General features: G+C 47.1%; 4 protein-coding genes across 9 annotated transcripts; all 4 read right to left on the bottom strand.

Annotated features, from left to right (window-relative positions):
• Positions 1–13096: 13096 nt before the first annotated feature.
• On the bottom strand, positions 13097–14838 carry HOXB1 (homeobox B1). Its single transcript, XM_008500095.1, has 2 exons — positions 14229–14838; positions 13097–13489 (listed from the first exon to the last, which is right to left on the bottom strand). Exons 1-2 carry the CDS (start codon positions 14836–14838, stop codon positions 13164–13166), a joined length of 936 nt encoding a protein of 311 aa, XP_008498317.1. The 3' UTR covers positions 13097–13163.
• Positions 14839–23384: 8546 nt separating this feature from the next.
• On the bottom strand, positions 23385–25930 carry HOXB2 (homeobox B2). Its single transcript, XM_008500084.2, has 2 exons — positions 25431–25930; positions 23385–24164 (listed from the first exon to the last, which is right to left on the bottom strand). The coding sequence occupies exons 1-2, from the start codon at positions 25822–25824 to the stop codon at positions 23521–23523; spliced, it is 1038 nt and encodes a 345-aa protein (XP_008498306.2). The 5' UTR covers positions 25825–25930; the 3' UTR covers positions 23385–23520.
• Positions 25931–29843: 3913 nt separating this feature from the next.
• HOXB3 (homeobox B3) lies at positions 29844–62061 on the bottom strand. Of its 6 annotated transcripts, XM_030465709.1 has the most exons (6): positions 41537–41554; positions 41083–41121; positions 39088–39147; positions 36364–36453; positions 32724–33277; positions 29844–31681 (listed from the first exon to the last, which is right to left on the bottom strand). In XM_030465709.1, exons 5-6 carry the CDS (start codon positions 33157–33159, stop codon positions 30915–30917), a joined length of 1203 nt encoding a protein of 400 aa, XP_030321569.1. In that variant the 5' UTR covers positions 33160–33277; positions 36364–36453; positions 39088–39147; positions 41083–41121; positions 41537–41554; the 3' UTR covers positions 29844–30914. The 6 variants fall into 6 exon arrangements, with proteins under 6 accessions (XP_030321569.1, XP_030321573.1, XP_030321568.1 ...); XM_030465713.1 differs by lacking the exons at positions 36364–36453; positions 41083–41121; positions 41537–41554 and adding an exon at positions 44639–44718 and having other exon boundaries at positions 29844–30791; positions 30899–31681; XM_030465708.1 differs by lacking the exons at positions 36364–36453; positions 41083–41121; positions 41537–41554 and adding an exon at positions 44639–44718.
• HOXB4 (homeobox B4) lies at positions 55759–58657 on the bottom strand. The gene is made up of 3 exons (XM_008500073.2): positions 58495–58657; positions 57962–58388; positions 55759–57181 (listed from the first exon to the last, which is right to left on the bottom strand). The coding sequence occupies exons 1-3, from the start codon at positions 58606–58608 to the stop codon at positions 56865–56867; spliced, it is 858 nt and encodes a 285-aa protein (XP_008498295.2). The 5' UTR covers positions 58609–58657; the 3' UTR covers positions 55759–56864.
• Positions 62062–69071: the final 7010 nt, after the last annotated feature.

Below are 69071 nucleotides of genomic sequence, written 5' to 3'. Positions count from 1 at the left end.
TAACCCTGGTAAATTCTGCTCTGCCCCCACACAACTGAAGCCTGATAGTCTGTGCCCAAACTGTTCAGTGCTCTGTGAAGTGACCCAACAGCTGGTCAGAACCATTACAGATGAGCCTGCATTTTGGGGTGAGACAGATGATTGTGTTTGTCCTCCTACTGACACAGCTTCTTTTTTTTCAATCTAATCAAACAGGCTGGGCTTGCTTTCCTGATTTGCCATTTTTCTCTCTAGGAAGTGCTGCAAACTGACACCATGTATTAGTTACTTAGAGATTTCAAAGCCTCAGCCAGCTTCACAGCAGCCAAGAGCACTTGTTGAGAAAAGGAAAATCAATATGATGGGAGAAGCAGGCACGTGTGATCTTAAAAAGACCATTTTAAAGTCATTGAGCCTAGTTCTTTGTTGCCTTGTCCTTTCTATGTGACCTGCATGTTTTCTCAGTGGTGAGTAAGGGCTGCACAGGTAGGAATGTTGAGAGAGGAAAAGACAGCAGAGGGCTTAGTTCTGAGGTGTCTGGGAGTGGTTTTTCTTGCTAAAAAGGCATCACACCCTCTTCACCCCTTCCCAACCCTTGTCCTTGTACACAGCGCATAACAAACAGTGAACTCCCAGTAGCTTAAAATAGATGTTTCTGAGGCCAGCACCCTATTGTGTGGCTGCAGATTCATGCAGTACCCTGGACAATATCCCACAGAACAAATCTCCAGTTAAAACTGAGCTTTTCCACCACAATCTATGCATTGGCTTTCTTACAGCACAGAACAGAGCACACATCTTGTCTGAAGTGATGTACAGGATTTACAGTGTCATAACACTGGAACTGGACCAGATCATTGTTTCTTCTGGTTTGAGAGTTTCTCCAGGAGGAACAGCACAAGCTGCTGTACTGGAAGATACAAGAAACCTCTGCAAATGCAATTATCAAATCACCTACCCACAAGGAAACTTTCTCCCTGACACCCATTAGTCAGAGGTTAGTTTATACCCCTCAGTGTGAAGGTTTATAAACTTCACCAAACTCTGTGTCTGAACATTTCCTTTCTCTTTCCCTCCCTTTCTGTATTATCAGGTAAGGGTGGTGTTTCCAACAGCAATCAGTTAAATGTCTGTATTTAAAAGCTGACCTGTATGCACATCCATTTGCTTTTGAGACCCTAAGACCTGAAAAAGCAAAGGACACCTATTGGGGTTACACCAGGGCTTAAATCAGCCTCCAGACATCAACAATATCCCATTATTCTCTTGACCCTTTTTTTCCTAGGATAGGTATGGGGGGGAGAAAGTAAAAGAAATCCCCCCCCTATTTAGTATCTCCTGGTCCCTTGAACACAAGAACCACTTGACCCTTTTGCATAAACTCCTGTTAGCCCCTGCCAGCTGGATCCCATGTCCTGCAGCACTCTGTACACCGGGGGGTATCAAGCAAAGCACTGATCATCTGCTGACTGCTGGGCAGCTCCTCACCCACTGGGGAGCAGAGTGTGCTTATCAGGATGCTGCACCTCCAGACACCAACAGCACAGTGACAGCAGGACCTGCCTGTGAAATGAGGCCAAGATAAATGATGTATCGCCCTCATCCCTAACAGTGTGGCCCAGACAGAAACCAGGTGGAGGGGAGGGAGCCAGCACCTTCTGTAAACAATCCCCTGTCTCAGCTGAAACAGCTTTAGGCTGAGATGCTGGATTAAGAAAGTGATTCTTGCCCTGGACAGAAAGTTAAAGGGCAGGGGTGATAATGCACTGATGGCCAAAGGTGGTTGGGGAACTTTGCCATTACTCAGCAGTGCTTCATTTGACCTGGCAGGAGAACATCTGATATCTAAACAGTCCCACTCATTCTGAAGCACTCAGAAACCTCTACACTAAATATTTGATGCCCTTGTTTGATAATGTTTATTTTGCTTTCTCCCCACCTGTGTGAGGCTTATATACTGTGAGTGGAGAAAACATGGGGTAGCACATACCAGAGATAAAACACTAATGTGTGATCTTCTTTTTTAAACAGAGATTTATGAGACATACTGTGAAGCTGACTGGGCACAAAAGTAGAGAATTTACTCCAGGGACTGGTTCTGCATTGGTCTAAATGCCAGCAGCACCGTGCAGCCCTCCAGATCCTCCCTGTTCTGCCCTTGCCAGAATCTTGTGCAAATCATGACACAATCAGATGACTCATGATTTAGTACCAGGATTTTGTTCAGCCTCATCTTAGTATCAGTTTCTTCACTTCTGCAGGAAGGGGGAGAGGAAAAGGTGAATTTAAGTCAGTGTCATTTTCCTGTATCTGTGGAAGATCTGTACCCTCTCACCACCCCACTGCAAGTTAAAAGTTTTGATAGTTGTGGTTTCCAGGTTGTCCACTGAAGTCTCAGCTTTCTCTGTGCCTGAGTCATGCCAGTTTACACCAAGAATCAGGAAACTCAGAAGATCTTTATGGTCAGGGAGTCTTGGCCTCTGGCCTGATGTGTCCTTTCCAGACAAAAAGAACCACAATCTTTTAAGAATTTACATTGTCTAATGGTTACTTCTGAGAGCCAGAAATCCTGGGTTTTCTTGATAATGTTGCCCTTGTGCAGGGAAGCCAAAGCCACATTCACACCTTCTGCCTCAGTTTCCTTGTTTGTCAGAGGGACAGTAAAAGCCCTATTACTCTGGTCACCCTATTACCATTGGCCAGTAGCTTCACATTTTCATATTGCTGTTTATAAACTATTAAATGAAGAGCTGGCTGCCCCTTTTTAACAAAAAGTAAATAACAGAGGTGGTCACAGTTCTGGTTCTATTGCTCTTGATCTGAGATAAACCCTTTCTTATCTCCTGGGTTATTAGAAGGCACACCTTTACTTGTAACAGTTCAGGTGAAACTGGGACACAAGCTGGAAAGGATGAGGGCTATAAGTATGTTTAAAATGTTATCTGTTCTTTCTCAAACATGTCTTTCCAGCTCAGGTATTTACATGCTGATAACCTTTTGGTCCCAATGGTGGTAGAGACTTCGTGCCTTGTATTTCAAAACTGATAAGAAATTGAAAGACGTGGAGCCTCCAAGAAACATTATGGAAAACAATCCTTCCCTTTTCCCTCTAGTTTCTGGTGTTAGTGTGCTACTTGAAACACTGGATTTCTGGAAATTATTTACTGTAGGAAATATTTTGCCCCAAAGAACATAGGAAGGAGATATAACTTTGAGGACTGATGGAGAAGAAGAGACATAACAACTTCTGTTATTCAAGGGTTTGGCCTTTCTTCTGCCTTTGATCTGCCACTCTCTTAGATTCCTTCCTATCATCAGATCAAGGAGATTTTTTATCTTGCTGGGAGCCTTTGCGTGCGTGCTGTTATTTTTATTAAAATCCTTCTACAGTAATATCAGGAGAAGTTTTGCAACTATCTCTGTTTTGTCATGTAGGAACTGAACAGGCAAAAAACCTTCATGTTTTTGATGTTTTAAATAATCTAGTGATAAAATATCTTTGGAATGCTTCCCCCACCCCCTTCTTATGCAGTAATGTGGCCACACTGTAGAAGAAGATCTAGGGGGGAAAAAAAAAATGATCAATATTGGACATATTTAGAGGATATGTCCAAAAGAAGGGGAAGCTCATGCTGCTGCTCTCAGTGAGCTGGTAGATACTGAGAATAAGCTTTCTATTACTCTTTCTTTCTCTGATGTTACATAAAATGAGTTCAGCTGATCTGAGGCCAAGCAGAAGTATGTCTTTGCTGTAAAAAAATAAACAAGCAAACAAGCAAAAACCCTTTGTAAGTGATCCTGCCTGGCACAGACAGTGACCAAGTGAATTTCTGACACTGGATTCCCATTCCTCAAGGTCAGGAAGGGAAGGAGCCTTGGCAGGGAGAAACTTCCCCTGCCATTCCCCACATTCTGAATGAACACAGGGGCTCATTCTCCCCCAGCCCTCTCACTGGCACCTTTCACAAGCTTTTCATTTAGTGAGCCAGAATGAGGAAACTGGGGCCCTATAGGCAGCTCAGGATTTACTGCCAGAAACACCAGCAGTTTCAACTTGATGCTGTTGACCTCTGATCACTCTGTTAAGTTTTTATGTTCAAGTAGCTGGTACAAGCCCAGTGGTATGAGCTGAGTTTTAAATTTATGCAGAAGTCTTGAGAAGGAACAAAATTTAGACTGTTAAGGTGTTGAAATGATGTTGATACTGACCTGAAACACTTGGACAGGCAGAGCCCAAAAAGCTCTCAGATGCTGAGCAGATATTTGGGATGCATTAGTTTAGTGACACGTATCCTCTTCTCCTGCTTCCATGGATGTTTCTCCTCTCTGAGAGATGATGGCCACCAAAGTAAAGTAAAGTAAAGTTCCTGTAATGTGCTTCAGCTGGAATAGAGTCCAGCACAGCAGGGTGCTGAGGCCTTGGCACAGGGACAGTTCAGCAAGCCAGATGATGTTCCAGTCATACCTTCCATAGCCAAGACTGTACAATTGATTTATGTCCAGTGCTGATGATGACAGAAAAGCTCAGGCTAGTTAAAAAGGGGCTCTCCCTGTATTTCATGTGTGACTGGACAAGGCTCAACACAGCAGGGCAAAGACAGTGCAAAAATTCAGGTCCTTAATAAATCCCCTCTGCTGCAGTGGGTATCAGGCTCAGGACCTGGCACTGCCTGCAAGCTGCAGATTCCTGCCCTGGGCTCAGTGCTGAGCTCAGCCCAGCTTCACCCCCTGTTCCCATGGCCTCAGGGGGTCCTCAGGCTGCCCTGCCTGCAGGCACCCCACACTTACTGTATTTCTGGTTGTATTTCTGCCCTTTCAGTCAACTCAGCCCCAAGCTAAAAGGGTTTGGTCCAGCATACCTGAGGATTTCCCTCCCAGGTCAGAAGCCACCAGTGACAGCCTGTGGTCCCTCTGATGTCTTTGGGTGTCAGGTGCACAAAGCAGAATTGTGTCCCCCCTCCACAGCACCCAGGCAACTGAGAGCCTTCACCCTCCTGGGAAGTAACACACACAGCACAAAACCTTACCCCAGCCTTTCCCTGCCTTCTTCCCCTTATGATTTTGAGAGAAAGCAAAAGGTTTGTGTTTGGGTAGCATCATTTGTGGTGGGGATGGGTTGGTTGGTTTGATTGGTTTTGATGGAGCAGCAAGAACAATATTAAATACAAAAAGAATTGGCACTATCAATTTACTCTCCAGCATGGAGAAGAGGCAAGGTATGGGTCAAGGGAAAAAAGATTTACTTTTCCTTGATACACACAGCCTTGGCAGCACAGTTGTGAATGTCCTGAATTTGTAATAAGCCATTAAAAAAAAAAAAGCTTCCCTAGAAGACTGTATAACTTTGTAGGCAACCAGCCCCCATAATCGAGTCTTACAACATAGCTTGCTACTTCATAAATTTGAAATCAATCATAAAAGGGGCATATTAAAATAATTTGTATCAGTAGGGACTGATTTAAAGCCCAGCTCCTCATCCATCAATGAGATGCTTTCATTTGCTAGCATATCCCTCCAAACTGCAGGAAAAGCTTCACCAAAGCCATTAATAATAAAAAGAAGAACATTCCCAGAGCAAAGGGACAAAGGGAGAACAGAGCAGAAGTCTAACAAACTTCTTTTTCTTTGCAAGTTCCTCTCCAAAAATAATTAGGGGAGAGCAATACTGCCTTGATGCTTGATCTTCGGTTAAAAAATAATTTAGGACAATTTTTAATGCACGAAAATAACATTTTCTTTCCATTCATCTCAGGTGGGTTAATACATTAAAGGCTGGGGGAAAAAATCGGAAGGCAGTAACCCCATCGGCATCACGGGGAGGAGTGTAGCAAGGAAATTATTTACCTTTGGGAAACTGCTAAAGAAACGGATATCAGTGATGCAAAGGGCGGGACTTCCACTTTTTGTCCTCTCTTCCCATCGTTTCGGGGAGAGCTGATCGGTACCTGGGAGGCAGGGGGGCCGGGCCGGGCTCCCACCTGTCCTTGGTGCGGGCTCTCTGTGCATCAGCACTGCCCAAAAAAACCCATTTTGTTTGCAGACGCTGGAGGGTTTTAACGCGAAGCCTTTGAAATATGAGAGCCCCACAGATTCCCCGGCTGCTGGAAGGAGCTGTATTTCCTTCACTCTGTCAGTCGGCATTTAAATGTGAAATATTTCGAATCCTTCCGTAGGAAACACAATTAAAGTGTCATTAAGAAAGCATTTTTCTCCTACCCTTCTCTTCAATAAGCCGCTCGGGCTGGGGGTTTCCGCGCTGGGGTTTCCGCGCTGGGCACAGGCGGTAAAGCCGGGGCCGTTTGACACCAACTGGATGGAGCAAAAGGGATTCCAATCGGCAGCTCCGTCTCCAGTCCCGATCCTTTTCATGCTGCAGTGCCGATATTTTCAGGTGTGGCACGTTCAGAGTAACTCACACTGAGACACATTTAGTAGTAGCAACTAAAAATAATTCCCTTCCCTTCCCCGAGATGAGTTAATGATATAACCGAGGTTAAAAAGCATCTTTTCTTTTTTTTTAATTATTATTATTATTTTATTTTTATTATTTATTTATATTTATTATATTATTTTTATTTATTATATTAATATATTGAATTATATTAATTATTATATTATTATATTAATTTATTATATTTTTTTAATTTTAAAGAGAGCAAATGTCCTCACCTAAATTACAGAAATTCTTTGGGAAAGGCTTTTTGGTGGTGGTTTTGAGCTTTTCACTTGTCAAGAACAAGGACCCTCTGAACTCTCACCAGAAGTCAGGGAGACTTTTTTTTTCAGGCACAATTTGGTTTACCCTCTTTTTGGGTGCCAGCTTCTCCATCTGACATCAGTGGAATGTTGTTTTCTTTCTGGTAATGCTGTTTTCTTGCTCTCTTCCCAGGTGTAGATCCTTGTCTTGCTGTCTCAAGGAAGACATGGACACACACACAAAAAAAAAAGGCAGAGGGGACTCCAATGAAAAGAAAAATATTCGGGCAGAAAACTGATGAATGAAGGAAGAAATGAAATAAAGACAAACTGAGGTAAGATTTCCAGGAGATAATATTGCCACTGAACTAACTCCAGGGTGAGAATTGTGTGAGATTCATGTTTTTTCCTGTGATCAAAATGTTTGGGTTTTGCCACCTCACCAGCTTGTTAGATCAACAGGGTCTGGGATAGCCTCCAGAATTTTAGAGCCATTAACAGATCCCTTAAATCTCATCGGATTAGTTTTATGGCCACTAAAAGGGAGTTCTCCTTTTTGTTTGATTATAAGAGATACCTCACACAGGGCTGTTGGCAGTCCTGTGTGAACGGGCTGCAGACTCCCAATACAGACCTCACAACCTCCCTGTCCTGAGATGCTCTGACAAGGTGTGACAAGGGTGCAAATATTCCTCTAGGTCCTCAAACAGTCTCTGGGGACAAACCCTGCCCTGCCTGGGACCCTTCAGCTCTCAGGTAGGAGCTGCTACCCCAGAGTTTGACCCCAAACCCTCTAGAAACTCACGTGGGCTTTTTGCCAAGTGCCCATAGAGCAAGTGCCACCCCAAAAAAAAGTCTCCCTGCCTCATAGCAGAGACCCAGCACCCTGGAGAGGGACAGATTTGGTTCCCTGGCACACCTCAGGTCTTTGGGACCATTCCATGCCAATCCTTGTTCCCTCAATCACCTCGTGGGGTTTGTCACAGAGCTGCCCTCAGTATCAACCCAGTTGCTGTTTCCTTCAGAGCCACTTTGGGTTTGCATCATGGTTCTGTCATCTTTATTTTTAATGTGCACAGGTTTTGCAAGAAGCCCCTTTGCAATATTTCTGGTTTGCATCAAATTTTGGTGTGCTTTTCTGACAAAAGGCTTTGGGAAAAGTTCCTGTTACTGCTGCTGGGGCAGAGTTGAGTTTGCTGTTACCTAAAAGTGATCTTCTTCATGGCTTCAGGCAGGAACAAATCAGCCTCATTTTTGGTTTTAATCCCTTGCCATCAGATATACTTTTGCATGTTAAAATATAGATTTCTATAATGTACAATACATAATATATAAGTGTATGCAATTTATCCTTTATATAAATACTTTATATATATATATATGTATATGTATGTCCCCTTTCCTCCCCTGCTGCAGTTTTTATGCTTGTACTGGGTTTGTAGGGTTGTACCTTGTCACACAGACCCCCCCCAGGCAGAGTAAACGTCCATGAACTCTCCACCCTCCCGGAAGGGCTGACCTGTGCTCTCTACACTGAAAAGCAGCTCCTGCCTTTCTTGCTGTGTCCTCCCTGGCCCAGTGCTTTTTTCTTTTTTAACCCCAAATAATTTTTCAAAGCAGCCTCCTGTCTGGGAGTGCTGAGTGCTGGCCTTGGGAAGGGCTGGATGGGATGCAGAGACCCAGGCTTGACCCCATCTCTGGTCCTCGGGCCAAGCTGGGCCCATCTTTGGGTGAATTCATTTCAAGCTGAACTTTGTGTGAACCTGGGCCCGAGGGGAAGGGAACCCGACAGAGCAAGGCTGACAGAGGCAAGTTCTGAGCAAACCCATCAGCCTGAGTAAATATTGAACAAGTCCATGTGAAGGCTGGGGTTGAAATGGAGCTGTCAGACCAGTGTAAACTGAAAGGATAGGTGAGGCCTCTGAAGAGCAAGGAAACATTTTGTCCACTCACTTCTGCAATTGTTCCTTCCACCCAAGCCCTTTGCCCCAGACCTCATTTCACCTGACTGAGAGGCTAAAGCAATCCTGAAGCTGAGCAGTGCTGAAATATCTGACTCAAACCCAGGTGCCCTGTGCAGCATCAATCCTGACAGATAAATATGCAGTGTTTTTGATACAAATACACCTGAAGTACATTGTCTGTAAATAGAAATAATCCAAGTAAACACAGAAATACCCAACTCCCAGGATCTATCCTCACCATGCTGGGGCAGGCCCTCCAGATGGAGAAGGGACATTGGGTGTCCAAAGTCTCCTGCCAAGTGGGGACCTGAAGGCAACTGCCCCCACCCAGAACTTCCCATGGCTGCAGGTCTTGGCCTGGTTCTCCACATGGATTTTAGTGACACCTAAGAATGTGTTCATGTCCAAATGTTGAGAAAACAAGGCATAAAAGCCCCTCCTGGTGTACCTCATTTAGGGTGATTTGGGGGTTTTGGCAATGTTAATGTGTAAGCAGGTGCACAGGCACAGGCTGCCTTGGTGGTGCTCCCAAAAGATGGATCAAACTCTGGTTCAGTCTGGTTCTGACTTGCTCACTGTGTGGTAAAAACGTCTCGTCCTATGCTGAGAGCTGGGGAAAGGGGGAAGGGGGAAAGGGGAGAGGGGTGTCTCCTCATTGATTTTTCTGAGTGAAATGGGTTTGGAGAAACCCAAAAGGTTTCCTTCCTTCTTCTCCTCCACTTCAAGGCTTTTAGTGGCCAGCCCAACCTGATCACAGTATGGCCACAGTGGGGGAGGTTTTGTCCCCAGACAGAGCCCCCCAGGAATGTTTCACACCTCCAGTGCTCTGAGAACAGAGTTAATAGCATCCAGCAAAGAGGAGCTGGAAGTAAGGAAGTCTTCAGGGTATTTTTTTTTTTTTAATAGAATGTCCTCTTCCAAGATCAAAAGGGCTTCACATTGTGAGAACAAATGCTTTAGGGAGTAGAGAAACATTTCACACCAAGGGGTAAGGAACAGATGGCCCTGGAGTGGCTACCACACCAGGCCAGAGCACCGGGTGTGCTTCTCGGGTGTCTGCTCTGGGAGCAGAGCCAGAGGAGAGGGGCTCTGGGCATCCCTTCCCTGTCCCCTCCTCCCACAGAGGGATAACAGCTCTGCCACAGCGACCACCATTAATAATTGACAGGGTTACGTTTCTTTAACCAGGAATTTTCCCCTTCCTTTGGGATATTAAAAGAATAAATCTCCATTAAGACCTGGCTTTGTGTGAGCGTGTACAGGGGGACCTGGCTAATTTTCTTAGTCATGAAAAATGCAATACCAGGAACCTGTGGACAGACACACATGGAGGTATGGGAATATACCAGATTATAAATAGCCCCATCACCGTGTAGTGTTTATATAAAACAAAGGAGTGTGTGTAGACCTCATGTTTGTGACAAAGCCTGACCATGGTGACAGGGATAAGCCTCAACAGGGACTTTTGCCCCCAGGTCTGCAGAGACTCCTGTGTGCCTCTTTCTGTGGAAAGGAGCAGACTTTTGTGTCCTGTGTGGATGGGTCGGTACCTGTGTGGGTCCTGAGGCCGTGAGGTTGCCCATTCTCATCTGTTTCTCTGGGTGGGGGACAGAAATGGGTGTCCCTCCTCCCAGGAGCATCTGTTATCAGCTGAAGGACCCCCAGCCGCGTGTGTCCTGGTGTGGCCTTTCCAGCCAGCTCCTGTTTCACAGCAGTGAGTTTGGGGCTCTTGAGACAAAAGGGAGCGTGAGAAACTTGGAGGGAGAGTGGAAGGGAAAAAGAGATTATCTGTGTGCGGTGATCGTTGTTAGAGAAACACGGCTTGGCAGCGAGGGGGGCAAAGGGAGTGGGGTGAGGGGGAGCCCGGAGGGGGTTACATATGTAAGGACACATCGGCACCGTCTCTGCGGACTCTTCCGGAGACTCCCTTTGAGTTTCAAATGGGAGCTGGGAGCCTTTGTTGTGCCCGACACACTGACACAGCAGTGTCCCCCTTTTTGTCCCGTCCTTTCCTCTCTCCTCCGGTTCTGACGGGGCCGGCCCGGTGCTGCCGCCTCACCTGGGACCGAGCGGGGCAGGGCCCAGAGCCAAAACTGGGGACGAAAATCACCGCAGAGGAAATCCAGAAGTTTTCTGAAGCACAACGCCCTGTTTCGATGAGACAGCTTAGATCGCAAAGACTCAACAAAACCTTCAGCCAATAAATTAAACCAAACTGACTCACACCCAACAGGTTACAAAGCCAGCCCAGAGTCCTGTGTTTGGTTTTTTTTTCTCCTGATGCTTCGCAAATTGATAGTGAAACAAATCCTCTTCACCTTTTCCCCCTCTTTTGTTTTTTTCTTTTTTTTTTTTTCCCTTTGTTTTTTTTCCCGCTTATCTCTGAGCTAATTGAGCACTCGAAAATCTTTTCTTTCGAGCCGAAGAGGTGTATTAGATGGGGAAGATGGTATCACCGAGGAAGAGCGATGCTCTGTCGCCCAGGCACCCCCAGACGAGCCGGGCCGTGCTGCGGGGCAGGGTGCCCGGGCTCGGGGGCAGCAGGTACTCAGCTCATTCCTTTCCCCACTCACTCCCCACCCACCCAAAAGGTTTGCAAATTTGGCGAAGCCAGAACAATAGTTTCTTCTGGCAGCCTCTCTGTTTACTTGTTTAAAAATCCCAGAGGCGTTTCGAGGTAAAAAGGTCAGAGCTGTACTGGGTTTGGCCGCCTCCTCCGTCCGCACCCGGCAGCGCTCCGGTACCCGCGCTGGACCGCGGGCTCCATCCCCAGCGAACCGGTCACTTATACTGGTCACTTACTGGAGTCACTTATACTGTGGAAAACAGCCTTGTAGGGTGGGCCTTGGGAAGATTAAGGGAAGAAACAAAAGTCACGCTTTGTTTTGGGTCTGAGTTGGAACAACCTTACAGGAACTGTTTCGTGTAAATAAAAAACTCGCTTTTCCCCCCTCCTGGGCCTCCAGTTCGTTCCAGTTCACGTCGCTGCTTTAGGAATGCATATCTGATTCCATGCCGGGGTGCTTGCGTGGAGAACGACGATGATGATGATGATAATGATGATGATTTTCTGTTCTCATCAGACCTCGTTGCACTGGGGGAATGACTGCATGTGGGGAGCGCCGCGTTTCTGTCCGGCCCCGTCTCTCCGATTTTGAACGCCCACGAAGCGGCGAGGGGCCCGATCCTGCCGGTGCCAGGGGGGTGCCCGGGTGTACCCACAGGAAGAGGGATGGGGCGATTTGTTGGGAGGAGACCTTTTCCTTCCTCCTCCCGCCGAGCTCCCCCCGCCCCGTGCCGCGCGTTTCCCTGGGCGGGAGAGTTTTCTATTTCGCTTAAAGTCGAGAGGAGTTGCTCGTGGAAAAAGTAAACTTTATTAGACTGAGGTAGTTTCATTTTGAGATACAGAGTATGGGGAAGGGAGTGGAGGGGAAATGAGAGATTCCGATTAAGAAACCGCTAGTTTTCCTCGATTACTGTTGTGTTGGTTTTTTTTTTCCCCTCTAAAACTTAAACAAATGTTGCCGTAGTTTTCAGTTCGTCCTACCCTAAAGTTTCTCGTGGGGAAGGGAAACATTTTAGCCCAGGTTAAATAACCTTTTTATCGGACTCCGATAAGCCTGAGAGGGTGGTACAAGGAACCGTGCGACTTCGCTCCAAGACTTGGGGCTAGCGAGACGTACAATAAATAGCAGCATCAGTGCCTGAGGGGGACAACCCCCACGGGCCTCCCGCAGCCTTGTTCCTGTCCACCACCACACCTCCTGCGACAGTGACCAAAGCACCCCGAGGCCAGCCTTAGCCTCGTCTCGTTTTCTCTGGTAGCACAACCCTCCCTCCCCCCGGATCCGTGGCAGTCACAGTCGCAAAGCGTGTAGAAAACCCTGTAAAGCAGTAATAGTGCAAACTGGGAGCGCAAGAATTGCTTTCTTTTTTTTTTTCCCTTGATGTTTAGGTCTCTGCAGAGGCCTCTCGCATTTTGGGAGCCTCAGATCTCATTCCAAGATATACATACAGTAAATGAAAGGGAAACGAACAAACAAAAAATACCCCGAACTTCTTACAATGTCGCGGGGAGGAAAAAGACATCGAACGTAGGATTCTTGCGGGCAAAAGTCGTTGTGCACATTTTTAAAACGGAGAAAAACTAAATTCGTTTTAAAGTTTCTGTAGTTGAAAGTGCAGTTCCTATAGGGGAGGGAGAAGGAAGATGGGGGAAACGTCCCTGAGCCAAACGCCTATTGCTAAGGATATACGGGCACACGGCTGCTCCTTTGGAGTCCAGTGTTTTACGGAGGGTCTATAAATTAAGAGAGAGAAATGCAAACGGGAGAATTGCTCTCACGCCTGTGAAGACGGACGTGGCCCGAGGGATCGCTCGGGGGGAAACGTGGCCTTGCTGCCACGCGTGGGCGCAGAGCGAGCTGGGAGTGGGAGGTGTGTGTGTGTGTGTGTATCTGTTGGGATGTGCAGGGAGCAGCTGCCCCTCAAGGGCTGAGCTCTGTGCCCCTGCGGGGACACGGTTCAGGATGACACGGAGCTGGGGGAGGCCTCAGGTGAGGTGCAGTTGGACTGATCCGAGGCTTCACTCGCTTCCTTTGCGGACCTGGAGGCAACAGCAGGGGCGAGACCCTCCTTTTCTCTCTTCTTCTGTTTCATCCGCCTGTTCTGGAACCAGATCTTGACCTGGGTTTCGTTGAGCTCTAGAGTAGCGGCGATCTCCACCCTCCGGGCCCGGGTGAGGTACTTGTTAAAATGAAACTCCTTCTCCAGCTCCGTCAGCTGCTTGGTGGTGAAGTTGGTGCGGATGGTGTTGGTCTGGCCCAGCAGCCCGTACTCCGACACTTTAGCTGTTAATGAGCAAACACGAACAGGGCAGGAGCAGCGAGAGCAATTTCCACCTTGGGATGTGGGGGGCTTTCCCCCTTTCCCTTCCTGAGCTTCCCGCTTCCTCCCAGATCCCTCGCTATCCACCCCTGGCTTCCCGACCCAGGGATGCAACCTGGACACCATCCCGGGCTCTGCAGAGCTTTCCTTTTTTTTCATCCATTCCCCTCAGTTTCCTGCGAACTGCCATGAAAGTTGAATACGCATGGGAAGGAGTGGAAAGGGAGGGCGAGGGTGATGATGATGGAGGGAGGAGGGAAGATTGTGATTTAAGGAAGAGCGTGGAGAAGGAAGTTGGACAATAGGGGAGATGGAAACCACGTCTGTGGGAGAAGCAGGAAGCCCTGAGAGTTTCCTATTCCAAGCTGGGCTAAAATTGCATTGGGCCTGCGGGAAACTGAGCTCAGGGACCTTCCATCAAATGTGTCTGGAAGCTATCTAGCTGGTTTCTGCGCTAAGCTGGTGTTTAAAAAAAAACAAAAACAAAAACAAAAACAAAAAACACAACAACAAAACAAAACAAACAAAAAAAACCCTCCAAGGTAGAACAGGTGCCTATTCCCCTGTAAGATCAGCCCGGTCCCCTTGGGTAAAAACCCCGAGGAAGGCAACAACCTCTCCTTCCAGGGCTGGGGAGCTGCCTCCTGCATCCCTCCCCCCCCGGATGCGAACCCGGATGGGATCTGCGCTCCCCAAACTCACCTGTCTTGGGCGGGTTCCTCTTCACTTTCATCCAGTCGAAGGTCTGCGTGGCTCCGGTGTTGGGACACGGCTCGGGGGGACAGGCAGGGTCTTTGTCCTCGTTTAGAGAAGGCGAGAGGTTGCTGTAAACGCCAGGCAAGTAGTTGGGCTGCTCCTGCCCGTAAAGGTGTTGCTGCTGGTACCCAGCGGCCGCCACCGCCCCGCAGTAGCTTTCTGCTAAGGAGCTGAGGTTGGATCCCGCGTTGGCGGAATATCCACCCGCTTGGAAGTACACACCGTCCGCGTCCTGCTGACCGAGGTAGAGCTGGTGGTGCCCGTAGCTGGGGCTGCAGGTTTGGGCTGGGTACCCGGCGGCCGGGGCAGCGCCGGCGAAGGGGATGGGGCGGCCGGAGGAGGGAGGGTGGTAGCCGGGGCTCTGCTGGGGGAGCTGGGCGGCCGTGGCCGCGCTCCCTCCCACGCCAAAGCGCCCGTCTCCGGTCAAAGTGTCACTGGAGGGGCTACCTGAGCACGAGGGGAAGGAAGGGGAGCTTTGCTCTAAATGATGGTAAGCGCCCGTCCCACGGTTACAAATTGCATACTCTAAGAAGGAGTTCATCCTAGTATTGTCCATCTGCCACTGATGGAGGAGGGTCAGCCTGTTTTGGGGGGGATTCCGCCTGCCCTACAACCTTTAGATAGTATGTCAAAGCTGTAAAACTTCCTTCCATGCATCGCTGGCCCTCGAACCCCGCAGCCTTCGGCGGGGCCGGGGTGGGGGCAGGGGGAGGCGGACACGTGGTCCTCCCCCAGCCCAATGAGCAAGGGGCTCCTGAAGTTTGTCACATCTCTGAGCTCATCCATCAAGGCCCTGACATTTGCATGACAAAGGGGTTTCAATCAAACCCTGCCCATCAATCTGATAACAACACGAATACGTCAAAATCTTTCCTCAAAGACTTTAAAAGAGAAGAGGGAGGTGGGGTGCGGAGAGGTGGAGGGGAAGAGGGGCTGGGAGAGGAATTAGAATCATCCACGACTGTTTTAAGTGCTAAAAAGGTCCCCAAGTTATGCGAGTAGCCGATTTCAGCAGAACTTCCCCTTGCCCCAACTTAAAAGGAAGGTTTTTTCCCCAACCCTGTCCCCGTGTGAGAAAAAGAAAGACAGAGGGTAAAGAGGTAGGGGAGTGTCACTACTTGTCCCTCAAGCACAAAAGGACGATCTTTGCTTCATTTCGAAACTTTTCCCTACAAAGTGGCTCCAACATGTTTCGCATTTTCTAGGCTGAGGATTCTAATAAAAGCTCAGAAGAAAAATCTGCTCCATGTGCTTTAATTTTGCCACACCGGCTTTGTGTCTAGGGCCAGGGTGGGTAAAAGCACTGTAATTAAATCAATATTCTAATGAGGCGATGAAATAAAGTTAGGAAGACAGAATGTCTTTTGTTGGAGAAATACCATGCCCAGCTTAGCAGTTGGAGGAATGGGACTAGAAATTATCCCTGTCTTTATCTACTTGTCTTCCTACCCATCCAATCACCTATGCACCATTTACTGATGAAACCAGGAGATATCTCGAGGGATTTTTTAACAGATTCTGGAACATAAAGCTCACCTTTTCCATGACAAACCTGGTTTGGTCTTTCCCCTCGAATCTGTTGTCAGGCTGGAGCACAGTCCAGCTGATGAGTAGGTGGAAAGCCACTGGCTCCAGGCCGGCCACTTCACTGCTCAGAGAATGGAAACATAGGTAGGCAACATTTATTTACTTGTTAGCAGAAGGGAGACAAGGGCACCCAACAATATGACGCCCACAGTCATTTGTTACTTGTCAGGATATTTACTGGTTATTCAGCCTCTAAGAAGAACCAGGAGGGCTTTCCCCCTCCCTCCACCTCAGGCCAAAAGTTCACTTTGAAAGGCATAAACACGTCCTTTAGTTGGGAGGTTTTGGCTGATGCAACACGTTGGGGTAACATTTGTTAAGAAACTGCAACGACCGTGGCATCAACCATGGTATCAACCTTCCTCCCTTCCTTAAAAAAACAAAAACCAAACCCCACAACGTGTTTTCTAGCCAATTATATCTCTGGTCTTTCAATAAAAAGACTAAGGACAAAACTATTTCCAGAGCTAAGGACCTATTTATTAACTTATTCTGCCGACTTTGCTGATGCTGAGATATCCAATAATAAAATCCTACAAATGTTCTCTAAAAACTCCCTACCTCGTTTTTTTTGCATAAGACCGAAAGTCTGACTATAAAGATTCAAAGTAACTCTCATGTCATTCCCCTGGCAAGAGAAATCGGTTTCTAATTTGATTCCAGGAGTGCTTTTTATATTATGCTGCAATCCCGTTTAAATTGAATGTATTATATTTAAACGATGCTTCCAATAGATGATTTATGGGTGTAAAATGAAAAAAGAAAAGGATAGATGTTTATTTCAACCTTGAATCAATTGTTTCGCATTGTCTGATAATTTTCCACCATGATCTCACTCCGCTGTTACATTAAGGGGGTGCTTTTATGTCATTAAAATGCAGCTGTCTTCTGGAGTTTCCGAATTAGCTGCAAGAGAGCTCACTGCTGCACAGTTAGGGAGGGAAAAGCTTTTTGTGCATCTCCTCTCTGCGAAAGCTGAACCAAAGTTTAGACCTCAGGCAGCTCCAGGGGGAAAGCACAGTGTCTTTGGTTGGTAGAAAAATTGGATGGGATGGGATCGACATTTTAGTCATGAAATGCAGCGGACATCCTTACCCAGGCGGGGGGAGTAATGGGGTCTTCAGGCTCCCTCCAGCCCCGGGGTCTCAAAGAAAGAGGAGATCCTGGTGAGATGGCTCTGTGAAAGTCAGGATCGAGCCGAGGAGGGGATGTGCAGAGCTGAAGTCACTTTGGCAAAGGATTATTTTTGTATTTTCCTGTCCCTCTGTGGAGGTAACTGTCAGATGGAGAAAGATGGGGTGCTGGAGCCCATTTCCTCACAGAACGGGGCCCTCCCTTCCCCCGGGCACTGCGCGGCCTCTCGCCACCTGCTCCATCCGCAGCCTGCTCAGCCCCTTCACTTCTTACCTGCAGTCAGCCCAAGACAGAGCAGATTTTGTGGTTTGCTGAGGTCCCCCCCTCCGCCCAGGACCAGCACCCCCGGGATCCCTTGTGCGCCCCTTCCCGGAACTGCCTCAGGTTTAAACTGAGGGCCCCGGGCAGGGTGGGCAAGGGGAGCTGCGCTTCAGCCCTGTGCTGTCCCCCTCCTCCTGTCTGCTTCTCCAAAGTGTCCTGTTCTTCCCCAAAATGCTCGGTTTATGGCGACTGCGCCGTATTTTCGAAAGCCGCCTTAGCAACGGGAATCGCTTACGAGTCCTTCCCCAAAACCCCAACTTAGCCCCTCGCCCTGGATCCGATATTAAATTACCGCTGTTATTAATTATTTTAATTCCCTTTTTGGAGGTGTGAGACATGGTTTCGGTGCAGACCCTCAGAACTTGCAAGAGAAAAAAAATAGATAAGATAACATCGTGTTTCCACGGAGCTCTTGGTGCCGGGAGACCTCTCATACCCCCCAAGGGCATCCTGTGCCCTTGGCCCCTCTATCCACCCCGAGGCAGAGGGGCTTGGGGTGAGAAAAGCCGGGGGGGATACCCACCCATACCCCCTCCTCACTAAATTCGAAAGATGGGGCTTTTGCACCTTTTGTTCCAACACGATGGAGACATCTCATTAAACTAAACCTTTTCTCGAGAGCAGTTCTTCCCTCTTAGCGACCTAAAGCTCCACCAAAGTTGGGGCTGCAGCAGCCTTGGGGTAAAGAGGGAGGGGAGATTTCGACTTTCCCTAAAAGACAGTTTGTTTGCTTTCAAACAGCTCTCCTGAGGAGGACGATAGGGCCCTTGTGAAGACAGTTTGTGGCAACACCCCGGGTTAAGAAACCTTTCCCCCGACGAGTTTTCTGTGCAGGCGACATAGGAGGAATGAGGCATTTCCAAAGGCTCCAGAGTGCTCGGAGTCTTCGGATGCTTTGTTTTGGAGTTAAATATAACTCTCTGCGGAGAAAGTTTGGTGTCATGCGTCAGAAATGTCACTTCTGGCTCCTGGCAGGGTGATTTATAAGACGTGCTGATGACACCAGGGATGTGTGTTTGGCTGTGGGCTGCCTTATCACCAGAAAGGACTTTTCTCTCGAAACTGTCAGAGAAATGTATAGACCCGGCATGTGTCTTGGTTAGATCATAGCTTGGTAAGCTATATTTGGGGCTAAAAACTGAGAGAGGGGAAAAAACAAGCCAAAACAGGAACGCTTCTAGAGTTTGGGAGGCCAAAGCTATGCAAAAGGAATCTTTTTAATGAATTACAAGCACCGGGCTATCTCCGAGCTGCAGAATAAATACAAGACAATTAAGATAAGATCCAATCGTTCTTATCTGCCGCCCTCGGGAGCAGGGCGGGCGCATCCGCGGTGACCGGTCCCGGGTTGGGACCGGGACCGACTCCAGCACTGAACGGGGCAGCTCATGAGTGGTCAGCAACGCTGGGAGGGGCTGGGAGCCTGCTTAGCCTGGGAGATGGACATGTTTAATGCTCTTGGTCTCCCGAACACTTTGAGTAGCAGATTTGGGTGAGAAATGCTTCTTCCGAGGTTTTTCCCTTTTCGGGGTGGTATAAACCCTTCAAATCCCGCCTGGCCCTGCGCCAAAAGATCAAATGGCTCTGATGGCTCTGGGGAACCTGTCCTGTTTCCTTCTGAATCTCATCGGCTGTTTCTATCTGGTCCTCGGGGCAGAGATGTGGCTGCAAACCGGGTCGCCCCACTAATGAGGTTCACTTAACCTTTCTCCTCGATGGGAGTGGAGAGGAATGGTCTGAATCTGCTGTTCGTGGGTGCAGGTCTTTCTCATAGCTCACAGACCCTCTAGGCTCCTCAGCTCGACCGAGCTCCCCTCCAGGAGGCCCTTGCCTTCCTCCAGGACAATTCGGCGACCCTGAGGGACCCTTGCCTGCACCCGACTAGGTCTGGGCTCAGGGTCGGCCTCGGGCAGCTGCAGGAGGGGTGCCAGAGCTGAACCCCAAGTCTTCTGGGTTTCATTCAGACCCAGCACCTGGCAGGCCTGATGTGGGCTAGCTCCACCTGAACCCCCCCTTTAATAAGTGAATTAATCAACATGGCTTTATCAACAACTTCATCGATGTTGGTAATATTGGTAGGTCACCATTATTATATCATCCAGCTTTAGTTTAAACAGTAACCCGCTGGGGCTGGAAACTCGATTTGTCTGGTTGAGATCACGCCGATTCTTAAGTTAATTTACCCGGACCCATCACTCGTGTTTTCCCCTTCGATGTCTGTAAAGAGGAAAAAGGCAATGGGCAAACATGGGACAGATACGGGAGGTGCCAGGATGGGAGCAGAAGGAAATTCCCTCTGCCAGCTCCTTCCTTTGGTGATGGTGGAACATCAGGAGCATCCCTCAAGCTCTGGCAGTGAGGACAGGGATGTGGTTAATTGCTGGAATGGGATGCTACAACTCAGCCAGAAAAACGGCCACTGGAAGAACAGTCCCGGAGAGCCGGAGCCTGGCACAGGCAGCTCTGAGGAAGGTGATTCCCCAGAAGTTAACTCCTCCATCTCATTCTTCGGAGCCATGACTCCTGCCTTGCTGTCTCGCTCGCGTTGCCTTGAGCCTTCCCATGGCTCTGACGGGTTGGTTCAACATCTTCAGGGCCTCGAGTAGCTCTTTAGCAAACACATCCCCAGACTAGATCAGCACAAGATAAATATTACTTTAGCATCCCTACAACACGTGCGAGCCTCTCTCATTTGCATGTTTCTAGGTTAATAATGGTGAGGCAATTGCAGTGTTTTGACAACGATCAAGAGCTGAATACGCTTAATATGCTTAATATATGCCCTCCAGTTGCACAGAACAGAAGGGCAGGGTTGCAAATATGCCTTCCCCATTTGTTTGACATTTTGAAGAAGGTAAAGAATGGCTGAACTAATGGCGAAATCTTACAGTCATTCAATAATTTAGATTTTATTGAATATTCCCCTTCTTTCCTCCGACATTTCAGTCTTGCTAATTAGGACAAATAAGAAGGGGCCTGCTGTTAGCAAGGATAATAACTGGCGAGGTTCCATTTATTAAGTCACTTTCCGTGGGTGTAGAATTGATCTGTGGCTGTGACTGGCATGCTTTCCAGACCTGCAGCAACTTTGAGATCATTATGATCTGCTGAAGAGCCCTTGTTAGAGCTTTGTATTGATAAGGTGTCAGGTTTTACGTGGAAACCCCTTCCCCTCCCCCGTCCCACCCCGGCGATGCCTCCTCCGTGTGCCGAGAGGGGAACCCACCCCCTCCCAGCCCCGTGCGAGGGGGGCACCCTGCAGAAGACGTTGTCCCTTCTTGTCCCCTCCCCTCTGCCTCTCCCTTCCCCTCCTCCCTTCCCCACGGAAGGGGCGTCTGTGTTTGTGGAAATCCGCTGCGAGGTCGATTTGCGGAGAGATAGATCTCCCAGCACCTTTGTTGGGGGTTTGGTTTTGTTTTGTTTGGGTCGTGTTGGGTTTTTTGTTTGTTTCTGTGTTTTTTTAAGTTGCAGAAGCATCTCCTTTCTCTGGAGAGGCAAAGGGGATGCTCAGATCCGTGATCCGATCCAGACGGGTGCGGAGCGGCCCCGGCAGCTCGGGGCTTTTGGCGTGGGCCAGCCCCGACCATCTGATTCCCTGATCGCGCCGTCCCCCAACAAGCCTGGATTCAGGATTGCGGGAAGGGGCGGAGGGAGAGGCGAGAGGGGAAATCTGTAAAGCACTGGAACAAATGGCGCTTTGATAGACAACGTCTGGCAGTGCCAACGCTGCCGCTGAGTATGTTCCAGAAGCTGGAGATATTAAATAAACTTAAAGATAATGAATAGCCTTCTGTGGTACTTGGGCTGTGCCTGAGCTTTCTTCCCCCCTCATGGCTCTGGGACTTTGAGAGCGGAGAGGACTCGGTGAGAGAGGGCAGAACGATGGGTTTGGGGGGGGTGGGATGAGTCCCAGGCTGGGGTGCCAAGGCAGCTCGTCTGCAGGCTGCTCTAGGCGCTGCTTTTTATTTATGGGAAGGTGCTCAGTAATCTTCACTTGCATATTTTCATTGCAATCTACTTCGATTTTCAATATAAACCAACTTCTTCCCGGAGTGAGGTGCTGGCACATTTGGAAACGTCTGCTCGTTTGGCAGGGAAAGAGGCTGGCAGTATTAGTAAGGATAAAAAGGTAGCCGTAAAGTCAACCCCCCTTTGTTACAGCGGGAAGAGATAATCCGGATCTTCCAGCAGCAATTTCGAAAACATCTGTCGAGGGCTTCCTTGATTTCATTTTATTTCTTTTTACTGCCCGAAGTCGAAAGCAAGCCTGGCTCTGATGCTCTTAATCCGAAATAAAATACCGGGCAGCCAGGAGGAAGTCTCCCGGACTCCAGCGTTTTTTCCCGGGGTCTCCAGGGTGGGGGTGAAACCACCCAGGCAAGCTCCAGCCACCGACCAAACCAGACAACAGCCCCCAGTGGCTCCCTGCGCCATTTTAAGGCCGCCTCTGCGGGTGTCCCCGTGTGTCCCCCCTTCCCAGCTGCTCGCCCCTTCCCCACACCACCCCTCGTGCTCCCCGGACTCCTCTTTCCGCGTTACTTTCGCACAAACCCCGCTTGAACGCCTCCCAAATTTCTGCCGTGTCTGAGGAAACAGCAATGACTTAGCAAAGACGTAATATGATTTATTTTGGGTGTCACCGCGATTGATTCCGGCGCTGACCCCTTTTCATTCATAAGCCTCCCCACCCCCTCCGCCTTCCCCTCCCTCCTTGATATATGAGTTTTGTATTTAAAATTACATGTTGCGAGAAAGCTTTCGGAAAGGGACCCGCCAGCCGGGACAGAGCAGCACGAAGGAGCTCACGGATTTAGAGAGCCGGGGGGTTCTGGTTTGTACAGCTGAGAAAGAGGAAAGAAAAGAAAAAATAATCCTTTTTCTGCCTTGATCTTTTATTCCTTTTTCCTCCTCTCCAGCATTTATTTGTTGACTAAAATGCCGGCAAGCACAACCTTCCCAAGGGGATTTTTTGCTTTTATTCCAAATCTTCCCTTTCTGCCTTTTTTTTTTTTTTTTTTGTACTCCGGGAGGTTTCAGCCCCCGGTAGCTGCGGCAGGGTTGCTGCGACGGCTGCTGCTGTAAGAGATGAGAGTAAAAAAGAGTGGGCTAAAGGCAGGGAGCAGCCCTCGCCTCGCCAGGCCGGGCTGAGGGGCGGCGTCGCCGCGGGGACCCCCAGCACGGGCCGCGGAATGTGCGGGGGCTGCGCGGAGCCACCGCGGCCCCCAGCGCCTCTTCGAGAGCGGCCTTTGTGTGGCTTTTCCGTCCCTTTATTGGGCGATTTCCGTCCAGGAGGGATTTTCAGTTACAAAAATATAACCGCTGGTGTTAAAATTAGGAAAAAAAAAATGGCCCGCTCATATTTAGTAAAAAATAAAATAAATGGGGAAAAATAAAAGCTCAAGGAAAATGCAAACGGAACCGAATACAGCAGCTATTTCAGACTGCAGAAACCCCTTGAACCTTAGTTGGGAGCAATTTCTTTTGTCTGCAGTGCACACGAGGAGATTATTAGCACATAATTACTGCAAAGCAGGAAAGAGGAAGGCAAATGATTTAGGAAAAAAAAGCAAGTCCATTTTTCAAATGAAATATAGAGCAACACACGTTTCTTGGTTTTATAAAGACATTTATTTACTCTATGAAAATAATATACAATAAATAATTTGCCATTTACTATTAAAGGATTTGAATAAATAGTCTACATCTAAAACTTAAAAAGAGGAACGAAAATTCCTCTGTTTGTTGTTTTGTTTTGTTTTGTTTTTTTTAATTATTACTTTATTAAGAAATCTAAAAGTCTCATTCTGGTTCCTGAGAAAGTCGCTTCAAGGATTTACAAATGTTTTCTTTTTGGGGCTGACATCTCTAATGAGCATGAGAATTACCGTGTGTGTTCTTTAAAATAAATAAGGAAAAAAAAAAAACCAAAACCTCTAATTAAATACCTGCATTTAGCAAAACTCTGGCTCTTCTTTCATGTGAGCCTTTTAGAATAAATATTGGGAGGGTGATTCTGGTCCCACCGGGTGAGGAGCTTAAAAAAGAAAGTATTTGGGGGCCGGGATGAGGTGATTGAATGAGAAATGGCTCGGGTTTATTTTTGGGGCGTCCTCCCTCCCTCTTGCAGGAGCCGGGGGGGAGCTGGCGGTGGCTCGGAATGGGGCAGAACCGGAGAGGAGGGCGGGAGTGGGGGCCGCTATTGGAAATTTAAATGTTGTAAATCTATAGAACAAAGTGCGCTTGTAAAAAAGTCCAGGTCTTCCTCGGAAAAGTGTACGGGGCTCTCCAGGGAGCCCTGAAGAATTGGGGAAAGCCCCTCCGAGAGCTGCAGGCAGGACTCTGCCGAGAAGATGCTCAGCTCTGGTAACAAAGGCGAGTCCTGGCCCTCGGGGCAGGCAGGGTCCGAGGGGCCGGCGGTGGTGCCGTGTTCCCCCGCTGCCACCCGCTCCGCCTCGGCCGCCTCGAACCGGGGGCTCTCGGGCTCCTCGTTCCCCGGTTTGTTGCTTTGGTAGGGCCCGCCGGGCTCCGGAACCGGCCCGAAAGCCGGGTTCTCCTCAGGCTCCTCTGCGGGATCGCTGCCCTCATCCAGGTTTGGGTAGGCGAGGTCCCCGTCAGGGTTTTCTTTGTACTGGGTTTGCCTCTTGTGCTTCATGCGGCGGTTCTGGAACCAGACCTTGACTTGGCGCTCGGTGAGGTCGAGCAGAGCCGCGATTTCCACCCGCCGGGGCCTGCAGAGGTATTTGTTGAAGTGAAATTCTTTCTCCAGCTCCAGCAGCTGCGTGTTGGTGTACGCGGTCCGAAGCCTCCTGGAGCCGCTGGTGTCTGTCAGCCCCTGGATGTCTTAAACACACACAAAAAAAACAAAAAACCGCACGTTGCAAAGAGAGGGAGTGGGGGCAAGTGGAGGGTCTGGATCCATCCCCTCCCTGTTGCGGGCAGAGCTGTTCCCCTCACCAACGAGCGTGGGTCCGGGGAACGGAGGGGGAGCCGCTACAGGAGAAAATAAATGTTTAATTAAACTCTTCCCGTCGGGGAAGAAGCTTGGAAATCACTCTTAGGTCCTATTGCCCCAAGGAGAAGAAAGGATTTTGCTCCCTGGCCTTTCTCTTTAAAGCCCTTCTTTCTCTGCCACCTTCGAGAACAAGGGGTATTTCGACCCATTCCTTCCTTTTTTTTTTTTTTTTTTTTTTTTTTTTTTTCCTCCAGGAGTTCTGGGACGGGCGCTGCGGGGCTTTGATTTCATTATTCCTGGTTTATCTGGCCAATGAGCTCCGGTGTCCGCCCTGCTCCTGCCCGGGCGTTTACCTGAACGGTGCCAATAAAATAAACAGTGAATTGTGCCTTAAACATTTTGTCCCGGGGGAAGAAGAGTCCCTGGCCCGGGCATCTCAGCAGCAATGGGCGCTTCGGAGGGAGACTATCACTTGATTGGGCAGGTTGGGGGACGGACGGACTTGGGGGTGAATTTATTTTATGTTCAGTGGGGAGCTGGCTCTCTCCCTTTCCATCCTGCTCATAGCAGCCCCCGCGCTACCCTCACGCCCGTCTTTCCCTTCACCGCTCTTCTTTCGTTTTTTTGTTTTGTTTTGTTTTGTTTTTCTTCTGTTGTTGTGGGTTTGTTTTGTGTGGGTTTGGTTTGGTTTGTTTTTTTTTTTCTCCTGGAGGCTGTAAAAGAAAAGCAAAACAAAACAAAAGAAAGAAAACAAAACAAAAAATTCAGGGCTGGAAGGGCAAGTAAGGCAAATGGAGATGTGGCTCAGCTGCCAGGTCCCCCCCGCTGGAGCCAAAGCATATCCCGGCTTTCCCGAATCCCTTTCCTTATTCGTTTTCGCTGAAGTTACAGCAATTTGTTCTTCTATTTGCGGGGGGAGGAGGAGGGAGAATTCCCTCCCCCCCCTCTCCGTCTGTGTACATCGTTGCGGTGTATTTTATTGCGTGACAGAGTTTCGGGGAAAGTGCGGGGCAGAATACGTTGGATGGGGGCAGACGGCGACAGAGGGGTAGGACTGCTCTAGGGCAGGGGGGAGGGGATGGGGGAAAGACTGTTTATTGTTCGGCTCCTCTCAGATTCCAGCAAACACCCCCTGCACCCCTCATTATACGAACCTGCAGGAGATCCTGCGGCAGGGACCGGCACCGAGGAAGATGATGGGGGGGAAGAGGAGGAAGAAGAGGATGGAGCCTGGGTAGCTTTCTTGGACGATTTCTTCTCCTTCATCCAGGGGAATTCCGCTGCCAAGGGGCTGGGCTGTGCCGGAGGCTGGGGCTGGAGCTGGAGCAGGCCATGAGATGCTCTTTTTTGGCTCCTCGGTCTTGCCTGGCTGCTGGAACAAGGATTCAGGCTGAGGACTGTTTGCTCAAAAGGAGGAGGAATTAATGTCGAGTCCTTGATTGATGAAGTTTGAAATGTCTCCAGGACAGCGGGAAGAGACGTCAGGCACTCTGCGAGCGAAGGCTGGCTATTTATAAACCCGATCTCCCTCTCAAATTCAAAATTCATGGCTTTTCCAGGGCCCAGGGTTGAAAAAGCGGGAGGGGGGAGAGGGAGGAGGCGGGAGAGAGGGGAAGAAATCTGAGGGCCTCGGTTTTTATGGCAGTGATGATGATGGTTCTCGGGCTTTTTATAATTGTTATATTGCTGATAATACAGGCGGATGGGGACCTTGCTCTATTAAACTCGAGACTGGGGCGAAATTGCAGCCAATTCCTGGTCACGTGGCCAGCCCTGGCCAATGGCAGGCGGGGCCTGGTGGCAAACAGAAAGCATTATTTTCTTTAATTGATTAAAAAAAAAAAAAAAAAAAGATAGAAGATCCCTAGAAAAATCCTTCCCTACACACACACCCCATCCAGCCCGCAGCTCTCCCCTCCGACGGCCGTGGGGCTGCCGGGGGCAACGGGATGCGGGATGCGGGATGGGAGCCGCTGCCTGAGCTGCCCGCGCTGTTTGCACTGCCTGCAGTGCCTGGTGCTGCTTCCCTACCAGTGCTGAGCGGTTCCAGACACCCAGTGAGTTTGTACCCCGGGGCAGGAAGGGCACCAGGGGTGGGAAAAGGGACTTTGCACCCCTCGGAGGTGCCAGGGAGATGCAGGCGAGCCGGATCTCTGGGCTGGCAACCCGGAGTGCCCGGGGGCATTTGCAGTGTGTGTATTAATACATATATAGGTTCCAGAGCTTGGAAAATTCAAGCTAGCAAGAGGGTTTGGTCCGGAAGTTTGTGTGAGTCTGGATACGAGCACTTAGGAAATCAAGTGAGCTTTTATGTCAAGTGCAGTCAGAGCAGCCCGATTTATCCGGTTAAATCACTTTTAAAGAAAAAAAGCCTAATCCCTCTGCTTCTAAAGCCAGATTTAGTGGACCCTTTACACTTTCCTTAATGCCCAGACATATTTTAAGGTCACGGATATCTTTGAAATCACATTTCTTTCTTCCCTTTTTTTTTTAAAACAGCTCCACTTCCAGAGTTTACAAAATAAATAAATTAAATAAAAAGTCAATTCCCAGGAAGACTTTTTTTTCCGTCTTCTTCCTTTTAAAGTGCCCCCCATCCACACAAACCGAAAAGAAGAGAGAAACGATCAATCTTTTTCTCGAAAGACTTTTGACAGCTCAGCCTAACTCACTCAGGGAAGAAATCTGGTTTTGCAAAAGAATTACTGAAACCAGGGAAGATTTAAAAGTTTGACCCAATGAATTGAATGCGGGAGATCTAGAAAGTAAAAAATACTGTGTACCCAAAAAAAAAAAAATTAAGCTGCCTGCTGGAGCCTGGAGATGTGGCTGGTTTGCAGTTTGTTTATTCAAGCTCCAGTTCTCCCATTTTGTAGCAGAGAGGGACTGGTTGCATTCACGCAGGGAGAAGCCTAGAAACTTTTGTCAGTTCAAGCATCTGTGTGGGTGGCAAGGGTTTCTGAGGAACACATAATAAATCTAAAGCTGAAGCAGAAGAGTATTTAGCAAACGGGTGAAGAAAATAATAATAAAAACCATTTGCAAACCGCAGCTGGGTTGAAGGGGGAATTTCATTAAATATTTCACATATTTGAATGTACTTATCAAAATCAGCATAAATCTACTCAGTCACGACAGCTCAGGACTGACATAAAAATTAATCTTTGAGTTTCCCATCATTTCTTGCTTTTTCGGACTAAAATGGAATTTCTTGGGAGCCTTGGTCTTTGTCTCGAGGTTGCCGGTTCCTCCCTGCCCTCGGAGGGACTCTGAGGGAGCTGGGATGCAGTGAAAGAGTTTGGGATGCGAAAGGAAACTCCTTCCAGCCCCGTTCCCAACAGTTCTGGCTTCTCTTGCTAACACGAAAGCTGAAAAAAAAAAAAAAAAAAAAAAAAAAAAAAAAAAGAGAGAGAGAGAACTAAAAAGACCTCTTGGAGACAGGGGGATTTTTCCCACGCACCAGGAGGAGGCCCAAGGAAAAAAAAAGGAATCTCCTTACTCAAGGGGAAAGACATCATCTTATAAAAATAAATTCACATGGCCAGTGAACGATAGAGAAATGCAATAATTGGAAACAACCTCTGTCTTCGTTCTTTAACACAGCGGAGCAATAATTTGTGGATGTGAGGAGTTGCAGGAGAGGGGAGAAGCTGAGAGGTCTTACACAGCCTCAGAGTTGCCTTTTTTTTCTCCCCCCCCCCCCCGATTTTAACTCGTTCCTAGAAATCCCTGACACAAATCCCAGCAACATGGCGTGCAGGATGTCAGACGAAAAAATATATTCAGTGAGACAGGGGAGGGAAAAAAAAAATCCAAGGAGAAGCCCAAGCCAAGCCCTTGTTCTTTGAGCCGATCCCAGTCAGAGCCTGAACGCTTTTATGCTTTTAAATGACGGTACCCGAGTGGTAAAGTGCTGTCTGCATGGCCGGGCAGAACCCAGCCCTGCTCCTGGGGAGAAAAACAAGCCTTGTCTCCCTTGTACACCATTATTTATTATTGCGGGAAGGTGATAATTATTAACCTGGAACTTCATTTATTAAGGGAAGATCAGAGATGGAGTGAAACGCCAGATCATTTCTCATGGAAAGCTTTCTCCACTCGACCCTTTTATGCGTCTGGGTTTATGGCACCTCCGGATGGCCCTGGCTGGGCACACCTCTGAGCTGTAAAACACACACTCTCTCTTTCTACAGCTCACCCTTTTTGTTCGGTACCTTCTACAGCCTTTTCACCCCTTTTTTTGCCCTCAGCAATGAAAGCCCCCCTCTCCTTTCCTCCAGAGGGGATCTTCCCCTCTTCATCAGCCACAGAAATTGAACATTTTCGAGCCTGACAATCAGATCACCCCGTTTCCAGAACCATAAAACTTTTATTGGCCCTCGCTGCTTTAATATAATTTTTCTTAGGGCTTCAGAGCATAAAAAGCAAATTATTCACGGCATTACCCCATCTGCTTTTGCTGCTGGCAGAGGGTTCTTCTCCCTTTTGCTTGCACTGGTAACATAACCTCCTGCAGTGGCTTTTTCTCTTTTTTTTTTTACCATTTTAGAAGGGTGTGTTAGTCTGCGGAGGGTGTAGATGTGTGTGGGTTTGTGTGCGTGTGTGTGCATGTATTTTAATCATAATTAATTATAAGTGATTTAATTTCTATCCACCTTTAAGGTCCTCGCATGGAAACTCTGGGCCCTTTTTTTTTTTTTATTAATCCTTTTCCTTTGTTTTCATTCGCGGTCCAATAGCAGCTCGGCCCCTGTTCCACGTGATTCCCCTTTGTGGCCGCGGGCGCGGGCCGGGCCGCGCAGGACCGCGGAGAGGCCGCGGAGTGGACGGCGGGGCCTGCCCAGCCCTTCCGGGCCCGAACCCAAACCCCCGGGATTTCACCCCAAAAAGGGGACGCAGGCAGGAATCCCGCTGCCAGGACTCTGTCCCTTTCCTCCCTTCTCTATTTTTACACACCCATTATTTACTTATTGCCTTTAAATCCGACTGATAGGACAAGATAAAATTGATAACAGAAAGTTTATTCAAGAATTGTTCGACAGACAACCCTTTCAGCAAGGAAATAAAATAACTACTGTGAGAACAAAGAAAGATCTCCAAAGAGGAGGGGTGAGGTGGGAGGGAGGGATTCTCTATAGTTCTTCTAATTCTGGACTATACAATTACAGTCTGGTTCTGCTCTCATGCCTCCAGTAGAACTAATTACATTATTCATAAGTACGAAGGTAACGTAAAACTACGGTCTCTCTAAATTACAATAACTAAAATAAGCTTGTTGTACAATGACAAGGAAACACAATGTCCTTTGTAACAAGTAAATACTAAAAAAGTACAATTTGAATCTTTTTTTTTACCTCATATAAATACATAATATTGGGGATAAATAATACAAAAAAAGGAAAAATATTTTAAACTGGCTATAACCAATAAATATATATGAATGTTCACCAGAACACACACCTATTGAAGGACATCTCGACTGCGTTGGACGAAAGCCCTTCAAAGTTGTTTTTATACCCATTATATGTAAACTCTAAGTGCAACAAAGATGTCCAGACAAGAAAGCATTAGCAAATACTAGAGATCCATTCACTTCTGCTTCGATTGGAGGACATTCCATTTGTTCAAATATACCCTGTTTTCACGTAAGGTCAAGAGAAGAGGAGGAAAGAAGCGTAGGACTTCTAAGTCTTAAGATTGCTTTTCTGTTAATGAACCCAAAAAAAAAAAAAAAACAAAACAAAAAAAACAAAACACAAAAAAAACCCCAGAACAACAACAACAAAAAACCTGGCATCATCAAATGGAGATTTCATGTCATCAGAGGTGGAGGTGGGAAAATATTCAGACCTGTCAACTCTTTCTTCCTCTCTTTGGACAGCTGGTATTGTTACTGGGGGGAATTTAGGCATTTCAAAAACTTTTTCCCAAACCTTTTGCTATTCTTAGATCTCTCTTATTCTGATTTCTTTTATTATTAATCTTATTATTTATGAGGAGAGGCAGGGACCATAGGGGAAGAGCATGAATCCCACACATTGGCAGGTTGTATATTTGCAGCTTAGGTGGGGACTGGTTGGAAGTTACTCAGCACAAAGGACGCCCTTCCTCTGAAGGCCAAAAAGGAATGTGTGAGGTTCCTCTCGAGAAGGAGCTGGAGAGGGGGGTGGTTTTCTTGCCAATCTCTTTTGATTGCATATGTGCATGTTCACTCAGATGCAGAGACACCAACTGTAAAGGCTTGGCTGGCTGACTTTTCCTCTTTCCAGTGTCCAAGAATTATCAGCGATGCTCTGTACTTGGTTTGGAAATGAAGGATGTTGCTGCTTAAAATCTGCTCGGTTCTCACAAAACCACCCCAAACCCATTTCAGAAGCATTTGTGTTGAAACACAGGAGGTATATCTCTTCAGAGAGACATCTGCTTTTGGCAGTAAATGTTGAAATGCTTGGAAAGTGTGCTTAGTAAAACCCAGAAATAATAACAGCAAGCACAACGCTCTGGAAGAAATTGCCCTGTCAAAGAAAGAAAGAAAGAAAAGAGCTCAACACAAATGTTCCTGAAGCCAATCCTGCCCTCTTCCCCTCTCCCCTGCCCCATGGTGAGGCCCCATCTGCTTCACCTGAGCTTGCTGCCTATCACAGGTGGGTCAGCTTGGGCGCCTCTTGGATTCTGCCCTGAGAAGAAGCGTGGTGGGTGGAAAGGTCTGTGTAGGTGGGGTGGGTCTCGCACGGTCCGTGGTGCTGGCTCGGGGGCATCTGAGGAGGCCCGTTGAAGTCCATGTTGGCAGCCTGGTGATGGGGCAGGTGATTGAGACCATAAAGGGACGGGCCAGAGGTGGGCATAGAATCCACATAGTTACCTCCAACATAGATGGGGCTTCCCTGCATGTTGGGAGTCCCGTAGGCCACTCCGTTCCCTTGTAGGACGTGGGGGTCGTACTCGGGGGCCGTGTTGGCGTATTTTTGTTGAGAGGGGCAGCCTTTGATGGGGTTTTGGTAGTTAGTTGACATGGCATAGGCATTTTGGTGGGGTTTATTGAAGGAAGGTGGCGAGGGGGCATCATAGTTACTGCTCATGGTGTGCAAGGCGTTCATAAATCCAGCGGAGGATTGCATGGGCTGGGGAGGGCTGCCGGTGGGGGAAGGCCCCCCAGAGGAAGACCCCATGCCTTTTGACTTCTGATCTTTCTTATACTTCATCCTCCTGTTCTGGAACCAGATCTTGATCTGCCTTTCGCTGAGGTTCAGCAGGTTGGCCATCTCCACGCGGCGGGGCCTGCACAGGTAGCGGTTGAAGTGGAATTCCTTCTCCAGCTCCACCAGCTGAGCACTGGTGTAGGCTGTGCGAGCTCTTTTGGAGGCCGAGGAGCCTGGGGGGCTTTTCTCACCACTGCAGGTTTCTGCTTGCCGTGAAATGAAATAAAAGATAATTACTTACATGCAGAAATTGAATGCATCGTTTCTTAATAAATCCTGGAACAGACACGAGAGCTCAGCCCCCCCCCCTTCATTCACCCCTTTGCATTAGCCTGCACTCCATAATCATGTCATTTATTAAGAGTTCTGTTCTCCAAAGCTGCCCCTGGTTTATGAAAATTTGATCATGTCATGTAGAAAAGGATTCCAAAGCCATTTATTTAGCAGTCGATTATTTCCAACAGATAATTTTGAGAAAATAACATTTGGCAGGGGGGCAGTCACTGCAAAGCCAATTAACACAGACACGGCCCAGCACTGGGCGGTATTTGGCATTGGGTTGGCCAAGGTATGAAAACACACACACCCCACACCCAGTCTGTGTGTGTCCTGTGTTTGTGCAACACAAATGTTTGCATGCACATTGTGAAATGAAATTCCTTTTGTGCCTCCTTTTCCATGAGATGAACGTGAACATAGCAGAGAAATCCAAGTGCGTGCCTGAAAGTTTACATGGATAGATTTGTCAGAACAGTGAGATTTCCAGACTTTTTTTTCCTCAATCCCATTAGAGATGTGTGTGTGCATGCAAGGATATCCATGTGTTTATGCATCTGGTCTCTCAACACAGACGTGCACCATGTTTACTGCTGTGTCTGGAGGCAGGGAGGTGGGAAGAGAACAAGCACGCTGCTAGGCTGAGCAGTGGGTGGATGTTCTCATGTATCTGTACCTACACAGTCAGACACGGGCTGTGTACAACCACCTGGTTGTATTTCCCTGTGGTGCTCTGGATGTGTTTAAAAGAAACCAAGTGTACACAGTCAGTGCTGCAGGATGGGCCAATGCTCACTCAGCTGGGCCGGGGCATGCGCCTGGCAGCCTTGGGATCATGCCCAGCACCAGGATCCTCACTCACTGGATCCTCAGTGCATTCTGTTCCCCAGTGCCCTCCCTCCAAACCAGGCCACTCCAGTGGCTTCATGCCCTGTCTGGTGAGGGAAGCAGAGGGTTACAAAAGCAGTGTACCTGTGCTAGGGGAGCTGGTTTTCTGTTTGGAGTTTTGCCTCGATTCTTTCATCCAGGGGAAAATCTGCTTGGTGAGACTGGCGTTTGCACTGAGGTTGGCTTTGCTGGGGACAGTTTTACCACTCCCTGACTGGTTATTGCTGTTGCTACTGGTGCTGTTGGTAGCAGGGTTGGGGGGTGGCGAGATGGGGGGAGGTGGATGGTGCTCCTGGGGCAAACTTGGACGCATGCAGCTCCCGTTCAGGTCTTTACTTTTTGCGTGCGGGGTTGTGTTGCCAAGAGACTGGAGGGAGCAGGCAGACCTCTGGAAGTCGTTCTCCACGTGAGAGGATGGTTGGAAGGGCTGCTGGGGACCCTCGTAGCCGAACCCATTGGCACTGCCATAGGAGTAACCCCCAAAGAGCGTGGAGCTGTCGTAGTACGTTGTCTTCTGCATCTCTGGGATGCCCCAAAAGGATTTTTCCAGCTACCAGGGTCTTGACACCCCTATGGCAGAACATTGGCACCCCAAGGCCACGTGACAGCCCGTTTCCAGCTGTCTATTGGAGGCTGACCTGAAAGGTTAGGAGAAAACACACAATAATAGTACCCGGCCTATGAATCCATCTTGGGGTCTGAAAGGCTCATGACATGAATAGGATCCCGCAGAACAGGAGGAACAGATGCTTTGAGCAGATTTTGTCCTGTGTGCAGCCTAAGGAGACTCAACAAATGTTACAGCACAAAAGTGTTGAACTGATTTGGGGGAGCAGTTTTCCTGGCTGGTTGATGGGTTGGTTTGATGGCTGTTTCCACCTTGTTTGTTTTGGTTTGTTTTTGTTTTTTTCCCTTAGAAGAGAGCACCCAGGATGTGTAACCACAGACATGCTCTACAAGTACACGTGGTTTCATCTGTATGCATCTCTTTACTTCTGTATTTCTCTCTGTACACACCACACACCCCTGCATCCACACGTGCTCCCATATAAATGTGTGTGCACATCCCTGCAGATGTGTCACATCCACGACTGGGTAACACACACATGAAGATAAATCTCAGACTCCAGAGTGGCTAATTGTGCTAGCTACCAGCATGAAAGGAATTAAAGGCTTGCTTTCTTACCCCTGACCTATTCAATTCAGACATTCACAGGCATAAAACCCAGCTAGATGTTCTATCAGCAGAAATTAAAAGTCTGCAAGAGTTCATTACAGGGCCTCTGCCCAGTATATTTGGTTTGAACCTGAAAGCAGCAAATAGCCAACATGTTTTATCCAGGTAACGGTGTCGTGGCACAGTTGGCTTGGTTTGCTGCTTACTCAGGGGCTCACAATGACTTTGGAATTCAGTGCAAATATTTTAAGCAGATTTAGGCAGGGACATGAATTCAAGAATGTGCCTCCTTTGGCCTGTTGTCAGTCTCCCCCTCTCGCTCTGGTAGCACAGGTTTGTGTTTAGGAAACATCCCCCTTGCTGCCTGCACTGCTTTGTACTCCTCTGTCTTGAATCTGGAACTACCATTGGCGAGATGGGATTCCAAAACCAGTTTAATTGCTGTTGTTTTTTCTACCTTGGAAAACAAATGCATCACCAGGCCATTTGCTCTTAACTTTCTACCCCTTTGATTTTTCATCATTCTTCCCTCCCTCAATCCAAGCTCAAAAAGCCTTAAACCCAGACTCAAATTACAAAATTAAATCTTCCTCTTTGATTTCCTTATCTGACCTTTTTTTTTCCCCCTCTTTCTTTCTCTTTTTCTCAAAGCATAAACTTTCTCTCCCATCAAGACAGAGTAGAAATGCCCTTAGAAATATGAAAACTATCTTGACCTGAAAATAATCTGATGTTTGAGGATCAAATAGCAAATATATTTTATAAAGGCATTGACTTCTCTGCAGCTTAGACTTTGCAAAGAGACACTGAAATTGGTGGCCATTGTATATTTAATTGTACCTATTTATATTTAATTTTATCTAGGCTCTTTCATGCTCCAAAATAAAATAAAATACACTATGTGGAGATAAATCTAATTGTGATATTTCTAAGTACAGGGGTTTAACAGAAGCCACAGCTCAACATTAAATAACATCTTTTTTTCCTCTCCCTGACTGTGTTCTTCTGTCATGTCACATGAAACCTCTGTATACTTCTAACCCAGCCTCAGACAACGTGCCCATGAAGGGACAGCCTGCCTTTATTTTGTTTCTTTTTTTCTTACACTGATTAAATCCTTTCTGCATTCCCAAATCTGTATTGTATCTTCCAGGGAGATGTATTATTGTCTGCAGAGAGGATGATATCCTTGCTGGGAGTTATGCTCATCTGGTTTCCTGGCTGTGATAAATATGTCTTATTAAAAAGTAGACTCCACTACCCGAGCTAAGAAGCTGGGAATTAATTAACAAACAGCAGCGCCTTTATTATGAATAGGTTTGCTGAAAATATCTATGAGGCCAGAGGTGGAAATTTCTCCAAGGCCTTCCTGGCTGGCATGGGTCTCTTAAAAAAAATAAAATAAAAAAAAAAACCACCAAAAAAAGCCACAAAAAAACAACAAAACAAACCCAAATCAGAACGGAGCCGAGAGGCTCTGCTAAAGGAGCTAAAAATAACAGCAATTTTTTTTTTTTTAAATGTCCATAAAATAAATTTACAGTCGCCTCCACCCAAAAGCTCCCTTGCTTGTGGCTTCCACGGCAGATTTGCTTTGTACCTCATCTCTCAGCGCTTCACAAATGCTGCTCATTTATCTTCGCCGTGGACGGCTATAATCCTAATTATTTACTCCAAGGAATTGTTGTGGGTTTTTTTGTTTTTTTTTTTTTTAAATCTTCGGCAGAATAATAAATATTCGATTATCTCCTGTTCCAATTAAAAGCGGGCAGGGTCCGTGCTGGCTGTTTCATCACGCTCCAAGTTTCACTTTGCGAGCAGTAACGTTTAACCACCAACTCTTTGCCTGTAACTTTTGAGTGCGAGGATTTAGGGACATTTAAAAAAAAAAAAAAATCGGGGGAAGGTGGGAGAGGAAAAGGGGTGCGGGGAAGAGGATGCTCGGGAAAAAAAAACAAAACAAAACAAACAGGCGGTTGGAGGAAAAAGAGAAAAGAACTGGAAGGCAGAGGTCTTCTCCTGTAAATCCATCCCCTCCATGTTGGAAATCCTAAATTCACAACCTGCCTGTGTTTATGAAGAAGAGCAGCGCCTTTCCCCTCCCCCTCCTAAGGTACATTTCCCAGCGCCAGCAAAACCAGGCAGAGCCCCGCTTTTAATTTAAATTATTATTATTATTAAATATTCTAAACATGCCCTTAACAATAGGTCGGCTGCTCAGAAAGAGCTCAAACCCCAGCGCCTGCCTTGCGGTGGAAATGCCTGGAAAATAGAGACACATTCCTAAAATTTCCCTCTTTCCTCCCTCCCCCCCCCCTCCCCACAACCGAGCTTCACCCCAACCAGAACTCCCCAGTTGTAAAGCAGAGGGGAGGGTGGGGGGTGGAAAAAGGGCCCTGGATGAGGGCTGCAAAAGAGTCTCTGCGTGGAAGGAAGCTTAAAGCTTGTGAACTCTTCTTGAACCGAGATTGGAGTCATATGGTCATAAATCATTGGGACATATACTCCGCCATTCACAAAGTGATAGCCTATTTGAGTCCGGCTTACCTTAGTCTCTGACGAGCAAAGCACAGGCAGACATAATATATTTTCACATCCAGCATCCACGCAATCAATAAGCACGGAATGACCCCCTTCCTTTAAAAACGGTAAAGGAATATACGAGCGAGAGGAAAAAAATCCAGCATATGCATGTGGAGATGTATTAAAAAAAAAAAAAAAAAAAAAGCCAAAACAGAGGGGGAGGGGGCTCAGACAGTGGAGCTTTCGGTTACGGCAGCTCAAATTGTCTCTCTCTGTCTCCGTTTGGGAGAAGAAGAGAGCGGGGGGGGGTGGAAATCAAGATGCTTTCCAGCTTCCAAGATGTGCAGAAAAGCTGAGGGCTTTGAATGGCCAAACCCTGAGGTTCTAGTTGCCCTATAGACTGGTACGCGCTGCTCACTGATAACAATGGCCTCTGCTTTAGCACAGCAAAGGGGAAGAAGGGAAAGGAGAAGGGAAGGGAAAAAAAAAAAAAAAAAAAAAAGGAAAGAAAGAAAAGCCGAACACAACCCCCCCCCTTCTTTTTAACTATGCAATGCTTGGCTGGAATTAAAATAATAACAAAAAGAATCCAAGCTACGGGGGGAAGTGGGCGAGGGGGGGAATAAAGCGGAGGGGATATTTAAAAATAAAGATTTGGTTTGGATTGCCGGGCAAAGCCAACGAGCCTCCCAAACAGCGTCACTAGTGAAAAATTATGCTAATTGCAGACGTGGTGGACAGAGGCCTAGGCAGAAAGATAGCAAAGCTTGCCTTTGATTCACGTGTTTAACAATTAGGTGTCAATTTATGCTAATAAACCGTTTCAACATAGTCATAGTCTCCCCCCTCCCCTTCCGCGGCGGCAATTGCAGCTCTTTCAATAGCTGATCCTCTGCCTCCCCCGACCCTTCGGCTGCCTTTGGCTCCTCGCAGACACCCCCTGATATGGAACCCACTTTTATGGGGAGGAGAGGGGGGGTTGGGATCGGGAGCCGCCGGTCCCGGGGTTTGCGAGAAGATAAGGGCGGAGGGAGGCCGGGGAAGGGGGAGGAATCTCTTGTGTTCCTACAACTCCTCAACCCCGAGTAACTTCGGCGTTAAGTTTGTGCGTCCTGGGGTCTGGGGGCTCCTCTCGGCCCTCGGCCTCCAACGGGGAAGAGTTGTGGGGTTGGGGGAGAAGGTGGGGGCGTTCAGGGCGCAAATCACCCCCGGGGGAGGCCAAGGAAGCGAGATGTTGAACAATAAAGATGATTATTATTGCTATTATTAATAACGCCGTTATTGCTATGCAAGGCGCTGCTGCTGTCGCCACGGGAGATTTACGCCTTTCCCCGCTCCCACACGGCTGCCGAGAGCAGAAACTCGCCAAGATGCGTTTTGGCGAAAGTCCGTGACGAGGAGGGGCTGGCGAGTGGGAGGAAGGCATAGCAAGGAATTTAGGTGTCTGCACTTTCCTTTTTTTTCCGTTTTTTTTTTTTTTTTAAGTGCTACTTTTGCTTCACATCGCAATTATCTTCCCTCCTTTAATTCTGGCGCTCACTCCTTTGAGTTAAGTGCTGACGGGAGCGAATTTACTTTTAGCAAAGCAAGAAAAAGAGGGATCACAAAGGCTCTTTGGACTTCGCTGGGAAGGTATGACCCGTCGAGGAGAGGAGGGGGGGGGTGTTGCATCGCCCTTTTATTTTTTGTTGCGTGTGCACCTCTAAGCTGATAACTCTGGAAAGAAAACAAAAAAATAAGAGTGTCCAAGTAAACATTTAAGTGTTTAGAGAAGTTACTCTGGGTTGGACAGCCAAGGTTTTCGAGTTGATGGATAAAGTCTTATCCTAAGGACTACGGTGTTTCCAGCTATTGTTCTGGCTACAGCCTTCAGGTCCCAGACGTGGGGGTTTCGACCAGGGACAACATTATTGCCTTTTTTTTTTTTTTTTTCCTCCCTTCCCTCGTCTGACTTTTTTTGAACTCCTCCAACATGTACCTTCTACTAGAAGACAGTTCCTCTTTTGGAGCCCCGGCGCTGAAATTCCAGGGAAGGAAAGAGGAAAAAAAGAGTTGTGGACTGTTCTTGTAAAGACTTCTCTGTAGGTGAAGGACCCGATAGGTTTCTAACTATGGATCTCCAGTGACTCATTTGGAGGACCTGGGCACTCAGGAGTTCCTCAGATTCTGCAAGTAACTTCTCAGAAGTGCAAAATTTTGTTTTAACCATAACTCACAGCCGAAAAAAACCCTGAACCAACCCGTGTTAAGGAGGTCTTTGCCGTTTATATGTTGAGCTCCTGTAAGTAGTTGTGTTGGGGGGTTTTTGGGTTTGTTTTTTTGGGTTTGTTGTTTTTTTTTTTTTTAAGGCTCCCTGTATATTGCCATCTTTGCTTGGGTTTCAGCTTATTTTTCTTTAAAATGTAACTCCCTCGCACTCCTCAAGAAATCAGCAGCAAATGTTGCAATCTGACTGGGTTTCCCTTCAAAGGGAGTACAGGAAATATCTTCCATTTAAAACACTCCCTCGAAGTTACGGCCATAAATCACGGAGTTTAAAGACAAGCCAGTAGCAGAATGAAAATACTCAGCTGAAATCCAAGGCAGCCGGGCTTATTCTGGGGTTGGTGGAAGGGAAGGAGAAAAAAAAAAAAAAGAAAAAAACAACAAAAAAGTGACGTTGGGTGAGCTCCAAGCTTGATGCGGGGGGAGATAGGAGACACGGAGAGAGAGGGAGGGGGGCCAGGTAGGAGATTCAGCAAAACTCACCAGTTCTCGGATGGCTGGTCCAGCAAATACGAGGCAGCGGTGGACTTTGAGAAAGGAGAACTGGGGGAGAACAAAAAATAAGAAAGAAATGATGTGGGAAGTATGAAACTTCGGTCAGAAAAACGTGGACAAGAGAACTCATCACAGGGAGAAAGCTTTGGGTGGAAATAGGGAGAAAACAGTCAATAAAAGCCCCAGCGTTTGAGATGATCTCCCAGCCAAGGAACCACAACCCTTCCAGTGATGGTACCGGGCTGCAGCCCTGGAGAACCCAAAATTCTCACCAGGGGCTGGGGACACCAGGGCGATTTCTGCAAATCCGAGGCGATCTCCTGTATCCCCAGCCTTTCCTTTCACATCCCCGGCCGGGGACACACCACGCGTTTGGCGTGACCCACGGGCGGTTTGTCCACGGCTGGTGGTGAACTCTGAGTGTAATTTAAATATACACATCCACGGGGAAGGGGGAAGGTTAAATCCTGGTGGTAATTTCAGCATTAAATGAGTTTTAGGGATTAAATACATGCGGTTAGTTGGCGGGGTTCAACATGGGGTAAGAGCAGGGCAAACCGGAGGCCGTTGCCCAAAAGAGGGAAAACTCGCAAGGAATCAGAATATTGGTGGGGTTTCTTTTTCGTGTTTCTCCATTGTGGTGGCACAAAGCGGGGGAGGACGGAGATGCTTTATGGGATACTCGGATACCGTTCACGCGGCAGTGGTTTGGTATCAGAATTAACGATATCGAGCCGTGAACATTTTTAAAGCCACGCCGAGATTTATCACCGCAAGTTTGGCACCAAGGACGGGGGGCAAAGGGAGAAAGAGAGGGAGAAAGAAAAAGTAATCTCATTTAAAAATATTTTCGTTTGGGGAAACATTCAGTCGCTTTAATAATCCTGTTTCCGTTCTGTATGTTGATGTTATTAATCTCAAATAAAAATGTTCCCCTCACACCCCTACTCTGCTTGTGACAACATCCCCGAGTCCATAAATCACCCGCGGATGCTTCGTGACCTTCTCTAGACGGCGGCCTATAGCTGTATATTTTATTAGTATTATTATTACGTGCGTGCACACTTTAATACACAGCTTTGGCAATATTCCGCTTACATCACAGCCTTCCCCGCTTAACTGGGGCTTTTCAGTTCCCTCTGCAGAGCACACACAGAGATTTATAAAGATGAATAAGTAAATAAATAAATAAAAAGAAAGAAAGAAGGAAAAAGAAACCACCCTTTCTGCTCTGTGAGCTCAGCAAACGCGGGCTGAGCCTCGGGAAGTTCCTCCCCCACAGAAGCCGGGGAGGAAGAGGAGAAGTGGGCAGCCTGAGAAGATGTGGAGAAAAGAGGGAAAATCGCGTTTATTTGGAGTGGATGCAGGAGGGACGGAGGGAAAAGCGAAACAAACAAACAAGAGAAAAGAAGGAGGCATAAATAGCGGTTCCAGCAAGGAGGGCGGGGGGGAGCTGTTTGTTTATCTTTGTTTTCAATGTATTCCCTCGCAGTACAGGGCAGAAGAGAAATGGGGCAAGTTGTTGTTTTCTTTTTTTCCCCTTTCTGTGTTCTTTGTTTTGATTTGGGAATTTTAATTTTTTTTTTTCCCTGTCTATTTGCTTTCCATCAATTTTTCTCTTCCGGGCAGTGCGGGTCCAGCCCGGCCCCTGCTCGCCCCGCACCCGCTGCTGGGCTGATGGCCCCAGGGCAGGGCGAGGAGCACCCAGCGCCTTCTCCCGAGGGGCTGCTCACCCTCCCAGGGACGATTTTTTTTTGTCTAAAAAGGAGTTTGGGTTTTCCCACTCCACAAACCAGCACCCTCAGGGACGAGATTGCTCCTAGGAGGAGGGGAGAGTTATGGAGGGTCCAGGACCTTCTGAAACCCCAAACAGAAGCCAACCCGGATAAGAAATAAAAATGAAACGGAGTGGGCAGTGGCTTTGCCTTGACAGATTAGACCTTTTTCTCCCCCTGACCTTTGCTTAGGATAGCAATAACTCACCAGGTTAATGATCAATCAGCGGAAGTGCTTTGGAATTGTCTCCAAGAAAAAAAAAAAAAAAAAAGAAAGAAAGACTGAAAAAAAAACCCCAAAAAACCACAACCAAAACAACAACAGGGCCGACACACAACTTCCTGGCTTCTGCCAGGGATGGGTCCCCCGACCCCCGCAGCACCCCTCTCCGTGGGTCCTCCCGTCTCCCCCCACCCATAGAGGGGGTGAGGTGGGAATGGGTGGGGGTAGGGAAGGGGGGGGGCATAAGGGGGTGCGTCGGGGGAGAGGAGGAGGCAGTTTTCCTGCTACAAATGGCTATTTTGGGAGCAGTTCACTGGAGACTGGGCTGGGAATCACCATCCCCGGTTTTCTTCTCAACCCCCCCCCCGCCCTCGTCGCCTTTCCAAATGCCAAAATAATAGTTTGAATTATACGCTCACGTGACTGGGACACGTCAAACCTTTTGCCCATTTTGTACAGAATTCGTAAATGACCCTCTCCCCCCTCCAGTGTCGCCAAAGCCCCCATCGGCAAATTCCCCAAACTTCCCGGGCAGCTGGGCAGGGCTGTCCCTCTGTCCCTCGCTCCCTCCTGCTGCAGCTGGGACTGCCCTGGCCTTTGGGGCGTTCTGGGCTGCTTTTTTTTTTCTTTCTTTCTTTCTTTTTTTTTTTTTTCTTTTCCTTTTCCTTTGTATTTTTAACCTGGATGCAAAAATCCCTAAGGAGAACAGCGGCCACAACAGCCACGGCTCACCAAGACTCAGCGCCCAGCCAAATGGCAAAGATGAAGAAAAAAGAGGGGAAGATAACGGGTTTGAGGGGACAGAAAAAACGGAGGGGATTCTCTGCCTCCTCGGCAGAGGGACAGAGCCCGAAGGCCCTGGGGATGGGCTTCTCCCCCCCTCGAGCTGATCCCGGGGGTCTGCCTCTGGCCCCGGTACCGAGCTCCTACTCTCACATTCAGGTTATTTCTTCCCATTTTAACCCTCCTCGAAAGGAAGGGAAAAGAAAAACCAAACAAAAACCAAACAAAAGAGAGAGAGAAAAATAGGAAGAAAATTAGGTTTCCAAACTTTTGTCCCTCCGCCCTTCCTTCGCCTCCCGGGAGGACCGGGCACCCACGCTACCGCCGTGGCCGTTTCTGTGCGAAAAGGAAGGAATTCGGTTATTTTTTGCAGTGATACTCGCCTGAATCCGGAACCCGGCTGATGCCGGAGGACGAGCTGGGCATGGGGGAGAGGGGACCTGGGAGAAGAAATTAGTTCCGTTTTACCTGCTTCCATCTGATAATTCATAAAGACTTAATTTCTGACGAGGAAGTCTCAGGAGAGGGAGAAAGAAGTGGTGTCAAGGAATTCTAGTTCTCTGCTTTGGGATATTTACACTGAATATTCCTCGCCCGTAGGGAACCGTGCAGATCCCACGGACTCCTGCACCCTACTTGCACTGGGCATCCTTGCAGGCACCCCAAAACACCCCCACACACACTGCCCTGTGCTAAAACCCTCTATTACTGTAAGGGTATTCGCTCAGTCACCCTCATCACCATATCAAAGGGCTCTCATCCATCCCGGGCTCTTAGTTAATTTTTAATCAGCCGGGAAAGCTTTGGGAACGGCAATGTTTAACGCAGCAGAAGACACGGAGATGGAAGAGGGGGTTCAAGTCTTGTTTCTGTTTCTAACATGGATGCGCTGGGCCAGCCGGGACTCACCACGCGTGGTTTGGACAGAAATGCTCCATTCCCACGCCCACCAAAGCCCTGGGCCGTGGGGAGAACCTACCTAGGGGAAGAACCTGAAGAAACCCAACTGTTGGCTGCTCATCCCCTCCCACAGAAGCCTCATCTCGGGATTTATCCACTGCTGCGGTGTCACAGAGAGGAGCCGAGCTCTCCAATCTCCTCCCTTCACACCCAGGATCGCCTTCCTCACGCTGGAAAAATCAGTCGTTTGTAAGGGGGGGTGGGAGGAAATAGAACCAGAATGGTGGAAAAAAAACCTCCTCCCCAAAATCTCCTGTCCCAAAAGAGCAGAAGTGGAAGTGGGAGCACCAGCACCATATAGATCTATAAGGTTAAATTTCAGAAAGTGTCCATTAATATCAATTTACTTCAATGAAAACTTTGGTTCTTCATGAAGTTGATGATTTATGATAAAATCAATTAAATTATGGCCACTTAGGGCCTGCGGTTTCTTCTCAGATTTCATTCACCAACAGATCAAGCGCCTGGTAAAAAAAATTCAAGTTTAGCTGGAGGCGAGTAAAGATGATTCTGAAGCTGAGGAAATTTAATGCAAAGCAATTTTCAGAGGAAAAAAAAAAAAAGAAAACACCAACAAACCAGACTCTTCTGCATCCGAGCTCCTGCTCCCTGCCAATATCCTAGCTAGCCTCAGGAAATATTAGACACTGAGTCAAAACTTTTCCACAATGTATAAGGGCATTTTTAGAACTGGCAGCTTGTCTCAAGGACTGAGTTATTATTTCGCTCTAATGGGAAAGGAGCCAAAAGAGAATTTATCTATGTATATATATATATTTTGGAAAAACTTTACAGGTTTAATTCGATTTAGCTCTCTTTTTTTTTTTTTTTTTTTTTTTTTCGTCACTATACAGATGATTTTCTTGGCTCACTCTTAAAATACACACCCGGCGTTCACGAGGCTGGGTGGAGAGGTTTGGGTGCTGGGTTTTGTTTTGTTTTTTGAGCTCGAAATGAATAGCACAAATCCCTAGAAAACAACGCACCCGATATTCCCACGCGAAATCTCGGCCTCCTGACCGTTTACCTTTCAACCTCAGAAACTACATTAGAGCGAAATGATCCATTTTCGAGGACACCCTACACACTCCCCAACCCAAACAAACTCTAAATCTTGTTAAAAACCTATTTTCAGGCTGGGACTCCCCCAGTAGCCTCCCCTTTTCTGCCAAATGTTGAGAATCTCAGTCTTACCCATTTCGCTGAAATGCACTGGCCGGCTAAAAGGAAAAGCAGCAAAGCAGCTCGATTAACCAGATGTTTGCTAGTCACATCTGGATGCTAACGCTGGACCTGAGGAGGGAAAACCCACTATGGAGAGCTTGGGAAATCTTTTTTTTTTTTTTTTTTAGAAGCCCTTGTAATTAGGGTCTGCTTCAAGTAAACAAAAAACTTCGTAGGGCCATAAATCACCATCACATACATTCTTCAGTTTAACACCCCGCTTTTCCAATGGGCTTTTGTAGTTTCTTTTTCAAACAAGAGAGAGGTGCTAAACCTTGAACAAATGTGTCCCAGACAAACTTCGCGGGGGGAACACTCACTCGGAAAGCAGCACTTTACGGGCAGTCTCGGTTATGGACCCTGCGAGATAACTTTTGCCCATCTCCAGCATCCCCGATCCTGCTCCCGAGGCAGCACAATGAGTTTGTTACCAGGAGAAAGGCAGCCGGAGCTCACGGTGAAGCAGCCTGTCAGACCTTTTCGGAGCAGTTAATGATATCTCCCAGCCTCGGAGCTGAGAAGGTAGGAAAGGCAGAGCTGCAGCATTCTTTTATTTATTTTTGTAACTTCTTACCTGTGAGACTGTCCGACCCAGGACTTCAAGAAGGAGCAAAGCCGGATCGGGGTGGTGCGAATTCTCAACTGGAGCAGGCAAATTAAGAAGAAACGACTTTATTGCACCCCGGTGAATCTTGCTGACAGCTTTCTCGGACGGCTTGGGGGTTTTTTTTTCCCGCTCAAAGGTGCTTTGATTTTTTTTTTTTTTTTTAATCTCTCGATTCGAAAGGAACTGACTTCACATGGAGAAAAATGGAAACTTGTCCAAAAGAGCTTAAAGTACTGCAAGGATGAGGCCCCCTTTGCGGAGAGGTGCTGAGCAGAGGGGGATGAGATGGGGGTGTCAAGATGGGCGGGGGGGGTGTGCACGTTCCCCCTTTTTAAAAAAAAAAAAAAAAGTCTCCCAAAAAACCTCCCCCACTCCCGAGTCCTTGGTATCTATCTGGAAAGCTGTTTCTCTTTATAAAGACTTAAAATGTTGCAAGACGGTTATAATACTGAGTGACAAGGGGTGCTGGAGAGAAGGGAACCAAATGGATTCTGGTTTTTAGAGCCAGTAGGAATTGGCCAGCCTTCAATGTCAGGATTCAAAATTGATTCCATATGTCTCGTCCCGGGGAAAGAGGAAAAAACGAAGGAAAGAAAGAAAGAAGGAAAGAGAGAGAAAGCAAAGGGGGAATAAAAGTTCTGCAAAGCCCACCGGGTTTCTTTCTTTCTTTTTTTTCTTTCACCCCCCGCCTCCCCTTCCCAGTAGTCCCGGGTAAATACCCTGTCATTAAATCTTGCCCTTCTTCAGGGAATATTTTGAATTCTCGAGTCTGAAGCACAGAGAGGGAGAAGTATCAGTAGCAACAAACCAGATCCTGGAGGTTATTTTTAGACTCGGCTTTGCTGGAGCTGACCTCAGTGTAGGGAGAGGAGGAAATATAGATTTGGATGCTGGCGAAAGGGCGAAGCGTCGGCTCCCAAAACACGGGAGAGAAAGGGGGACAAACCCTCCCTACAAAAAAAAAAAAGGCAGAAGGAAGCGGGACCCGGAGGCAGGTGATGGGCTCCGGGACTCAGTGCCCTCGGGGCGATCTGAGAGGGGTTCGGAGCCGGCCCATCTCCCCTTGTTCCCCCCCACACCGGCTCCGCAGCCCCAGAGGTTGCGGATTGCCATTCCCTACTGATTTCAGGGGGACTTGCTCGGAGAGAATGTGACCCCAAGTTTTCCAGGCTTCTCTCCTGACTTCAAGACACCGCTGCCAATAAAGCGCTGATATATTTCGCATTGAGTCGGACATCAAAAGGAGACGGAATAACAACGAACGAGCGGGGATTTCCCCTTAACCCCCCCCCTTGTATCTAAGTTAAAAAAAAAAAAAAAAAAAAAGGAGTAAAATCTCCACCATCGCCTCTGATTTATAGCCTTCTTTTTCAACTGGGATGGTTACTCGCAGGGAAGTGTTGAAATGCGGTTATTGACTTTTATTTCTTTCGTCTCCCCCCTCTTCTCTCTCCTCCCAACCCAAAAAAAAAAAAAAAAAAAGAAATACTTCAAAGCAAACCGGCACCGTTTCCAATGATCAAGTTCTTCCCTTTTGTCTCGTCTCTGTGATTCGTGTTGATCTCCCTTTTTAAATAGCAAAAAGAAGCAGCAGAATTGGCAGCGGCTCCGAGCTCTGCCCTGCGGGTCCCGGGGCCTGCAGCGGGGCAGATTTGGGGGGATCCTGGATTTACTCTACCCGAGGATGATGCTGGGGGCCGGGCCGAGCAAACGCTGCCTGAATCTCCTTTCCAGGGAACAAACTGGAATAAAAGAGGGGGAGGAAAAACCTGCTGCCAAGTCCGCTCCATGCCTAAGCCACAGGTTTCCCCGTTATTCTCTTTCCTAACTCCGCTCCTCTCGCTGCATTCCGCCCCGTGCAGCTCTCGCCCTTCGCGATGCTTTGATCTTTAACTCTCTCCTACCGCCTGCAATAAATTATGAATTAAGGTGCTGTTGACTCATATTTACAACGTTAATAGCTTCCTCTCTGGGAAGAGGATCGGGTTTGTCTGGCCGAGAGGGGAAGGGAGGGAGATTTCTTGGGGGATGAGATGTGTTAAACACGGATTCGCAGCGCTGATAGACCACGAGCTTCGAACGAGATGACAGGCAAAGAGAAAGGCTTATTGCACAGCAATTAATGAAATAGCACTTACTCCAGCTCCTTGAAATAGCTTATTACCTCCTCCCGTCTCCTGAGCGTTATTTCTGCCCTTTGTAACTATAACGTGCAACTTAAACAACCAAACAAAAAACCCACCCAAACAACTCGATCAACTCGATTTCAATGAGTTAATAAAGAAACATAGCTTAAACGTAGTGGTGAGCAACTATTCACTCCTTATTTTTAGCGGGTCTGTGAAAGCAGCAACTGAACTGGGAGAGGCGGTGGTGAGCGGCGGGGGATGCGCGGAGGATGCGCGGTGCAGGGGCTTCTGTTCAGCTCTTTCCCTCGGGTCACTGCTAACCGCAGAGGGGAGAAACTTTTGGGGGAAAGATGGAGATGACGCGGATGGGGGGAGCAGAGCCTTTAGGATTTGAGGCAGAAAGCAGGACCAAGAGGGTGCTCCGAGAATTTGGGTCCCCTCTTAGCCCTGATCCTACCCGGAGGGAAGTTTTGCATCACCCAAGCGCCTCTCCGCCCCAGCGCCTCCCACAGCCCTCGGACAGGGATGGAGCAGGACAGGGAGAGCTCTGCCTTCCACCGCCCAGCCCCTCTTCTGGCCTGAGGCTGGGGATCTCCTTGATCCGGGATCCCCTCCAAGTTTGGAGGCTCTTTCCCAGAGTTTTGAGGTCTGTCTCTGTTATGGGATGCCCTTCTGGATCTGATTCTCCTAAAGGAGGTGGGGAGCTGCTATGCAGGATCTATTCTCGCTCCGAATCTTTCAGTCGGGGTCTGGAGCTCTCAACCAGGGTCCTATTTCGGGTCCGAAGTCCCATTCTGGGTCCGGACGCCCCTCCTGGGCCGGGCAGGCAAACCCCCGAGGTCGGGGCAGTGTCCCCAAGCACGAGGGCTCGGCCAGAGCCAGCCCGGCAGCCCTCGGTCACCCCATCTCCTGACATCTGATTATAAAAGGACGACACTCGCACAAAGGCGTCTGGACGGGGGGATAAATAAAGCCCCGGTATTGATTTAAATGGGGTTGCCGACCAGGGCGGGGGCTGCCGGGTCGCTCCCCCTGCACCGAGCCCTCAGCCGCCCCCTGCCAAGGACCAATTTCTCATGCTCAAAATCCCAAGCCGTCAGCAAAAAATAAAATAAAAATATTAAAATGCAGTAAAATAAAACAAAATACCTCGGAATAAAAATAAAGAGAGCTGGATGGAAAAAAAAAAAAAAAAAAAAAAAAAAAAGGGGGTAAGGTTGCATCCTTTGAAAACCGACGACTTAAATTAATACGGGGCTTGACAGAGAATGATGCTGTATTTCTGGCTCAGTCACCGTCCCTGGATCTCCCTTAATATTTAATGAAAGTCGCTGAGTTGCACTAATTTTGCTACATAAAGGTTTACACTAGCAGACAGAGTTAAATATCCCCGCTCGGGCGGTGTGAGACTTGGCTGGTGAGCAGAGGGGAGGAAAGGGAAGGGGGGAAAAAAGCAGTGAATTCTCATCCGAGAATCCGGTGCGAACATTTAATCTTTGCTCCTGTTGTCAGTTTTATTGACTCCTCGCATGTTGGAGCTTGTAAAATATTTAAAACCGCGATCTCCCGCTTCCTCTCTCCCTTTCAACACTCCCTGTTAGGACCAATTTGGTCCAGTTCGGAGACGGGAGGGCAGTGACTGTGTCCTGATCTCTCATTCTCCGCGGAGGATGCGCTTCCCTCGCTGACATTAAGGCAGGTACCGGTGCCCTCTCTTTAGGACACGCATCTCCTTCGGCTTTAGCTGAAGCTTCAGCTTCTTTCCCCCACCCCTGCGGCTTGGGAGAGATTTCCCTGTTGTAGCTCAGTTTGTGGTTTGTTTTTTTTTTCTAATTTTTCTTTACAAAGAAATCACTAAAAACTTAACAGCTGCCGGCCAGGTTATGCTCCTATTTCAGCTTATTTTCAGTGCTAGTTCTTCTCAAAGACCTGCTTTTCCCGAGGTAAATAACAGGCCCCGGCTACTAAATAGAAAGACATTCCTTAGAGCACCTTCTCCAACTTCCACCACCAGAACATTATCCCCTCTCCCTCTCTCCATCCATCACCATCGCAGCCTCAGCCAGCTCAGAAAGCCCCGCAAAGTTATCCCCTTGCTCGAAAAGCACCAGAAATCACCCGCCACCAGTTTATTCCCCTTTCTGTTGTTGTCAGTGGTTACAGGGACAAGCCACCTCTGCTGGGGTCCCTCGGCAGCGCCCCAGTTCCCGCAGATCCCATTGTTCTCGTTTTGATGGGCAAACTCCTAATCCTGCCTGGGATGAGGTTCGTGCCTCTCTCAGAAGCAGCTACCTTGCAGCCCTCCTGCTCCGATCTCTGTTTTTTTATTTTTCGCAAAAAAATTATGTTTTGCTTGCATTTCAAGTCGTATTTTTGTGTCTGGTTTCAAATAGAACCTCTCCAGAAATCACCTTGCTCTGCCAAAGCAACCTGTGCCTGTTCTCCAGCGAAGAGTCGTGCCGGGGGATGGGGAAAGGGAAGAAGTGGGGAGAAAATGAATTATCGTTGGTAAAAGGATGCTGAAACGCAGGACTCCGACCTGTAATTTTAATATTAAGGTCGTGCTCTTTTACTAGGTTTATATGCCAATGAGGCGTTCCCGGTTTACCAAATTTATACAAATCTCTCCTTAATTGGTAATCACAGATGCTGTAATTTAAGACCCCCAGCTACAGAGCTTTCATATTAGCTGCTGATCTATTACTGTAAATCGTCTGAAATAATCAACTCCAGGGAGTGGGGTAGAGAGAGATCCTCGCTCTAAAATATCATCGCTTGCACATCATTTTCACTCGAGAAATGATTTATCTTGGACACCACTATAAACAACACAACTCTCTCACAAACACACACACAATGGCAGCCGCACTGCTGCTGACATGTTTATTGTAATAAATCAAGAAAGGGGGAAGAAGAAGAAAAAAAAAAAAAGGTTGCGAGGAGAGAGGGAGAGGGAGAGAGAGGAATATTCCTAAAAATATCAATGAAATGCCTCGATGGGTATAAACACACATACCACCATGTGAAGAGAAATGGGAGGAAATGAAGACGGCTATTTGTCACATTTTACGACAATAACATTAATAACAAACAATAAATTTACATGGACATATAGACACGCTAGGAATTGGGAAGCCCCTGCTACTTACAATAATCCAGCCCTCGGCGTGGCTTCGTGGTTCCTGAGAATTGTTTTATTGCAGACTCCTCTCCCTCTCTCCTCCTCTCCCCCTCTTTCTCTCTCTCCCTCTCGCTCTTTCTCCCTCTTTTTTTTTTTTTTTTTTTTTTTTTTCCTTCCCTCCTCAGCTCTAGGCTTGTTTTTTAAAGGACAGTTGAATTTCACGTCAGACACAAGGAGACCATGTCTGCGATTTTCCTGACGAATACATATCTATTCTGCAACCTCTGCATTAATTATTTAATGAATCACGTGATGGGGAAGGGGGAAGGGGGTCTCTCAGTTTCATACTCAAAGGACCACTGTGACCTTCCACCGGAACAGTATTTTTTTAAAGAAGTTTCGAACTGAACGAAGCTTTTCTGGATGGACAGACACACACCCCCCCTTCTGCCTCCCAGGCTTGGCCACACGGCCGTGCCAGCGCGGGATGGGGATGAGCAGAGGGCATCCACCTCCAAACCAATTCTCCGTTAAAGGGCACAATTTTGGGTTTGTTTTCTCTATGCTTCCTGAAGCTGAGAGCGTGTAAACCTTTCTCTAAACTTTTCCTGGTAGTTGGCTTTGCTGGACCTTGCTTCAGCTAAACCACATGGTGCTTTTTTTTTCTTTTTTTTTTCTTTTTTTTTTTTCCGTCTCAACATTGAGATTTTTATTACAGTCATGTACTGAATAGCACAACTATTTAAGAGCCTAAGCCAGCTGACAATATTTATACTTCGGCTTTTTTTAAAGAGCTCAGCCCCTCTCTTTGCCTCACTTCCAGGCCTTTCCTCTCTGCTGCTGTTATTGCTTGGCCTTGATTGTATTTTAAAATTAAGAAAAAAAAAAAGTAAATTTTGACTCTGCAGAAAGGGCTGCCAAGTACAGGGATCCTAAAAAAAAAAAATAAAAAAAATACGACTCAGCAACAAAGGGAGCTGCTGGGAAAGGCCGCGGAGCCGCCGCGGAGCAGACGGCCTGGCGTGCGCTACCCTGGCACGGCTCTGCCTGCAGCTCCCCGTGCCCAGGGGGGGCAACTCTCACCCCAAAAAAGGCAGCAAATAGAGCCCGAAACCCTCAGGAACCTGTCTCAGAGCCCCCGGGGCTCCTAGAGCAGGGATCGGGGGGGCCTTGGGAAGAGTTTTTCCCAACCCCACCCTCCCAGGCACCCCAGCATCCCCTGCACCCCCAGAGGGAACAGAAATGTCCCCCCCATCTCTGCGGGTAGAGCATGGAAGGAGCTCGGAAACGTAAACATCAATTTTAAAAGCCTAAAAGCGGATTTTTTTTCTCACTTTAATCCGAGGCTAGGAGATCTGGGAGGGCTCAGACACTGGGCCCCCCTCGGCCAGGCAGGAACCAGCAGAAAAGCACTTCGTTTGCAAAAGCTCCCGATTATTTCTGAATCGATTTCATCGAGTGAAAATGGTTGTCGGAAGAAAGACGTTTGGTCAAGGTGTGGGAGGTAGCGGGGAAAAATCCGATTAAAAAGGGCTCCAGTCGTTGAGGGGGGCGGGGAGAGCTCAGAAGGAGAAAACTTCGGGGGGGCTTTTACAGGAACCTGAGGTCAATTCAGAACCTGCAACTTTGGCTTCACACAACCACTTTTTTTTTGTTTGGGTTTTTTTTTTTTTTTTTTTGGTCATAAAATGAAATGTCCCTCTGAATGGAGCAGGGTAAATAATAATAAAATTATATATATATATACCAGGCAGCAAACGGAGCAGGTTCCTCCCTCTCCACCTCACTAGCATTTTAGGGTTTGTTTCATGCAAAATAAGCAACCCTTTCGGGTTGATTTTGTTGGTTTTTTGTTTTTTTTTAAAGCCCCCAGTTCAAAGGGTCGGAAACGCGGCCATAAACAGCGGCTTGGCTCTCCGAGGTGCCGTGATCAAAGCCGGTTGCTTTCTAAAGATAAAATGAACGTTTGTATAGTGAGTAAGCGAGATTGATTTACGGATTTAAACACGCCGTTCTTATTGCGGATCATAAATCTGTCACCGGGGCTGAGAAACTCCCAACCCGCTCGCCCAAGCCCAGCCGCCTTTAAAGAGACCCAAGCGCTATAACGGGGTTGCACGACCCCCCCCCAGGCCCTCTCTAGCAGGCAGAAGCCCCCCCCTTGCCTCACATCTATGCATATACAGATAAACCTACATAAATATTTATTTTTCCTTCCTCTCTCCCCTGACTCCTCGCACTGGCGTTGGGTTACTCGATTTTTCTCTAACAATAACCCTTTTTTTTTTTTTTTGTGTCTAATTTTGGGACCAAGAGGAAATAAAGAGACCGCGGTGCCTGGGGGGGGGGAATGGGATGGGGGGGTCCCGGGGAGACGCCACCCGAGCGTCCTTCCCACTGCTCCGAGCAGCTCCGCGCAGCTCCGCGAAGCTCCGGGCCGGCAGCAGGCAGCTGGGCACAGAGAGGCTTTTGAGAGCGCCGTGGGCAGGGGCGAAGTGGGAGGAGGGGAGGAGGGGAGGGCGGGAGGGTAGGGGGAGTGTTGGATGGAGAGGGAGTCTCGGAAACAAAGGAATTTCTGAAAATAAGAGGCAAGATGAGACGCAGAACGAGGGAAGTGGAGGTGGGTCGGAGGCTTTGCCACTTGGGGTGTTTTTCCCCCAGATTATTTTAGGGCAGCACATAGCAATTGTTCTGCTCCGCCAAGCAACACCGAGGGGGTTTTGAACTGAAATGACAGGGGGAAGCCCGGGCCTGGGTTTGGAAACTGAGCGAATAAACCCTGAGAAAGCACAAATAAACCCACTCCTGTGCCCTTTTTCCTCCCGTTTTTTCCCTGCCTTCTCCTCCCTCCGCTCATTCTCACTCTCCACGGCCCAAGACCGCGGTGAGGGCCGGCGGGACCCCCGCACACCTAAAGTTTCCCTGAGCTACGGGCTGAGCTGTTGCCCAGCACAATGTCCAGCCTCGGGGAGGTCAAGGGGTTTGCGAGGTCAGTCCCGGCTGTAATACACAGTTAATCGCCTAGAAAACGTGTCCTCTGCATGAACTCTAATCCCCCGAACTGAGCTTGCCCGCGCTGGGTTTTGTCTTCCACGATTTTCACCCCTTTCCACAGCCACGATATTCCCGCACCTCTCCTCGGATGAGGTATCAACATCCCTCCCCCTCCTCCGGACACCCAGGACACCGACACTCGTGGGACACAGACACCTTTGAAACACCCACTGCCTCCGGGACATCCTTACCCCCGATCCTGTCCCCTTTGGGACACCCGCAGCACCGGCTCTCTGTCCCCTTTGGGACACCCCCACAAGGAGATCTTACTTAGAAAACAAAGTTCAAAAAACAAGAAAAAAAAATGGGGAAAAGAAGTCACGAGGAGCAGTGTAACCCCGCAAAACTCCCCACTCGCGTCGCCATCCCGGCCCCGGGTCCCGCAGCAAAAACTGATCCAAGCCCCAAACCACTCAGAGCCCCAAAATACCCCAAGGAAACCCTCCCGCCTGCAAACTTTCTCTTCCCGCTCCCCTCGCTCAAAATAGAACGAGAAAACAGAGGGAAACCCCGCACAGTATTCACGTGTTGGTTTGCTTTCTGCCTTTTTTTTTTTTTTTTTTTTTTACGCTCTTTTTTTTTTTTTCCTTCTTCTTCTGCTTTCCCCCAGCTTTCTCGTGAAAGGAGGCAATAAACCCATCAGAAATGCATGCCAAGAGAGCAGCTCTGTTACCTGGTTCGCTCCCACATCCTTTTTCCAACGCCCCAGAGACGGCCCTCATGGTTTGGGTGGTTTCTTCCAAAGTGAGAGGTCTGGGGGAGGGGGTGGCTTTGGGGTTGTTAGTTTTGTTTGTTTGTGGGGTTTTGGGTTTTGGTTTTGGGTTTTTTTTGTGTGCGGTTTTTTTTTTCCGGTTTGGTTTTGTTTCTCTCCCCCAAAAATAAAGGTTTCACCTTTATGATCCAGATTTTATTATTATTATTATTATTTCCCCTGATGATTCTGGTAGAACTCCGGGTGCCTTTTTTCCCAGCAGACGGTCTGCGGAGATTTGCTGTTGAATAACAATGGGAAAAGGATAAGTATTTAAAGAAAAGAAGTGATTAATGATTTTCTGTATAATTCTCGCATTTTTCTTGGCTTCTGTCTGCTTATAATGGCTGTGAACTTTTAGGTCCTATAGAAATCTTCTTTTCTCCCTCTTCTATTCTATTCATACTTTCCAGCTTTGATTTCCTTCTATAGACCCCGCATTCCTGGAAGCATATGCTTTTTTTTTTTAAAAAAAAAAAAAAAAAAAAAAAGACTATTTTTTTTTTACCGTTCTTAGAAGCACAATCTTGAAAATAGCAAACACCCCCTTTGCAACCCCAGGAGATCAGTGAGAGAAACGGTCAAATAAAATGCAACAACAACGAAACACCCCAACCTTAAACATTACAATAAAATACAGTCCTTGCCACCCTCCCTGAGAACAAAAAAAACAAAAATAAAAAAAGAAACTTTAAAGGTTTGCAGTTACTGTCTCGAAAAGAGCTCCAGTTAACCCGGAATACATCCATAAATCCACTTCTACATCAGCCCGTGTAACAGATCCCTGCCATGTGACTACATTAATATCGTTTTAAAGTATTAAAATGTCAATAGAAAGAAAAATCTAGCGGCCTTTTGTTGGAGCTGAGGGCAGGGGGAGTTTTGGGGACGTTTTATTTGCAAGGTGGTCGTGTGCTGAGTTACTAGAGCTGAGGGAATAACAGATAAACACAGGCTGCCTGGAAGGATTTCAAGCCCTGCCTTTGTTTCAGAATATGCGGGGAATATTTCGGCCCTGGTGGGGGATCTCGAAGAACTCCGTGGACATTGAACAAATAAGCAAAACCTTTAAAAAAAAAATTAAAAAAAAGGGAAAAAAAAGAAAAAAAGGAAAAAAAAAAGGGAAAAAAAAGGAAAAAAAAGAAAAAAGCACCAAGTCTAAGAAAATTATTATTTTCTTCAGCTGGTGCAGAGGTTTACTCCCCCTGCGGAGCCTTCCTCTGCACAATAGTACTTTATTTTTATTATTATTTTTTTTTATTATTATCATATATTTCTAACTTAGAACTGAATGTTATTTCGTCCTGAACAGTATTTTCGATATTTTCTATGAGAAAGCAAATGAAAATTAATACAAGAGCTACGGCTCACAAAAGAAGCCATTTGTCTTCTTGATTATCTATTTGCTTGTCAGGCTATGAGCTATCGCAGGAGCCAGCTCTTTTGTAATATAAAAATACACAGAAAACCTGCAAACACCGAGAAACATCTGTGCAGAAATTAGACTCATTAATGCATTAACTACCTTGGAGAAGGACACTTTTTTTTTCCTTTTTTTTTTTTTGGTTGTTATTGTTTTGTTTTAATTCGAGAAGTCTCTCTAGAGAAATACAACCCTCCATCCACTCCAGCGAAGCAAAGCGCTAATGACCGCCCCTGTTTTGTCTGAGAAGAGCATATTAATATATTCTTAGAACAAATAAATCATAATATGTACGGCTTAGCAGTACTTAAGGCTGATATACCCCACAGTCAAACATCTTTTGTTTTCATTAGGGAGCTGAGGCTGTGCCATTGACAACAGAAACCCCTGGAAAAAAAAAAAAAAAAAAAAAAAAAAAAAAAAAAAAAAAAAAAAAAAAAAGAAACGTGCTGTTTAATTAACTTCTTGAAAATAGTTCTTTGCGGTGGTTTTTTTTTTTTCTCAACAGAACAAAAGGACAAGCACACACACACACCTCCAAAATAAAAACCAAAACCACACAGGGTCGGATTCACAATGAAAAAATTTATTTCCATTTGCGTGTTGTTGTTTTTTTTTTTCCCCTTTGTTTTGTTCCTTTTCTCTGCTATTTACAGGTAAATCTTGGACACCACGAAGGACAAAGAGGGGACGGAGGCGGCCGGGGCGGGCGGGGTGTCGGAGGAGCCTCCCCAACATCCCGCCTCACCCCATACCCCCCAGCAGGGGCGACCCTCACCCCTCCGTCCCTAATTCACATTTTCAGTACAAAACTGGGTATTCAGCGGGAGGGGAGCTTTTCCAGCCCCTCTGTCCCTCATCCTGGGGGGAATCCAGGTGCCACTGTTTAACTTTCTATCCTACCCCCTCTGCTTTCCCCTCTCCCCTCCCGCCCCCCCTCCCCCAGACTCACAATTAACTTGCTGGACTCAAAATAAAAACGGAGGGTGGGGGGTGGTGTCCAACATCACCCTCCGTCCTCTCGCTTTCTTTGTCCACCACCCACTTGACCTAATTTTTCTTTTATTTTTTTTGTGTTTTTTTTCCAGGGTTCCCCCACAGTCGCCACTCCCACAGAGGACCAGTGCAGTGTCCCCCCCGCCACGGTATGATTCTAGTTGGGGTTGTTGGGAGTTTTATTTTCTCTTCATTGAAGGGCTGTGCCAGAACCGCCACGGCTTTGGGATGGCAGGATTGAAACTTGCCGGTTGTGGCTGGTAGGCAAGGAAAAAAAAATTAAAAGGGGGGAAAAAAAAAAAAGTGGGGGGGGAGGGTAGAGAAATCCAGTTCGTCTTGAAGAAACTGAGCCTCATTTATTAAAGTGAGCGCTGGTTGTCGAGGTAATAGCAGACATAAGGTCCATCCTTTGTACGGGAGAGTAAACATGACAAATGGGGCAGAGCTTGGCGTGATTAAAGATGAAACAAGGATCCATCTTAGCCAAATCTGAAAACTACCATCTCCAGCCTTCTTTTAATGGAAGAGAGGCACAACAGCACGGCTCTGCTTTGTTGCAGCTGAGTCTCCCTCTGTTCCCCCTATAAATAAAGAGCACCCCTCCTTCCCTCGCTTCTCGGAGCATTAAAAAAAAAATGGTGTGTTCCCTACACGCACAGAAATTCACACCCACAAACACTCCATCCATCCATCCATCCATCCACCCATCCACAGAATAGTTATAGGCTGGTGGCTGGTCCATGGGATCGGGTTTGAGATCCTCCTTGTGGGATCTGCAGGCTGGCAGAGGAGTTGGAAGAATTAGACCTGATCTTGGTATTTGGTAACTTGTGATCTTTTTTCCACTTCATCCTCCTGTTCTGGAACCAGATTTTGATCTGGCGCTCGGAGAGGCAGAGGGAGTGGGCGATCTCGACCCTGCGCCTCCGGGTGAGATAGCGGTTGTAGTGAAATTCCTTCTCCAGCTCCAGGACTTGCTGCCTGGTGTAGGCTGTGCGAGAGCGTTTTGGTTCCCCTCCTGAGTAATTGGGGTTTACTGAGCAAACACAAAGGAGGAAAAAGGAAAAAAAAAAAAAAAAAAAAAGCAGAAGAATTACTGAGCTGTTCCTTTAATGGGTCCTTCCCCCCCAGAGCAACATAAATTTTTTTTTTTTTTTTTTTTTTTTTTTTTTTTTGGGTGTGGGGGGCGGGATAGAGGCAAAAAAATACACCGCAACCTTCTAAAAATACACCCATAACCTATCTCCAAATCTCCACCTCCATCCTCATTGCTTGACGTGTATTCCTCTCCAAACGTTTTTATAAGGTCCCCTAGACACATTTTCCATGCCCTCTCCGTGTGTATATACACACACTGAGACTGGAGCATCACTCTCGTATCCCCAAGTCTCTGAAGTTCCCCCTGTACACATTCAAACAGCCGAACACAGAGCTCCTTTTTTGTTTTTTTTCCTTATTTTTTTTTTTTTTATTATTAAATATCACATAAAAAAAAAAAAAGGAGGGGGGGAATAGTAAAAGTTTACTCAACCCGCCACTTAAATACAAATTACGAAAACATAAAACTTAACTTATAAAGATTCAACAGCCATAAAAAAAGTAGCCTGCAAGAAATTGGAGGAGGATGGTAACAGAGACTTCAAAGGCACATGGCCAAGCAGAGCAATAAAAATTTATGGAGGATGTAATTATACCGCTCTGCAAACAGGCGATCGTAAATCTCCACGAATGGTTATTTTACAACTGGTGCAATAAGATTTCTACAAGACTTTGAGGTGCTACTCAGTATAAAGCAAAGCCACTTTAGTTCACTTACCCGTGCTTACATGGACTTTTTTCATCCAGGGGTAAACTACCGGCTCTTTGCAAGAGGAATTGGAAGGGCTTTGGTTGAGAGAGTTTTGGCTGCAGGAGGGTGGTGGGCTGGGGGTGACCGGCTCGCAGGGATGGGTTGGCTCAGAGAGGTGGCTCTGCAGTCCGGCCGGAGGATGGACATGACCCCGGGGGGATAACACCGCTGCTTGGTGGCCGGAGCTCTGACAGGACGAGTAGAGCTGCTCCTTGCAGGCTGACCGCTGCTGGTACATCGCTTCATGTTGGAAAGTGCTCTCTCGCCTCTGGCTGCTGTAATATTCCGGCGAGTGATTGGGAAGGTAATCGCTGTGGGAATACTCTTCACAGGGTGGGAACTTGGGGTCCACATAGTTGGAGTTGATCAAAAACGAGCTCATGGCCATTAATTTCTTAGAATTGCACACACGAAAAAAAATAATATATATATCTCTCCTAAAATTTATTCCTGTCCCCCCCTTTACTCGTTTTCCTGTTTCGTGAAACCCTCCTACTTACTGTCAAGTGAACAAAGTTGGAGTCCATGTGACAGCGCGGGCCAATGGCGAGGTGCCCTGCGATCCCCGGATAAGGAAATCTGCCCAGCCCGGGCTCTCCCGGGGCCCCGAGCATCCCCGGGGAGGCGGCCGGGGGCGCCCGTTCCCCTCCGGCCACCCCCGGCCCCGGCCCCGCCGGGCCCCGCCGGCCCCGGGCTCCGCAGTGCCCCGTGGGCGAGAACCGGCCCCCCCTTCCTTGCCCCCCCGTCTTGCTTCCCCGGCCCACACCCCTCGGGGGTGTGTCCTGGCTCGGTGCGGGGTGAAACCGGAGGGGGGGGGAAACCGGGGGAAGAGGGGTGGGAAAAAAATGAGAAATCCTCCAAAAAAGCAAAAAATATGATTAAAATAGAGAGTGAAATGAATTTTTAGATTTTAAGGGGGGGGTTGGGTTGAGGCTCACCGCCACTGCCCTAGCACATGATCCATGGAGGTCCCCCCCGGGTGGTGGTTGCATTTCATTCCCTGCTAAGGTGATACGGGAAGGGACATTGCGCCCCGAGCCTGGCAGAGATGAATAGGGCTTGTTTGGGATCGATAAGAAATTCATCAGCTAATTCGGGGTACCCGGGCTCCTAAATCACATTTCGCCCGGCTCGGAGATTGACTGTTTTCCCACACACCGATGGGGGGAAAAAAAAAAAAAAAAAAAAAAAAAAAATTAAAAAAGCCCGTCCTTAAGGCAAGAAATCAAGGACTTGATGAACAATTACAAAAGCGAATTAGCCCAAGTCCTAATGCATCTTCGCCTCGCCCTTCTTGTAATAAAGACGCTTGAAAAGGCAGAGCGAAGCAGCAGCCCTGCAAAAGCCTCCCCCCGCCCCCCCAGTTCCTCAAATTCTCCTTTAAACCTGCAACGCGCAATAAGCTCCTGACAAGCAGGAAAGAAAGCCAGAATTTTGTGGGTGGCGGCGTTGAGATTACACGGACTGAAGCAGGAGTGGTATCGTAGCTCTCACATCGCACTAATAACTCCCCGGACCTCGCCTCCTCCCGCCTTTGCAGATCAGATTTTATCTCCAAGTGATGATAAAGTTTATCACAACAGCGCTGGAGTTGAGCTAAGGTCAAATCCAAAGTATTTCTTTCCAGCTTTTCTGGTTAAGACCTTGCTTTCACCCTTTTATTTAGGGCTCTGGGGTTATGGGTCGCGATATTTTTTTCCTTTTTTTTTTCCCCTTTTTTTCTTTTTTTTTACCCCTTAAAAATCCATATATATATATATATATATATATTTAATGCCTTCTGGGATTGTGACCTGTAGTGTTTGTGTCAACTACATATTCCCCTAGATGCGAATTTGTGACCCAACTTCCTTTACACAAATTCGGATCTACAGGGTACATATAGAAGACAGATGCATCCTCCTTGGTCAGAGATCTTCGCCTACCGCCATAATTATCTTCTGGGAAAAGGAGGGGGCAAGAGGGGTAAAGTTTTGTGAAGCGAGAGATCAAGAATTAATCTATAGGTAAAGATGATTAAAAGATGCACTATTAATTTAAGCACCAACTCAGTATCCCAATAGCTGATACCAGATTAGAAAAGACAGAACTTTTCAGCCTCCTTCTCCAGGCTTTAAAAAAAAATAAAAATATCTATTCCTGAACTGATATATAAGTACAGACGCACAACGAGACTTGAATCCAAATAATGGTCGTTTAAAAGCAAAATGCCTCAGCTCCATCCTCCTCCGTACTCAAACCCTCGTAATTATTTTCTGATACGCAGCGCCAAGATTTCATCCATTTTTCGTTCTTGGAGGTCAACCAAGGTTTGGGTTTATACGTGTGTGTGCAGATAAATGATTAAAAAAAAAAAAAAAAAAAAAAAAAGGGAAAGAAACAGATGAAAAGAAATACAGAATGTAAAGGCAGATGGGACGACAGGTTTTTTTTTTTTTTTTTAATGACAGGCAATTCTTTTTACAACCCGAGAAAAAGATCAAAGGCGTTTCATTTCCGAAAAAGGGATATAAAGCAATAAAATATTCATACTGTCTAGGTAATGAACCTTCATTCGGAACTAATGAGGGTAGCATCATGTTGAGATTTCGTTTAAAATTACAGTTGCCCAAGAGATTAAAAGTATAGCATCCTCCCCCCCTCCTCTTCTTTTTCCTTTTTAATTTGTATTTCAAAAGGCAGAACATTTTTTGGTCGAGCATTGCCCGAATTAATTGCATTTACATGCCAAAGCAGAGACTCTATCGGAGAAAAGCTGCGTTTCCCCTTCATTAAAATTACTGGCAAATATCTAAAATAAATTTCACGAACTCCCGCACCAGTTTTTTCTACTTAAAAATAGTTATGGCCACGAATCAACGTCCCGGAGTTCCCCGGGTGAATTTTTCAGGTACTATAAGGTGAATAGTCGCTTTTCCTGGTGACACAGAGAACCGCCAGATAAGCAGAAAAACGGAGACATTATTTTAAGAAATAAACCCAAATCCACGATCCTGCCAGCGTTTTACATGCCTGTCCAAGACCCCGGTTTCCAGCAAAAGAAGCAGAGCAAAGCGAAAGCAGCGAGCAGAGAATTCCCCAAACCAGCACCTACACTTTGCTGGGGAACTCTAAAATTTACCTTCCCCTCTAAAACCTGCCATAAAAACAAGAAGCCAAATCAAATCTGCTTGTACAAGGCATCGATGGATGCCATAAAATGATTCCACACAAGCGATCCCATTACAACTCTTTTGCTTTTTTTTGTCTTTTAAATTTTATTCCTCCTTTCCAATCCCTGATTCCCTGATTTATTTTATTGTATTTCCTCGCAGCCGGTACCGTAGCCACCTCCTAACCGAGCAGAGGAGCCCGGACAGAAGTAACTAACTAGGCCTATTCCGTATTTTTAACCCCCTCCCACATCCTCTTTAAAAAAAAAAAAAAAAAAAAAAAAAAAAATCGGTTTTAATTTTCCTTCCCAGTGACACAGGGGGGTTGGTGCCAGCAAACCAGCACCCCTAGCGTTACCAGGAATCTTCCCCCCACCACACCTCCAAGAAACCTTTCCCTCTCTACCTCTGATCCCAAATTAAAGGCAGCCCGTCCCCCCCCCAGCCCCCCCGCACACCTTTCTCCTTTTCCCAGGGAAACCGCCCCACGCCGCGGCAGTTTCTCACAACAAATTTCACCCGTGGTCTTTTACATTTCAAAGCAACCTCAGTCCGGATTTGGGGAGGGGTTATGCCCGGGCCCCCCAAGCCTCTTCCTCCCACCCTTCAAGGAATGCTAGGAGAGACCCCGACCCTCCCCAAAGTCCCCCCCCCCGGCACCTGCCAGCTCAAGGGTTTATTAAACCTCTCCTGATGCTGAGCGTCTCCTGGGTCGCCCCAAAAGAGGGTTGAGCAAGAGGGGATGTCCCCCCCATCCCAGCCGGGCCATCCTCACCAGGTGTGACCCCCGCAGCGGTACCTACCTTGGCAAAACGCGGGTCCTCTCCTCTGAGCAAGCCCCGAGGGGGTCAGGACGTTCCCTCCAAACTTGGTGAAATCCTACAGACCCCCTCCAGATCTGAACCCCCCCCTCCCAACCCTGTCCGGGCTACTCTGCTCTCTCTCTCCCCCCGCGTAGCTTTTTTCAATGAGATAATTTCTTGATAAAATCATTAATTTCTCTCTTCTGCTTCTTCTCCTTTTTTTTTTTTTTTTCTTTTTTTTTTTTTTTTTTTTTAGGGTTTGCTAGTGCCCCCTCCCTCCTCCTGAACTCCCCCAGTATAAACCACTATTGTCCTTAAAGGCGAGCGGAACTGCTCCTGGCAGCGCCAGGAGGCCCTCTGAGCATTTTGGGGTGGGAAACCCGCAAGTTTTGGTATTAATCTCATAGTTTGTCAGTCTTTGTTAAACAGCGAGGCGTGTCCGCAGAGAGCCGCGCTGACCCGCGCTTCACCCCGCGCCGCGCTCCCTCCGCGCCGCTCCGCGCTTCAATTTTTAGGTCTTGCTTTCTTTTTCTCTTTTCTTTTCCTTTTTTTTTTTTTTTTTCTTTTTCTTTTTTTTTTTTTTTTTCCCTGGATATATTTCCGCCCCCGTCCCCCCCTTCCTGTTCTCCCTCGTAGGTCTCTCTCTCTAGTCTGGCAGCAATAAGGACGGGAATATACAAATTTTATTTATTTATTTTTCCCCTTTGGGAACCGCGAATCTTTCGGGTTTTTGTATTAACCTGGAATCCCCTCCTCCCTCCTTCCCCCTAAACGGGGATCTCTGGACATCTGAGGTGCTTCTTCAGGGCAGAACTTTTAATAAGGAGCAAAAGGTGCCTCGGATGTCTCTGAGCTGTAGAAACGCACCGAGGGTGGCTGCAGGGGGAGGTGGAAATTCCCCCACACCTGTTTTGCAACAGGGGAAGGAAGATTTAAACCTTGCGCGGTTGTAGCCAGGCTCTTCGTTGTTAACGAAAAAAAAAAAAATATATTTTCACCCAAAAATCCGCGGAGCAGAAGCGCGGAGCAGTGGCAGGGAGGGGGTGCGGGGATTCTCCATTTATCTCCGCATTTACATCGCCAACTCCGGCCCCGCTTTCCTCCCCTCCATAAAGAGGTCATTTGGAAAGTAAATCGGGATTAAAAAGTGCATTCAATTGATTGTCCGGCAAGGAAAAAAAAAAAAAAAAAAGGCAAAGGCACCCTGGATTGTGGCTGCAGTGTCTGTCCGGCAGTCAGGGACCCCCGGGACGATCCGAGTCCATCCCGAGCAAGGGAGATAAATTAGAAATATCCTTGAAAATTACACCTTTAATTTCCTCCCTCTCTCCTCCCCTCCCTCCCTCCTCTCTCCCCTCCAGATGAACCACTTCACACCAACACTCAGCTGCGCGTCCCTAAATTGAAAGTTAAACGCTCGGTTGTAGGAGTGAGGATTATGAGGGAAAGTTGGGGGATTTTTATATTTTCTTTTTATTGCTGTGAAATTATACCTGCTTGTTTTAATACCCCGAAAACAAATGGCCTTTATTACCCATTACCTGTTCTATAAACGCGGAGTAGAAATGACTGTTTTAGAGAGATAAGTGTAGTAATTACAAGGGCGAGGAGATGGATCACCCAAGTTACAACTAAACGGTAGCCCTTATATAGTGATATTTTATAAATACCAAGCAAATTCACGGTAATTAATTAAACCAGAGCCTTATCACGCGAAACAAAATGCTTTACGTTCTCTTGAATTTCACCTACTCCATGAATATATCCGCATCGGGAAAGCAAATGGATTTTCCAGAATGCCTTTCCCAGGACTCTAATATTCTCTCTTTCTCTCACAAGAAAAATTACCCTTGTTAGAAGTATTTAGTAACTGAAAATATTTAAAAGGTGAGGGGGGGGAGGGAAGCAAATTTGCAGGATTCTTTTTTTTTCTGACTTTCTTCTTCTTGGTTTGTTCTAGTTTTTTTTTTTTTTTATTTTTAATTTGTTTTTCCAGAAGACTTTGCCTTGCTACAACTGTTTGCTTAAGAAGCTATTGAAAAGATCTTCCCCGGTCCCACTGCAAATAATATTTAGAGTTTGGAGGGTTCAAAGTCTGGCAGTGTAGAAATAACTTTGAAATGCCAAGGGAAATATTTATTATATCAGTTCATTAAACTGTTGCAAAGGCCTGAGTGGAGTCACATTTCAAGCAAGAAATAGAAAACATTTCATTCAAATTCCGACGGAAAGCGTGCTGCAAAACAAAATTATTTCCTTTAATCCGACCCAGCCACGAAAAAAGCACTTAAAAGCACCTTAAAATACATCTAGAGAGGTTTTTTTAATCCACCAGCCCATTGGTTTTGCCTTATATATCATTATTCTATCATTCTATCTTTCCTCTGATTCAGGTAGAAATGCAGACAGTGAATCCTGGGTGTTATTTCGGGTAATTTTTTTTATTTTTATTTTTTTTTCCCGACTACCGAGCACTCACAGCGGGTGAGGCGGGAGACAGGCACCTCTCCAAGGGTTTGGAAGTGCTTCCAAGTAGAGATGTTGGAACACATTTTCACCAACCGTGTCAGACTTTTTTTATTTATTTTATTCTTCTATTTTTTGTTTGTTTGTTTGTTTGTTTCTCTTTTTCTTTGGGTATAATTTAAACCCTATCCAAACAAAATTGACGCTGGAATGAAAATTATTTTCTAACAGCTCCTGTTAATATCCTAGAGGGACCTTCACGTAATTGGATTTAACAAATGCGTTTCCCCCTATATTCTCTTCATTCGACCCCAAAGAGTGTTTCTGAGCTTATCTTAGCAGAATACTAAAAAGTCGCTCGGCGTTTCCTCACGGGAGACCCGAATCAATCTGCCTGATTTTCGATCGGCATCCCACACCCCACAAATCCCTCTTTTTGTCCCCCCAGCCCCTCAGCCTTGTGCTCCCACCCCGCTATCATCTTCTCCCATCTCTGCCCATAGCAGAGACTCTTCCTCCCACCTCGCCCCCCCTCCCCGCTTTCTTTCTCTCTCTCTCTCTCTCTCTCTCCTTTTTTTCTCCACCCTGACATCAGTCTATCAGGGTTATACACAAGACTGAGTCACGCACAGCGTAAACTTTTGACCCTCAACTTTTTGACCCCTCGAGCTATAATGCTGTACTAACAAGCCCCCCAAGACCAGGGTTGCCGTCTACGTCTCCAGAAACCGCGCTGAATTCCCTATTTTATTTATTTTACTTTAAAAAGAAAATGAAAAAAAAAATTTGGACATGTATTCTTTCTTTTTTTCTTCTTTTTTCTTTTCCCAGCGGAGAGCAAAAAAGCCCAGAGCTCTGCAAACATTAGATGTTTATCTCCAGCTCACCCAGCCTGAGACCTCTGAGGTTTTTTCCCTTTCGCTCCCCCCCCCAACTTCTATAACTAAAAGATCAGGAGAATAAACCAAAAGTCCCTTAAGCCGCAGTTACACTGTCTTTTCTTTAGCATTTCACCTGGGTAAGTTGTTTATTGCGGTAATTATCCTGCTGGGATTTTTTTTTTCTTTTATTTTTTTTCCATTTTGGGGGATAAAGAGGGAGCTGTTCCTCGGATTTATTTTTGGAGCTCCGGAGCTCAGCGAGGAGCATCGCGACGGCCACCCCCAGGGGGGGATCCGGAGCCATGAGAGGGGGACGAGGGGGTGCGGGGTGGTCGGTGCCGCTCCAGCTCGGCCCGGCTCGGCCCGTCCCGTCCCTGCTGACAGTGAACTTGGTCTGAAGCGAGCTCTGCTGGCTGCTTGGGGATGTTACAGCCCAGGCTGCTGATCCCGATCCTTCTGACCAGGGTTGCCTCTTTTTCACCTCCCCCCCCCTCCAACCCCATCCTGCTCTACCCCAAATTCCCATCCCTCCGGTTTTGCGAAGTCTTTCTACACAAACACAGCCCCGATTTGCCACCAAACAAACGTCCTTGACCAAAAATCCCAGCGCTGTCGTTTGTTTTGACTCCAAGGGTGCACATCCATATGTGTATATATACATATGCATACATACACGTGTTAAAAAGAGATAAATCAAAGGAGGGGGAAAAAAGCCCAACAAGCTCCGTTCTGGTCTGATTCTTTCAACGCTCGCTGTCAAAATAGTTTCTTTTTAAAGCTATTTAGGGAAACAGAAGACGGGAAAACTACACAGAGTGGACACCTCTCGAGTTGAGTTATCAACCTCCTTCCAAATCCCATCTATTTAGCGTTAGGAGTGAGAAGAATGGGGAAAAATCAGCTCAGACACCGAAATAACCACGCTCTGAAAGAAAATTTCATTCTTAAATCCATTCTATGACTGAAATGAGACCCCCAGAGGAGGAGCCAACCCTCATAAAAGTCCTTTTCGGGTTCCCTAATTGAGGAGAGACCTTTATCGAGACGATTTTAAATAATCCCATCAGCTCCTTCCCTTCGGGTCGGGCGTGTCATGAAATAAAGAAATAAATAAATACTTAAAAATATAAATAAATAATAATAAAAAAAAAAAGAGGTTGGGTCCGGGGAAAGAAAGAGCAATTTCTCAGCCTGAAAATCAACTGTGGGGGAGGGAAAGGGGCTGGGGGAGTGGAGCTGGAGGGAAGGGGCTGGTTTCCTTGGCCAGCTTTCCCTTCTTGAGGAGGTCACGGGGTCTGTGTGGAGGCTGTAGTAATTTACAGACTATTGCAAATAAATAGGTGAATAATCGGATTCTGCCCTTAAATACAATGAAACACAAGAATTACAACCCAAGCAGTACAATTCCTAGTCCCTGCCGCCAGCCCCGCCAAGGCAGATAAGGACCCACAGTCTCCAAATCTTCATTTTTGTGGCCAAGAGAGAAAGAAAGGAGGGGAAAAAAAAAGAAAGAAAAAAAAAAGGAGATCCCTTTGGCTTCTCAAAAGGATAATTACCACATTGTTGGTGTGTGCCTGTACTGGAGCAATATGAACCACATCCAGTCCTTCTCCAGCCCTCCCCCTCTCTTTACTGCCACTCACCAACGCACAGGGGTGGTGGGGTTGGTAAATTAAAAAAAAAAAAAAAAAAAAAAAAGAAAGAGAGAGAGGGGGGGAAAAAAAAAGAAAAAAAGACCTGGAGCTGATGTTTTCCTTAAAAAAGGTGACCTGGCAGCCCCCGGGATCCATGTTGTGTTGTGATACGATGCTCACCCTCTCCTTCGAGAGAGGAGCCGGGTCTGTACAAGTCTGCTGACCTCGGAATGATCCCTCTTGCCTATGAATTATTGATGAGATATGAGCTCTGATTTCTCTTTTCAGTATGCAAACCCCATTATACTGTTAAAATGGCGATTTAATCGTTTAGAATAGCTTCGCTTTTTTCCAACTCATTTGTGCCCCTTCCTTTTCATTTAATTCTCTTAATTAAATCCTTTAACAGATTTTAATCACTTTTTGTTGAATAAAATAAGACATCATACACATCTGCAACTGGGTTACCTTGGCGAAGTTTGTTTTTGGTGGGGTTTCTTTGTTTTGGTTTTATTTTTTCAGTTTGGGCTGCTTGCTTTCCAGATTGAGTTTTTAAGAAAACCTGAGTTGAAGGAAATTTGATTTTGTCTTCCACACATACACGCACACACACACACACATACACAGGGTCTGAAACGCACAAACGCTTAAAAAAAATCCTAAGTAAAATAAATATAAATAAATAAAGCCATGACGTTCAAGATGGCCTGATGCACTGCAGCATGGAGCTCCCTTTTGCACCAAGCACTCCCCAAACTCCTCTGTGCTGCTCACAACTGCTTCCCCCAGCCCCTCCATTTATTGCTGAGCGAACCTGGGAACCAAATGGGTGTTTTATGGGTGAAATTTAATCTTTTTCACCCTTTAGCAGCAGGCTGGGCATGGAAGTCCCCTCCCGCCCTGGCACAAGGCCCTGAGAAGATGCCCCAAAAAGCAGCTGGAGTGGGGGCTGTACTTCATCCAGATGCTCAGCTCGGTTCTTCCAGGCTGTGGAAGTCTGGTCTGGCTCTGGGGTGAGCAATAACAGCTTTGGGGTCTGGGTGTTTTACCCTTAAAAGTCCCGATGAGGTTTATGTACTGTTTACTAAATGAAACAGGAAACCTTCAGGGCTGGAGGGAACTTTCAGGGATGTAAAAGGGGGGAAAAGAAAAAAAAAAAAAGTGGCTATGGCTGCAGCATTTGTAGTGAGAGGTGCTGGGATCCAGGTGAGCTCCCGGGGAGGCTCCTCTAGGCTGTGGGAGACTGTAATCTGGGGGAAAACAACCCTAATCTCTCCAGGCTGTCAGCGGACTCGGTTTTGGAGAGTCCTGAAATCAGAGGGACACAGAGTCGTGTCACAAAGGTCTGAGGACAAAAAAAAAAAAAGAGATATTTTTCCTTCCTAAGCAATAATCATGTTCTCGAGAATACCCATATTCTTAGACCTGATATTAAAGCATTTCGTATTTATTCTGTCTCCTACAGCTCCAGAAGAACTAATTGTCCCATGCCTGCTGAATGCCATGAAAGGGAGAGAAACGATGAGAAATGCAAAGGAAAATCCCCGCCTACCTGCACGGTCAGAGCTCCGTTTTCCTGTTTACTCTCCTTATGCTTCCTTTTCTCTAGCAACAGGGAAATTATTTCTTTTCTTTAAAGGATAGGGGGGGTTGAGGGGGAAGCCTGTGCTGAGCCTGTGACCCCTTCCAGGCTGTAAAATGGGAGACAATGATGCCTCCTTTATGCCCCACAGGAAGCTGGAGGTAAACACCAAATAAACCTCTCGAAATCCAACTCATAAAGTAATCAGAACATTTTAAAAAGACAAAGCCACCACCAACCAAACAACCACAAGAATACCCAGAATGATTAAAACAAACCAAACAAAACAAAACAAACACCAACCAAAAATGCTAACACCTGAAAAAAAAATAAAAACAAACAAAAAACCCAACAACCACACAAAAACCTGCTAAATGCTGCAGGTAGAAATCAGATCTCATGGGCAGGAAGGACAGGGCTCCTTCTTTTGAGGGATAAAAAGGAGAGGGAAGGATGATGCTATGATGGCAGCAACAGAATGCAGCCCCTGCTCCTTTGCCATTCCTGTGCCCAGGATGTTCATACCAAGGGGGTTGTTACCTCTTGTCACCCACACAGC

Source organism: Calypte anna, chromosome 27, assembly GCF_003957555.1.
Source record: "Calypte anna isolate BGI_N300 chromosome 27, bCalAnn1_v1.p, whole genome shotgun sequence".
In the NCBI taxonomy this organism is placed as follows: Eukaryota; Metazoa; Chordata; class Aves; order Apodiformes; family Trochilidae; genus Calypte; species Calypte anna.
Note: the sequence above shows the minus strand (reverse complement) of the source record. Positions and strands in the feature narration are given on the sequence as shown.

Bases quoted from the DNA above. Each gene is read 5' to 3' on its own strand.
- HOXB2 (XM_008500084.2), bottom strand. From the start codon at position 25,824: ATGAATTTTGAATTTGAGAGGGAGATCGGGTTTATAAATAGCCAGCCT. The intron at 24,165-25,430 runs GTTCGTATAATG...TGTGTGTTTAAG, and splicing joins TGCCGCAGGATCTCCTGCAG to ACATCCAGGGGCTGACAGAC.
- HOXB1 (XM_008500095.1), bottom strand. From the start codon at position 14,838: ATGGACAATACTAGGATGAACTCCTTCTTAGAGTATGCAATTTGTAAC. The intron at 13,490-14,228 runs GTGAGTTTGGGG...GCTCATTAACAG, and splicing joins GAGGAACCCGCCCAAGACAG to CTAAAGTGTCGGAGTACGGG.
- HOXB3 (XM_030465712.1), bottom strand. From the start codon at position 33,159: ATGCAGAAGACAACGTACTACGACAGCTCCACGCTCTTTGGGGGTTAC. The intron at 31,682-32,723 runs GTACACTGCTTT...TTTCACGGCAAG, and splicing joins AACCAGCTCCCCTAGCACAG to CAGAAACCTGCAGTGGTGAG.
- HOXB4 (XM_008500073.2), bottom strand. From the start codon at position 58,608: ATGCTCGGGGCCCCGGGAGAGCCCGGGCTGGGCAGATTTCCTTATCCG. The intron at 58,389-58,494 runs GTAAGTAGGAGG...TGCAATTCTAAG, and splicing joins CCAACTTTGTTCACTTGACA to AAATTAATGGCCATGAGCTC. The intron at 57,182-57,961 runs GTAAGTGAACTA...GTGTTTGCTCAG, and splicing joins AAAAGTCCATGTAAGCACGG to TAAACCCCAATTACTCAGGA.